The 61,729-nt window shown below is 44.8% G+C and overlaps 3 protein-coding genes across 12 annotated transcripts in view; 2 read left to right on the top strand and 1 right to left on the bottom strand.

Annotated features, from left to right (window-relative positions):
• LOC125716013 (inorganic pyrophosphatase-like) overlaps positions 1-3,435 on the top strand; it is a 156,173-nt gene extending 152,738 nt beyond the window's left edge. For both annotated transcript variants that reach the window (XM_048988223.1, XM_048988222.1), the window contains exons 5-11: positions 564-650; positions 763-889; positions 970-1,097; positions 1,626-1,711; positions 2,673-2,742; positions 2,904-2,943; positions 3,138-3,435. In XM_048988223.1, coding sequence (XP_048844180.1) covers positions 564-650; positions 763-889; positions 970-1,097; positions 1,626-1,711; positions 2,673-2,742; positions 2,904-2,943; positions 3,138-3,169 — 570 coding nt within the window. In that variant the 3' untranslated portion in view covers positions 3,170-3,435. The remainder of the gene's footprint in view (positions 1-563; positions 651-762; positions 890-969; positions 1,098-1,625; positions 1,712-2,672; positions 2,743-2,903; positions 2,944-3,137) is intronic.
• A 2,769-nt stretch (positions 3,436-6,204) lies between these two features.
• On the top strand, positions 6,205-13,062 carry LOC125716016 (GTP-binding protein SAR1b-like). Of its 3 annotated transcripts, none has more exons than XM_048988231.1 (8): positions 6,205-6,470; positions 7,346-7,418; positions 7,505-7,624; positions 7,841-7,906; positions 8,499-8,602; positions 9,341-9,472; positions 10,615-10,741; positions 11,258-13,062. In XM_048988231.1, the coding sequence occupies exons 2-7, from the start codon at positions 7,361-7,363 to the stop codon at positions 10,729-10,731; spliced, it is 597 nt and encodes a 198-aa protein (XP_048844188.1). In that variant the 5' UTR covers positions 6,205-6,470; positions 7,346-7,360; the 3' UTR covers positions 10,732-10,741; positions 11,258-13,062. The 3 variants fall into 3 exon arrangements, with proteins under 3 accessions (XP_048844188.1, XP_048844187.1, XP_048844186.1); XM_048988230.1 differs by having other exon boundaries at positions 6,206-6,470; positions 10,615-10,766; XM_048988229.1 differs by having other exon boundaries at positions 6,206-6,470; positions 10,615-13,062.
• A 5,987-nt stretch (positions 13,063-19,049) lies between these two features.
• Positions 19,050-59,613, bottom strand: spock2 (SPARC (osteonectin), cwcv and kazal like domains proteoglycan 2). Of its 7 annotated transcripts, none has more exons than XM_048987754.1 (10): positions 59,256-59,613; positions 32,829-32,874; positions 27,789-27,903; positions 26,258-26,363; positions 25,147-25,261; positions 24,063-24,182; positions 22,120-22,338; positions 21,102-21,164; positions 19,637-19,774; positions 19,050-19,323 (listed from the first exon to the last, which is right to left on the bottom strand). In XM_048987754.1, exons 1-10 carry the CDS (start codon positions 59,442-59,444, stop codon positions 19,172-19,174), a joined length of 1,263 nt encoding a protein of 420 aa, XP_048843711.1. In that variant the 5' UTR covers positions 59,445-59,613; the 3' UTR covers positions 19,050-19,171. The 7 variants fall into 7 exon arrangements, 1 of the variants encoding a protein (XP_048843711.1); XR_007384189.1 differs by lacking the exons at positions 19,050-19,323; positions 19,637-19,774 and adding exons at positions 19,781-20,517; positions 20,559-20,845 and having other exon boundaries at positions 20,928-21,164; XR_007384191.1 differs by lacking the exons at positions 19,050-19,323; positions 19,637-19,774 and adding exons at positions 19,781-20,517; positions 20,559-20,763 and having other exon boundaries at positions 20,887-21,164.
• Between the last annotated feature and the right edge of the window lie 2,116 nt (positions 59,614-61,729).

Raw genomic sequence — 61,729 nt, forward strand, 5'->3', positions numbered from 1 at the left:
GAGGGGGGGCACTGGAAGAGATCTGTTACCCAAAATAGAGGTAAAGGGGTACAAGGTCATGTACAGCTTTGAAGGAAAGAAGCAAGATTTTGGATTTGATACTGGAGCAGAAGAGATCTTGTCGTATCAGTATGACAACTGATTTAGTGTCAGCTGGCAATCATGCCTGTTGTGAAAATGATGTAGAATCTGGTACCAAGGTTCTAACTATCTGATATTGTGAAAGTACTATGGATAAGGAAACACTGCCGTTGTCGGGTGGGTTTGTGTACAGTGGACTGTGCATTGTGATGATGTTCTTCAGTGGCCAGCTATACAACAGAAGATAAGCCAGGCCATTCTACCCTGATTTTTTTTTTCATTACTATTTTTTTTCTCTCTTTCTAATCCAAAAGCATCTTTCTGCTGCGTGCTGTATTGAGAGATGATCACCCAAATCAGGAATGACTTTCACACACGGAGAAATCAACAAGGACCAGCTTCTACTATGAGATCAACCTCACAGTACTTGTAGTTGGTATAAAACCTAATTATGCCCCCCCCCACCCCCAAATTTTTAATAGACATGGGAAGATCCAGGACATAAGGATAAGGACACTGGTTGCTGTGGTGACAATGACCCCATTGACATATGTGACATTGGCAGCAAGGTCAGTAAATGCTCCAGTTTGGTAATATTTCAGTTTTTGGACACGGATGTTTCTAAGGTAGTGATGATTAATCCCCGCCCCCCCCCCCCCCCCCCCCCCCCCCCCCATTTAGGTGTGCTCACGAGGAGAGGTCATTAGGGTGAAGGTTCTGGGTACTTTAGCACTGATCGACGAGGGTGAGACGGACTGGAAAGTGATCGTGATAAACACCGAGGACCCCGAAGCTGCAAATTTCAACAGTATGAGCTTTTCCCGTAATTAACAGACCTCCAGTGTAATGCAGCGGGTGACGCGTCTCTTCTACTCTCGTTCTTTCCAGGTATTGAGGACGTCAGGAGACTAAAGCCCGGCTACCTGGAGGCCACAGTGGATTGGTTCAAACGGTACAAGGTCCCAGACGGAAAGCCTGAAAATCAGTTTGCCTTCAATGGAGAATTCAAAGACAAGGTACCCCGTCCGGAGGGTCTCCATCTTATGCTTCATCTGCCCCGTTATGGGCTCTCTGAAGTTCTCATTTGCAAAGAGATTGTTTGCACAACCCAGCTGTGAGTATAATTCTTTCCATGAGTACAGGCAAAGGAATATAGATTTGTCGAGATGATGTTGCATATATCAGCAGTCTGGGCTGAGTAGCTCCACACTTCTGGGCTGGAGTGATTTGTAGGCTTTATATAAAGCTTTTGCCGTTCGGTTGCTTGCTGATCAGATACAGATTTTGTAGTCCCTACTGCTCATTCATGGTCATCACCCATGTCATGTAGAGGTTATTGGGATCTGTGTAATTGTTTTTAAAAATGGAAAAACAGTTGTGTGCTGATGGTTTAGGTTAAGTTGAAGCATGCATTGTTTACCTGTTGAATCCAGCTTAATTTTTTTTATATCTTAGTATTACGGCGTAATGTTTTTGCAGGTAGGGCTTTAATTATTTAAGCTGTTGCGTCTGTTTTTCTTATCAGAATTCTATTCTCCTTGTAGGACTTTGCTGTCGAGGTAATAAAGAGCACTCATGATTTCTGGAAAGCACTCGTTTATCAAAAGACCAGCGCAGGAGAACTGAAATGGTGAGGAGAGATGTCCTCATTTGCCTTTGTGCTGCCTGGTTGCTCCTCTGAGGCTCGGGTACTGATGTTGGTGTCTGATGTGAGGCGGGGGGGGGGGGGGTCTTCTCAGCCTCTACACTCCACTGTTCCCTTTTGACTGTGAAGGGTTTCTACACTCCATACTTGCATTCGGAATCTGTACAGTGTTGCAGCAGGTTGTTTATGAGAACCGTAGCTTTAGCTGTTCGGGAAACGGGAGTTTGGTTGTGTGAACTCGGGTCCCACATGTCCAGTGTTGGGGAGAAACCCATTACTTAACCACTGTGTGGCGTTGCGTAAAGGAATTTCAAAATGAATGTAATCAGTTACAGTTACTAAGAAAAATATGTAAACTGCCACTGCTAATCAAAATGTTAGTGATTACATTGAGACTGCATCCAAATATTCTTTTCTTTTCAGTAAAATGCAGAATATAAACAAATTGCTTTGTATCTTTTTAGCTGTGCTAAAAATGCTTTCTTCTAGCATATTTCCAGACTTTTAAGCTTTCATTTTAGTTTAAAACATTTGTTGGAAAAGTAATCATTTCATTTCAAAGGTTACCTTCCCAACACTGCTCATGTTATTGAAAATCACATCCGCTTCCCTACTAATGTATCTGATCATTGTGAATCAAGCTTTAAAGCAGAAGTTCTGAACTCAACTGTCTGGCACCACTATCATGACCCCCACCCCTCCCAACTGATCAACAAAACACACTGGCAGTTAACTAGAATGATGCTTAATGAACTGGTGGAGCCTTGCAGCCTGAATGGAGTCATCTCAGGCCTCTAGTAGTACCTCTAACACCAGGCTTCTGAAAGAGCCCATCGAGAAATTCCTTCATGACACTTCATGACGCCGGTTACCAATTAATGTTAGCGGGATGGAGAGGGTAATTTAATCTTTTAAATCGATCTCCACCTTTCTCGCACCAACACAGCATGAACACCTGCATCACTGACAGTCCGTGCTGCTGTGCAGGAGATGAAGCCGAACGTGTCATCGAGGAGGTGAGGCTTTCCTTTCTCTAGAGCAAAGCTCTGTCTGTCTGTTTGAAAGCAGCTGTGTTGTCCAGGAAATAAAAAAAAAACACACTTAATTCCCTGGCTTCTCTGTACAAAGTGACTTTTATGCTCAGTGCCTTAATTCTGACATTTTATACATTTATTAGGCATGTCCTTTAGGTGCTGAAGATCCTATCCCATCAACAGGTGAGTAGTGAAGTCTTTTTATACAAAATTAACCCACTGAAAAAATAAGATTTACCTTGATACTGTCAGAGCAGTATATTCTGCATTCTTCACTTATTACACAATACACAAATATTAATGTCAATCTATTTAAGTGCACTTTTTATAATAAAGGTATCAAATTTAACTCTGCTTTTTCCCCCCTCTGTTTTCAGTTGATAAATGGTTCTACTATGAGAAGAACTAACGTAGGATGAAGACTTCAAATGGACCAGAACTTTGAAGCTCTAGATTGTTCTAAAGACATAGATTTTGAAATTTAAATGGCTTATGGTGAATGCTGTCCTTCTGCTTGGATTCTGAGGTTTTTTCCCCCCCACATATTGGAGAACTAAATGCTTATTTTAGTTGTACTTATTTAATTAATTTGCTATACATTTTTAGTGTCCAGCTCAGAATCTGTTTAAAATGTCAGACCTCTGCAAAAACATGAGTAAAGATGTTTGAGGAAAACCTGTTTATTTCCCTTTTAATTTCTTTTTTCACCTTGGCGACCTTCAGATGCATTCAGGCCCACTTTAGTCATTTTTATTTATAAAATTTGGAATTTCTCCATAAAGTCTCAGTGTAAAATGGCCAAAGTGCTACTTTTTGCTAGTGTTGAGTGGGTCTGGAAAAAAGGCTCCAGGGTTCTTAAATATTTGTGCTGTAAACAGTGGTATATGGCCGTGTTCCCATTGTCCTCTGGCAACACACACCATCTGACAGCCTGTTCGGTTATGGAAGGGCCCGCTGCAAGCTCATTTTGATGCTGATCAATCCTGTGTTTTTGCCCAGAAAGTGAAATTTCTCTTTTGAAGAGACGCGGCCCCCAGTGGCTAGTTGTGGCATTGCAACACTTCCTCCTGTGGCATTTCCTTAAATGCTCGTCTGCCAAAGCTTTGAGAATACAGCATTTTTTTTTATGACATATGGACATTTAGAAATGAGTACTGCACACAGTTCAGTTTTGAATGATTTACCGTAAAATGATTCCACTCTTTTCATGTTGGGGATGAATTGACTACTGGGAGTCATTCACTTACAGAAAATATTCAAATGGGAAAAAGAGAAGGTTTCACTTGGCACACTTACTGATGAGCCATAAGTCTGTGTTTTGATTTATATAGCTGTATATAAGTGGCAAGTTAAGATGGGAGTTTTATGTCCAGTAAGTGCTCTCCTAAGAAAAGGCATGTCAGGTCCTCGTCATCAGTCATTTTTGTTTATTATAGCACACAAAGCGTCAGAACAGCTAAGTGTTTTCATGATGAATTGTTCTTCTGAATAGAGACATTTTGAGCAGGTGTACAGTCTCAAATATCTGTCCTGCACTAAGTTATGGAGGGAAATAAAAACCACACAAGGAACCCTTGAGCTCTACAAATGGCTCAGTGGGTCTCAGTGGGTAGAACCTGCCTCATACCTACAGGGGTGAGCGTTTAAATTTTCACACTGTAACTGTGTATGTGACCTGCAGTAGACCGGTGTTTAGTCCACGCTGCACCCCTTCTGTCTTATGAATGGATGTGGAGCCAAAGTACTCATTTCCAGTAACTTCATCTCCATTGCGGTTCTCAGAGATTCTATCCCAGAAAGGATAAGCAAGACTGCCACCCCCACACATAAATAGTGACACACTAGGGGTGACTTAGTAACTTATCTGTGGGATATTTGAAGTAAACTCACAGAAGTACCAGAATCACAGAGCTGTGATTTCTATGATGAATGGATGCTAGACTGATGCACAAACTGGGTGCTCAGTGGCCACATAGGAAGAATTGGATTTTACTGAAAGGGTTTTTACACTCCTTTATATTCATACTGTCCTTAACGCACACAGTGGCATTTTAAGGAGTTTCTGAAGGTTTGGGAATGTGATTTTACAGGGAATGCTAGCTAACTGGATACTATAACGACTTTAATACCTACTCAGAAGAATCCCAATACATACCAACCAGAAATCGTACCTTTCAAGTTCACTTACATTGAAATTTAATACCATTTCGCTGTGAGTTGTGTCTGTGAGCTGAAGATTGTCATTATTTAAAAAATCCAGCTCAGGGAGGCAGGGATATGCACACGGAACTAATTATTTATTTCATTTTACAAACATCTCTTATTGAAGCAGTATCAATAAAGTACCTTAAGACACTAGTAGTGTTCATTCATCGCAACAATGGAATACGAGTTATCACAGAGAAAATCTTTAAAAAGAAAATTGAGTACAACTTCTATCAACCTTGTGGCCGATCGGTTTTGGAAATCTATATTTTGCGATATGTTGTTAAAATTTGCCAGCAAGTTCAGTTTATATTATCCCTATAGACGGTATCCATTTTATGTTTGTTGGTTGGTTTTCCTCTGTAGCAGGGGCGTCTTACCTGCTGCTGTTCAGTGTTCCGATAGCGGAGGTACAAGGTAAGCCCCTGAACCCCACACTACTCTCAACTGTACCACACTCCAGCTCTGCACTATGGCACCAGCAGGAAAATCCGTGAACTTCGGCTGACTTGCTTAGGTAGTGCATGTCTCAGGGTATAGGGCGATTTGGTTGGGGTACAGGGACCCAGGGACGCGGGGTACTGTATTCTCTCCGTCCATAGGGTTAGATATTTAGAACCCCTACTCCGCAGGCCATTTTCTAACCTGCTACACATCGTTACAATACTTATTTACAACATTAATACACAAATATTTCATAACCGCTTACAGAGCCACGGAGCCTGGAGTACCTCCTATGAGGCAGGGATACCGTGGAGGCGGAGCTAATCTATTACAGTCTACACACTAGCACAGTTTGGTTTTGCGTCCCCAGCCCAACCAAATGCAGATTTTTAGAAAATAGCAGTAACTGCATAAACACGGAGAGATAGAATTCTTGTTTGTCGCGCTTGTTGGTTGTTCCTCCGCTGAATAGCGAAATGACGTTAGACCACTTTTAACACTCTGGGGACAGATTTTAGGGCCGTTGCACATTATTCTTAGGCGTCTGGGAGCTCCTGTCAGTTTGACGGGGACAACTGTAAAGTGTCTAATAACCGTACAAAAGTACTATGTCCATAAATGCATGGAACGTTACGTGTACAAGATAACTTAACATTCTCAATATCCGTTGATTAGTTCATTACATGGGACATGCCATTCTAAATTAAGCAATTAAGTTTAGTGTGGCATACCACTCAAAATAAAACACACAGCAAGTATATGACGCGCAGTAAATGTATGCGCATGCGCGGTACAGACACCGGTCAGTGACGTTATGTGCTGAGGTGGAAAAACAGACACGATCTGCAGATCGGATAGTGACAGTAGTGACAGTACTGACGGTGACAACAGTGACACCAACAGTGATGTCAAAGTCCGGGGTACTTTTCCGGTTCCGGGGCTCAGTCAACGTTCGGGGGCTATAAGACAGCAGTACTTCTGCCAGTGCGGGGAAGGAAGCGGAGCAGCGCATCGCTGTGTCGGGCAGGTGGGCTGGCTGACAGACGGACGGAGAATTACAGGTACATCGCTACAGCTACACAGCTGCCTCTGATTAAATACGACCGCAATCGGCTCCTGGACGGCTGCCGAGGTCGCCGGGACCCGGGTGTCGCAGGCTGTCACCGAAATGTTAAGGGACCGGACCGCCGGCCCCGTATCGGACGTTGTGTTTTGACTTCGCAAAGGCCGCTAAACGTCGGAAAGGGGGAGGGGCGGCGGTGACCTGTTAGTGTTTTCATTTCCCCAGGTGGCTGCCCCACTTAGACATAAAGTTTATTATGGTGCTCATAAAGGCTGGGGCGTAGATGTGGACGGAGCCGCCAGCAGGTGCCGTAGAGCAGCCCGGACGCTGGGGCTCCCCTCCTAGAATAACGGCACGAAAGGAGATCCTGCGGCAGCGTGCGATCCGTTTATATCCAGCCGCCCGGGAGGTGTTTTCGCATTCCCCGGAGGTCGCTGGCTGCAGGGGCTGGCTTTAAGCTGTCCGATCAACATAACCGCCACCCCCCCATCTCTTTGGTGTCATATGTCGGTCCGTCGGTAGTGGGACAGCTGAAGAGGCGACATCCGAAGAGGCTCCGCCTCCAGCAGCTGTCCCGCATTAGAAGCCGCGCAACACTAGGCTGCCTCAAGTCAAGTTTGGAGTCTTTGAAGATCTCCAATTTCTGTGACATAGTCCACATCTCCATAGTCCCCCCGGCTTCTCTTCCAGCTGCATAACTTATTCGACAGCTGTCATTGGTTCTTTTTTAAATAGCTGGATTTCCCCGACCCCCTCCCTCCTTACCTTTAATTGTTGATTGCATGTGATGGATTGTCAATTTGTTATACGAAGTTATACATTCAAATACAAATAAATGTGATTTAATTTAGTATGTATTTCTTTTCCTTCTAGGGAACAGCAACAACGATGTCATTTATTTTCGATTGGATTTATAGAGGGTTCAGCAGTGTGCTGCAATTTTTAGGTAACGTATGAAAATTACTGTGGAGTTTAAAACGCGCATTGTAAAAACTGAATTTCTTTTCATTCTGGTTTTCCCTTTTCTGTCAGGGTTATATAAGAAATCTGGGAAGCTAGTTTTTCTTGGGCTTGATAATGCCGGCAAAACGACACTGTTGCACATGTTAAAGGACGACAGACTTGGACAACATGTTCCCACATTACATCCAAGTAAGCGAAATAACGTGGTTTGGTTACATGCACTTAAAGTTTAATCATCGTGTTATAAAATGCACCGTGTTAGAAAATCTTATATATGGCTTAGAGTTGATTCTGCTATGAAAGCTACACTATACACATTACTGTGCTGGGTTTATACAACGGAATATGACAAATATATGAAGAACACTATATTTTAAAAATGTCTTTGTGTTTTGAATTTTGCAGCGTCGGAGGAGTTGACAATCGCTGGAATGACTTTCACTACCTTTGATCTGGGTGGTCATGCACAGGGTAGGAGTTCCTGCTAAGTTGGACTGTTTCCCAACCCGGACCTCGAGGTCCCCCAGACAGTTCACGATTTTGCTCCCTCCCAGCTCCCTGTCAGACGGTTCACATTGACGATGAGGACTGGAAGGAGTATAATCTTTGTTGTGTAGTATTCAATACTAAAATGAAACAACCCTGCTTGAAAATGGAGTATTTAACATATGAAACATTTTTTTTTAATCTTTCAAAACATATTTCAAGTTGCGAGATGTTTTTAAAGCACTTGGTCAATACCATTATGACATTATATATTTTATAGCTAACAAAAATGTAAACAGTACTTTGTTAAATATATCTGCTAAAGTCATTGCTGTGTGTGCAAGTTTAATTAATTTATTTTTTTAATATGGAGACCTGATGTTTTTTAAACTTTAGTGGTTCAGATCCAATTAAAATTTTCACGACTATAGCAACCCTCACAGTTAGCAATTTAAGATGACGTTGTTTTCCATTAAAGCACCTAAACAGATACTTGATGTGTTAAATCCTATCCAGCTTTCTTAGACTGACACTGAAAGCTCACCAGGTGAAGGACACTTTGATTTCTTCTTCACAGCAAGAAGAGTTTGGAAGGATTATCTGCCAGCTATACATGGTGTGGTCTTCCTTGTGGACTGTGCGGATCACGAGCGCCTCATGGAATCTAAAGTTGAACTTGACGTAAGTCTTGTGAGCCTGTATCCTTTCTGGTTGGCTGTATATCTGGTAAGGAACTCATTGGAACACACAAGCAGTCTTATTGCAGAAGGCTTCCTGGAATGTCCTCTACAGGAGAATGAAGATGTATAAATATTCACTGGAACATGAGCCCAAAAGAGCATGTAGTCAAGTTGGAGAAACTGCGCATGAACTCTTGTCAGTTTCTATTAAATAATTGGTTGCCAAGTTTCCAGTGATGATTCTCCTAATTATCCCCCTTAAAACCTCCACCAAAATGGCATGCTACATCAGAATGAATAGGCATGCCAGTCTTGGTGATGGGAAATCGCTTGTCTTGTGGAGCCAAAATTGTGGAAACATTTCCAATTTTGTGGGATTGCGGAACTTTATTCCAGTTACTCCAGATACGTATTTAATCTTCCAGTGTATGATATTTGTGGTAAACCTTACCGCCAATATTTGTGTAGTAATTTTTAAAGCGTGATGCCAAAAATGGCGTTTCCACAATTTTGGCCCCTAGTGTGCAGAGCCAAACTATCACAGTCTACACACTCACACAGACCAATTTAGAGACTCCAGCCCACCTAATTGCGGAGTTTTTTTTTTTTTTTTTTTTTTAAAAAAAGAACAGGCGTACTTTGGGTTCTCAGTCAATAGTATTTTTGTGGTTAGCATGATCAAATGGGATTTTACAATGCAGAAAATATCCCTAATGCAAACACATGTTTCTCTTTCTAGGCATTATTAACCGATGACACGATCTCCAATGTGCCAGTCCTTATTCTGGGAAATAAGATTGACCGTCCAGAAGCCATCAGTGAAGAACAACTGCGAGTTATGTTTGGCCTTCATGGACAGACCACTGGAAAGGTCAGAAATAGCTGCCGCGATGGGAACAGCAGTTTGGCATCTGCCCGTCTTTGGTTACTTCAGGAAGTTTCTGATGTTTTCACTTGTCTACTTATTTTAAGATGCCTAAAAGTAAAACTGTGCGCTACGGCTGTTAGCAGGATCACAGCTAGCTCATAGGGGTTAGTGTAGACGGTGTCCTACAGCATAGCTTCATGTCCATGCTCTCTTACTGACTGGTTATTGGTGGTAGTCAGCAGTGGCAAAATACGACTGGCTGTTATTCGTACTAGGAAGTGGAATGCTTAAGTCAGTCTGGAATCCTCCACAAGCCACCTGGAGAAGTGCCCCCTAGGGGCCATTTTGGTGCCTTACGCCTGTAAGATATGGTGCAGCTGCTTCAGTCAGGTCTGGTTGGCCTGGGATGTAGGTATGGCCTGGTATGTAGGAGCATTGTCATTTTATTGTACAATCGCCTCATGCCACCGTCTTGGTGCATTGCTAGTGATCGTACTGTAGAAGTCGGAGCACGTGAATGCAAGCAATTCAAGTCAAGTAGGGCTTTATTGTCACACCAGTCATATTCAATACATTGCATATGGGGATGCAGAATAATGCTGCATAAAATGTAACTCAGCTGTGTCTACAGGAGGATGGAGGGTTTTTCTAACAGGCAGCCATTCACTAAGCCTCACTGTTCCATATGTGTCAAAACTAAAGTGAATGAATGTTTGTTTATATTCATCCTTACGTTTTATTTGGACATACACAAGGGGTGTTTCCCATCATGCATACTAGACTGTACTTGTGCTCTCTTGTACCCGTTTTACATTCATCATGTTCCATTGCCGAAGACCAGTGCCAATACTCAAGAACAGAAGTACAGAGGATGGTAAAAATTCATGGATGTCATTCTTGTCCCGCCCCAAATATCAATGATACATCAGTTGTATCCCACCAAATGAAACCAATCCCATGATTCATTGCACCCCAAGTTCGTTCTTGGAAGGCAAATTAGCAGGACCGGTCTTGCCAAGACCACAAGTATGGTCTTTCTGTTTTTTTGTTATTGAGAAACAACCTAGATCCTGGAAGCACTTTTGCTGCGGGAAAAGAGGCGTGAGAATGGTCACTCATCGTCCTGTCACCGCTTGTGCCCGCAGGGCAACGTGTCGCTGAGAGAGCTGAACGTCAGGCCTGTGGAGGTGTTCATGTGCAGCGTGTTGAAGAAGCAGGGATACGGGGATGGCTTTCGTTGGCTGGCTCAGTACATCGACTGACCTTAAGACTGTAAGGGTCTCCATGCTGGACCGAGGTGACTCTGTCCTTACTGCAGGGGGTGTTGGTTTGGGGTCGTGTGGGCGACTGGTATGATAAGGATGAGTATTGAAGACCCTTGTGGGCACCCTGATTAAGCTGTTTACTAATACTACATTTCTCAATTTGCCGCTCAAATGATTTGTTTTCTTTTTATTGGTCTCAGGCAAGTTCATTGTTTCTACTATTTCAGTTTGCAGACTGTGAGCGAAATTTGACACTTTAAAGGTTAGTGTGGTCATACATACTCAGAAACTACTTTATAAGGTACACATAGCTAGTAGTTATCTTGTATGGCCCAAGTTACGTGCTCCATTTTGCACACCACAGTTGTACCAAATTCTTTTTGCACTTGTGGTCTTCCTGTGACCTTTAACAGGTCTGCCTGTTCTCCTCCAGCCTCTCTCCTTAAGGTGTTTTCAACCACAGAAATGCCCCTGACTGGATCTGTTTCGCTCATCACACTGTTGTCTGTTAATTCTGTTCTAGTGTGTGAAAATCCCCATTGGGCGGCTGTTTCTGAGATGATGAAACCAACATCGGTCAAACCGGCAACAATCGTACCAAATGCAAAATCACTTAGATCATGCTTTAATCGTGTTCTAATGCTCAAGAGGTTCACTCACACGGTGCCCCACCCCACAGCGAGTGAACCTTGTGACCCTGTCTTTGTGCTGTATGAATGCATTTGCAGTCACGTGATTGGCTGTTTGGAGGAGCAGGCTGTTCCTATTAGCGGGCAGGTGTACCTAAAGAAAGTGCATTAATTGTATATTGTCTGCAAGATACTGTTTTTAAAAAAGCTAAATATAAAAATTTTGTGTTATATGGTCATTCTGATAATAGGGGAAAAACAGAAGGAAAGATTCGCCCCCTCCCCACAAAGATTTAAGATACTGCCCACCTTAGTGTAAAGGATTTCAAATATTACTTAAGCTATGTCATTTATGAGGATGTCTGTATGTAATAGTAAGACAGAAAAATCCTGGCTGTGTTTACGGAGATGCCTGGAAGTCCCGAGAAGGGGGGGGGGGGCGTGTGGACTGTGGACGTGTGTGTTGGTCTTCCTTCTACCGTGCACCCAGCCAAAGACGCAAGTGACCAGCACTACGTGTGCTGGTATATCGATGGGCTCCCCGAACATCAGCACCTGTCTGGGAAGGATTGTCATTGGGACCCACAGCCTCTACAGAGCAATAATATAAAAAAAAAAACACCGGACAGCAATATCCATATGGCGAGCTGGTCAAGCTGGCGCTATGAATGAGGAACTCTGATCCTGAAACAGTGTTTCTGCAGGACTCCTACAGTAAGAGCCTACTCAGCATGGACTGCTCTCATTTTGCAGCGTTGCCAAGAGACAACATTGCTATTTCCATCCATTCTGGTTAGAGTACAATCAGCACTGGTTATTTTAACACTATGTATTTACACTGCTCCCCTTCCCCCAACCAATTTCATCTTACTGCCCTTGGTAACAAGAAGGAAAATCTTCGAATGTCACCTGGTGTGAAGGGAAATGTATTCTCAGTCCAGTGTAGTTTTGTCTCTCTACCTTTTTTTTTCTTCCCTGCAAGCTTCCGTGGTTTTCCTTTGTCCTATAAAAATCAATGCTTACTTTCATTCAAAGTAAGAAATCTTTGCAGTGGAAGTACAGACTGTACATCTCTGGTAATCTGGAGTGAATAGATTTGGGGAAGTGTGCCTGGTACATATGCTTGTAGATAATGAAGTTCATGCTGTCTGCTTTGGACGGGCAGGAACTGATTAATGACACTTACTGTGCTGGAGTAAGTATTTTGTGACCATCTCTGACGGCGTCCTGGTTTCCGCGGTGGGTATTGGAGAATACTTGCTATAACCAAAATAGCATTTACAAGTTACCTGTTGTGTGATGTAGCCTATGGATTACATTTGACGTACCTGTAAATAATCTAAACCATACTCATTTTTTCAAACATTTGGACGGCTGTAAAGGGTGCGCAAGGCTTTGCAAAGGCTTCCCCACGTTTAATGATTGTGACAAATGTAAGGATTGATTACCACCGCAAACATGTCCCCCGATCGCTGGCTGTCACGTAGTCTTTTTTGGTGTGGTCGTATGACAAACATGACAGTCTTAACAAAAAATGTCTGAATCACTAGTAAATATCTGGAAAAATGTTGGTTTGTTTTTCTTCGGTGTACGCCGTGTTTTTGTGTCATGTCAAAGAATATTCAGTAGGAATGAACTCTGTATAAATGTATAGGTCTGTATGATTTACTGTGAAATGAAACATAAAAAATAGCTTTTATTTCTGTGCCTCTGTGGTGTGACCTAATCCTCAAAGGAAGTTGCATATATAGGTGGTGTGAAATAATCATGTTTTCTGAAAGCACTGCATGACACTTCTGTATATGTTCATAAAGGATGATCTTGCTGAGAAGTTGCTTGGCAGCCGCAGTACCGCTATCCAAACCTAACGGATGGTGTTGATGTCAGTTTAACGAAGATCAATCCATATAGCTGGTGTAAGCATTTGGCCCATGCTGAAGGTGCTCTGCCTCGCTAGCATGAGTGCTTGGGCTTTCGGAGCAGCTCTGACATGCCAGGCCACGTTGGGCGCTACAGGAGGAGTGCTCAGCTGCCCTCGGCCTAGGAGATTAGTGAGAAACCATAGAAACCATTCCTCGGGGTTCCAGGTGGCACCTGGTACCTGTTTGTTGAGCTTATGTTACTACCAGGGGACACACCCTGGCAAATCTTCACACAAGCAGCTGGGTCTCGTTCTGGGGACCATAACGTAGTGAGGTTTACGGCATTAAACACATCTGCCGGTAGTTTCCCTGTGATAGAGGCTGCCGTGGCACAAATCACTGCACTGTGGCTCTTCTGGGTAAGCTAATGCTAAGTTAACTTGCTCATGTAATTCTACATTCTCATTATACACTGACGGTCACTCCTCTGAAATTGTCAGTAGTGTGGAGTGGCAGTAATGTTTCTGTCCAGCAGGAGGCAGTGGTGTTCCATCAAATTTAGAAAGTAGAAGTTCTATCACCGTGGAAGAACACTGTTATATCTGTGCAGCATTTTATTTAATAGTTGATTTAGTTTGCCCGAAAGCATTTCCATGGTCTTTTGTTGTGACCTCTTTTAATCTACAAAAGGAGGGATTTAAGTAAAATTCCTCATTGGCTTCTCATTGCAAATAAGCGTACGTCTCCCACGGACCCAAGTGACAGGCGCGCTCGCATGTCGGGCAGCTTTGATCTGCCTGTGGCGAAGGCCCTAAGATGGGACAGACATTGTTCTGATGCGATTCTCCGGTGCCTCCACTCCTTTGTTAAGTGACCAGCGTATTGTTTGTGCCTTTGTGCTTTGCGGGCTACACAATACAATAGTTAAAATGTCTCCGCATTATAAAGTGCGTCAGAGTAACCTCGCCCTGGGTCTAACAGGCCCGTCCGCGAGGGTGCGTCCAGTACAATGGCTGTTTGGCTGGATCTGCCTGGGTACGTCTCGTCCACGCTGGTGGCTGCCTGTCGTAAACAGATGACCTTCTGTGTCCCTCGGGACATCGGCGCGGATGAGGTCACCCGTTGCCAAGAGAGTGCGGCCTTATGTCACAGCAGCCGGTCTACTAACTCATACTAACAGCTCACATTATTTCTGCAGCGACAATTTAACGTAAATAATATATTAAACTTACTGTCAATGCAGTAAAACTATATTTATAAATGATGCACACAAGATAATGTAATAACTCATTTGAATTCTATGTATTAAAATTTTTAAGCTGATAGTTGTACAGTCTGATTATAGAAGACTCTAAAATGGAAGTGTTCTATATGTATAATTTAAAAACTTCTTAAAAATACATGCTTTGCACGCTGCTTGAGCCACAGCATTTCTGATTGCTCTGCGAGCTCGCTGTTGTAAGTCACGGTACTCCCCAAGTCCCCTCCACTCACAAATAATGAAGACCTCCACATGGTTTTGCTGAGGACTCAGCCGCTGAGTGGGCTGTGACCATGAGACTTTTTAGGTGACTTTGATCTCCTCTTGGGGAGGGCTGGGGGTACACCAGCGTGTTCAGACTGTGACACAATGCAAGATGGAAGAAGATGATCATGCATTCCTCTTATGTCGACAAACAGCAAGATCTCTGGGAAGGTCATGCGTGCAGTGATGAAGTCCAAAGGCTGCACCATGGGTGAAATTTACATACTATTTTCCTACCACACATGGATTTTGCCAGTAACATTGCAGCATGGTCACTCTTACAATCCGAAAAGTGCTGCCCTTTTTAAAGACTGCTTAAACAAAGGAACATGAACCAAACAACCCCTGTAGTGATTTTAATAATGTTAAATCGACTATGGCTGTGTAGTTCGCTGTGAGACACCAACTTGATGTAATCTTTAAAATGCAATTTTAATTTATATTGAATTGCATTTTAAATTATTGATGCCCACGGAAATGCTGTGAGAGGAACAGTATTTTGATACGGGAAAGTCGGTATTAAGATGTTTGCCCTACCGACAGCGTCCTGGTAACTGTGATTTATCCAGCCAATCATTTTCTGAGCACTTATCCTGGTCAGTGTCGTGGGGGGTGGAATGGGGGGGGGGGGGCTAGAACCTTTCCCAGCTTACCAGAGGACAAATACACAGAGATGCCAATCAGAGGTGGAGTTTGATGTTTGCGCTTTCTGGGATGGACAGATTTTTGGCAGATTACCCTTGAATCTTTGGGACGGACATACCTCAGGTTTTTCCTTGCCTCTTTCTGTGGAAAATGAAAGGCAGTGAAAAAAAAAATACTCCACACTGAAATATTATGCTTCACTAAAATTATGTCATTATATCTCTAACAGCGTATTATACATTCTCATCCAATTTAAAGACATGCAGAGCAGATTAAGTGGGAGTGGTAACATGCCCCTAGTGCATTAGTGTGTATATGACAAGCTAACGTCTAAAGCGAACCATAAATGGGCAAATGAAAGAAGACTATACAGAAATAACCATGGTTACATTACTATTTTATTATCAAATACAGTGTAAATATTAAGTGTGATATACTGCATTATGCTGAAGAGACATTAAGTACACAGCATTTCATTGTACATTCTAGCCTCTCTATTGATTGTAGAAGTGGACGTGTAAGCAGGTTAGTACTGTAAGAGACCACAAACAGTTCATTTATATTCATTCTTTCTATTGTTATTCCACCATATTTTCCTTTAATAATTTTTTTCTTTTTTTTTAAATCAAGGTTTTCATTAAAACACTGCAGTGCTTAATGATTCATAACCAGAGCCTCCCTCTTACATAACCTGCATTCAGGTATTTATAATGTTTATATTTAATTTATTTTGAATATTATATTATATGTATAATTATGGGGCAAGAACTTGCTACTCGCTCAGTAAATAACGATGCACCCACCGGTCGGTTTGGGCTGAACGTTTGTATCAAGGAACCCAGGGGGCTGAAGTTAAATCATTTCTACGATTTTACAGTACACTGTCAGAAAAAAGTGTACAGCCCTAGTACAAACAACATTAATGTACCTCCAATGGTACAAAAATGTTCCTCAGAGTCAATTTCTGTACGTAAGATTCGACAAAAAGGTACATTTACCTACAGCTAGGGTAAAATTTGCAGACCTTTAAGGGTGTAGTCGCAGTGAAGTAATTGTGCCCTCGACAGTACAAATTTCTACTTTTCTCTGACAGGGTACAGAGTGCAATAAAACACCCCTTTGAAAGTCATGTTTTGTCGACTTCATAATCCGGCCTCATGCACGATCCTTCAGCAGCACACATGATCGATGTTTGGTCATCGGTAGAGAGACCACAGCATGTCAAAAGGAGCTGGGGTAACCAACCAGAAATCACCCTCCACATGCAGTCAGGAGGGGATTTTGAGGTTAAACTGCCGAGTCGACTTCAGTCCCAAAGCTGCTCGTAAAACTCCAGCTCTCACTGTTTCGTTAAATCGCAAATTCTTTAAAATTCAAGTAAAACAGATGGATAAGACATAACATCGTGCTGTTTTTTATAAGCTGACAAATTCTACCACCTATATGTACGTTACCAAATATACATTCTCCAGAATTCTTCTCATTCAGGATCCATAAACCATCTAAAGTAATAAGCAAACGTACCAAATTCGCTTCTGTGCTACGGATAATAACACAGATTGTCTGTAAACGAAACCGCTTAATTCACAAATATAAAGCTGGATATCTGGGGAATTTCGCCATTCGGGACTTGGCCACACGTGGAAAATAATGTAGAGGTACAAGTGGATGAGAGACCCGCCGCCTTTAATGGTAAAGTGCTCAGCTGAGGAAAAAGTACATTCTTGTTCACTAACATGCAATACTAGGAAACACCCAAACGTTTATACCGTATCAGTAACAAGCAAGAATAAGGTGTTACAGGTTACTGGTCACAGACGCAAAGTAAATAAAGGGTGAGAAAGACACGCAGAAATCTTGGGCAGCACATGTGTATTAAAACAGACTCAAATCCCAAATCCAAGTAGTAAAAAATGGGAACAAAACATCCAGTAGCACATTCCTAAAAGTGACCGAGTTTGAAGGCGGAGCTCAAGGACTCGCAATTTCCCACATCACATTGCGGGAGAGCGCGACAAGCCTAAACCATGGGCTGTGGTCTGAGAAACGGATGTGGTCACCATGCTAAGGGGGTAGTTTCCACGGTGAGATCCATCAGCCTTGGTCCGAGACCTCGCTGGAAGGCAACTCCTGCGTCAAAATGCAGATGAACTCACAAGCCGTTAAAATTGGTGCCCGCAGGAAGTCCGAAATTAACAATCCTTAAATATATACACGTTTCTTATAAGCAACGTTGTTGTGAAACCCTCCGAAATGCACTGCTTTCTTTGTTCATTCTCACGCCACTATCCTAGCTACTAGATATTTACGTAAAGTACTACCATGGTATGTGACACATCAAATTTTATTGCGCTGCCCTCACCCTGAAGCATCTTTCTGGCTCACGTGAAAGCGATTCCGATGGTACGTGCTCGTGAAATAGCATGTCACTCCCAGCTAGCTTTTGCTTTGTCATCGTGAGCCACCTTGCCGCCCACCTACGGAACCGTGCCGGATTGCTCACTGCTGTCATGTACACAGGACGAGGATATCTAGGATTTCATTAAAAGGGCCGCTTTGGGGTTTGTGTCGCATCACAATACTGCCCCCTCCTCATCCAGTTGTTCTTGGGTGGCACAGGGATGTATATAATATAATGTATAACATTACAGGTGTCGTGTTCCATGAGCTGCCTTTCTGTATGGTGATTGGCCGCAAGCATCAGTGGCGTCAACCCAAGACTGATCGTCTGCATGAGCAGCCGGCAAAAAAAAAGTCACTCTAGCAGACGCTCGCCAGGACTCATCTGTCGCAGCTCGTGACAGCACCAGCGAAGTCGGCCGCACTTTGACATGTCCCTCACGTCTCGTAGCTAAGCGTCTTCTAGAAGGCATCCCCATTGAATAAGCTGTGCAGTGACCGCACGACGTATCCCAGAATACCTTCAAAGCGGGGCTTTCCCATGGCGTGGCCACTACTGGGCTAAAGAACTCAGGAGGCACATCAGCATGCCACTGGCAGATGTATAAGCCTGCATAAGGCCTCCAGCTATTCACCACCAGTTGAAAAGGAGGGGGGGGGTTGCATTTTGGAATGGCACATTCCTGCTTGGCGGTATTCCCTGCGCAGGTGAACATGTCGACCTGTCTCCTAAGTGGGATGCTGAGGATGCACTGGGATCAGTAGGGGGGAGGGGTGAAGCCATGGGAGACCGACCATGCAGCTGATCTCTCACGTTTCCCATAATTCCAGAGTGCACCCGCCTTCTGACGTGGGGCTGGCTTATTGTTATATAGACACTTCCCAAATACACGCGGTCTGCATGTTTACGACTTGCACTTGATCTGTGGAAACTGGCGATTATCGATGACGATGCATTAAGGATCTGAAGACAATGGCAGGTCTGCCAGCATGCTACCTTGAAGACTGAGACGACGCCCATGTCCCTCGGGCCGAGGCATACGCGAGCACATGGTAGTCAGCTCTTGCCCCGGATTCTGTAGCTTCCAAAATGCCCCAGTTAAGTGTTTGTGGTTCTGGTTGCTAAGCAAACTGCTCAAGGAAAAAAAAAAGAAAATAAAATCTTCCTTGCACACACAACAGAACACAAAGCGTCACGGATATTTAAGATGAAACCCGCTCATCCCACCCCCCACCCCCCCCAACCTTCCCCGTCCCAAGAGTCAACGCTGTACGTAGAGTTGAAGATCGCCTGCCCGCTCAGTTCCCATGATCCTTCGCTGCCGCAGAGAGCGCCGGCCCCACAGCGCCGCCGCTGACCAGGCTCCCGGTACGCTCTACCAGATATATCCTCCATAATCAGCTTCTCCAACCTCCCCCTCTTCTTCCTCCTCCTCCACCTCCTCCCCAGGCTCCTCTGCCTCCTTCTCCTCCTCGTCCTCCCAGCCGACACCACTGCCGAAATCCCCTGAATATCCATCATGGTCATCTGAGGGAGTGAAAAGCAGGGGAAGGGGGGAGACTGGGCATTAAGTGTGGTTCTTTAATCACTTACTGCTAGATAAAAAATTGATTCAGGTAGTATTAAATTGTAGTTACAAATTTTAGCCCATCGTCAGCTCTGAAGTGAGCAGACACTTTCCTCAGTCTAACTATAAAAACTGAGACCATTATCAGGCACAGACATGTCACATATCGCTTGATTAATTTAAAAAACAAAAGTATTCCACAGGACAGCCACATCCGTATGACAGGACCCCTGGGAACTCCACTCTAGGGTGGCCAGCATTATGCCCGCTTACCGCAGTCGGGGATGCCGTGGATACGCGAGCCAGACAGCTCTCCGCCGTGCTGGTCGACGCACCAGCATTCGGCGCGACTGCGGTCACACTGCAGCTTCCTGTAGTAGCCGTCCTCGTCACAGCTGGGGATGTACATCCCTGGAAAAGAATCGGGCTTGTCAGGTTCTTGGGGGAGGGGGCGGTGGCGCAGCTGGAGGTGCTTTTATTGGACGGCGTGGATGTTGTGAGGCAACCTGGGGACGTTCCAGAGAGTGAGGTGGCGGTACGGCCTTTAGGGCGTCACACTGAAGCAGCGACGCCCTCGGACAGCATCGTCCTCTTCATGCCCTCTGCCGTAGCGACGCAGTGTTTATTCCATTCCTCTCTGCGCCCCCTCATGCCCTCGCCACTCGTGAATAAGGGAGAGGCTCAGCCGCCCCTCTGATACCCGCAGTGGGGGTGACTACACCTCCTCCAGGCGAGGCAGCTCCCTTGTTTTGCAGCCACGTAATGAGCATGGCGCGGATATCGAGGTCCCGCTTCTCACCGCGCACCTGCGCTGTTCCTCAGGGACTCCGGGCAGCCGGATCCGCTCGCTGGCTCGGCCCGCTGCCAGCGCTGCCCTATAATCCCCTGGCCTGATTACGCAGTAATCCGGGGCTCGCGCTTGTCGTCCGGATAATGAGCTTCTGCGAGTCCTGCCAGACCCACCGGAGTGGACCCAGCCTGACGTACAGGATGATATTCTCACACTCCCAGACTTATACACACCCTCACACCTCCCTCCGCTTTACACCCACGCTTATACACACCCTCACACCTCCCTCCGCTTTACACCCACGCTTATACACACCCTCACACCTCCCTCCGCTTTACACCCACGCTTATACACACCCTCACACCTCCCTCCGCTTTACACCAACGCTTATACACACCCTCACACCTCCCTCCGCTTTACACCCACGCTTATACACACCCTCACACCTCCCTCCGCTTTACACCCACGCTTATACACACCCTCACACCTCCCTCCGCTTTACACCCACGCTTATACACACCCTCACACCTCCCTCCGCTTTACACCCACGCTTATACACACCCTCACACCTCCCTCCGCTTTACACCCACGCTTATACACACCCTCACACCTCCCTCCGCTTTACACCCACGCTTATACACACCCTCACACCTCCCTCCGCTTTACACCCACGCTTATACACACCCTCACACCTCCCTCCGTTTTACACCCACGCTTATACACACCCTCACACCTCCCTCTGCTTTACACCCACGCTTATACACACCCTCACACCTCCCTCCGCTTTACACCCACACTTATACACATCCTCATGCCTCCCACTGCATTACATCATACCACAGCATTCATATTTATATGTTGCTTGTAAACAACATACAACACGAACACTAATCTTTAAAAATGACAGTGGGCACTCCCTAACACCCCCACCAGACCCCCGATACTCACCAGGCTTCTTCTTCATCACCTCCTGCACTTGCATCTTCTCCAGCTCCGCCAGGCACGGGGGCTCTGAGGAGGATCGGCAGGAGTTCAGGGCAGTCACGCGGCATATGCCGGCCTCTTTCTGTCACTGTGCTTCCTACATCTTTAATGAGCTTCCAGTGCGCAGAACCCAGCCGCAGTTCGTACTCCCATCCCGTAAAGGGAGGGATGCAAAACGGCCTCGCCTTGCACACAAACACCAATCCTGCGCATTCTCCTCACATACCTGCATGTCACGTACACAGTCGATTCGTGGAGGCAAACAGGTCTGCATGCAACCGCTGGGGAAGCGCCCCCCCCCCCACCCTCTCTGAAGCTGACTAATAAGGTGGAGGAGCCAGTTTCCGCCCACGCTGTCCCTCGGCTCGCACCAGGAGCCGGCGGGGGCTTCTACCTGGTTACAGGCTGCACGTTTTGAGAGCGGAGGTTGGAAATTGGATGCCCCATGACTCCGAGTGTCACCAGCATTTTAACGCAGATCCCTTTAAGTTAGAGCATGTGTGGGTGGGAGTCGTGCTCATGACTCGGCAGGAGGGTGCACGTTCGACACCGGGGATGGCCGTATAACAAAAAACAAAAAACAACTGGATATAGCAAATAATAAATGACATGTGTGCAAGGTTGCTACTGCAGGCTGCGGGTCTGGCTCCACATTACTCTTACAACCTTCTGTGTACCTCCAGTGCTCAGCTGCTGTCCTTCGGTGCTTTGTAACTGATGCAGTAGCACTAATCCACAGCGTAGAAGAGGCATTTAGCTACATTTACCCTGCAGGCTCTGCTCTGAGCTGTCCTGTCCCGCAGTCCTCTGTGACATTGGGCCAAACCACAGAAAATGTGCCCGTACTACCTTATGCCTGTACACCCGGACCCCATGACCCAAACGAGCAAATCAGAGGCGAATGTGATCCCCTCGAGGGTAACATACAGTGAACGGTTGGGGGGGGAGGGGTGGTAATGTGGGAAGGGGGGCAGACACTCACTTTCCCTCCAGAAGCAGAGGCACCATTCGGCGGTGGACACCTTGCCATCCTTATAGGTGTCGCACGAGTTGAAGAAAGCCCGAATGCAGATCTCGTACTTGTCCAGATTGATGGCGGCAAGCTCCGGCTGGTCCAGGTACAAGTCTCCGTTTGTGTCCAGCTTGGAGAACATCCAGCCAATGGAGTCCTTGCAGCTTGCCACCAGGCTCTTATCCAGGACTGGAGAGAACAACAGAGAGGCAGAACTGTCAGCTCCAAGCCCCAAGGTTGCCAGTTCAACTCCCAGTAGGAGTCCAGTTATAGTGCCCTAAAACTCAAGAACTGCTCCACTAAAATGTCTTTATGAAGTTTTCTTGGATAAAAGGGGGTAGCTAATTAATTAAACATCACCTTTTATACTCCGAATGATCTGCTGAAAACCATACTGAAGAGTCAGCCAACTCAGAAAGCTTTACCTCCACCAGGAAAGGAAACACAGGTTTTTCCTTTGGCTCACCTGTACGTCGCTTTGAACAAAAGCGTCTGTCAAAATAAAATAAATGTTCTGAGCTACATTTTTTTAATCCTTTTTTTTAAGAAATCTCCTTGCACTCAGAGTTTGCACCTCATAAGGTCAGAGCAACCACAGGTTTCCACATGCACACAAAATGTATTATTAGGCACAGATTAGCCTCCAGGGAGCTGTGTGCTATGGTGCCCTCCCCCCGCCCCCCTCCAATGAATTAAATTGGGCGTATCTCTTAACATGTATAGGTGGTTGACTCGCATTACAGATCCGCTCAGTGGACACTTTGTTCAGGGTGACCAGACCACCTACGTCCGCAAACGTTACACACCACCGCATAACATGAGATCCAGAGGTGTGAAATGAATGGTCCCAAAATCCCGATTACGCCAGAAACTGTGCTGCGATGGCACTAAGGCCATAAAAAAAAACAAAAAACGATTATATTTTGAGAAAACATTTTCCAGGCTCTTTCACACTCCTTGGAAATAGAGCGAGAATCGAGGTTTTGGGACGGCCAGCTGCCATTTGGCTGGATTTAGTCCTGATGGGTCTCCTAGTCAAACAATTCCTCAGGATACGGACCCATGGCCTGAAAGATGCTGGCAGAACACCCAGCTGAGCCCAAACTCCCGTACCCTTGAACTAGTTGACCAAAATTACTCCTGTAGAAAGTACCTGTGTTAAAATTGTAAGTTATTTCTGTCTGATGCATAAAAGCACCAGGTAATTAAATTAATGTAATTTAAAAATATTTCAAAATTGCTTCAATAAAAATGCTTGGCATTATGCTAATGCTACCATTTTACTTGTGAATTTCAGTACTGCAAACATCATGGCTTGTTAAACTGGACGGCACTCTGGGTGGCACTGCTGTCCCACACCTCCAGGATTAGAATCACACCTCCGCTCTGCGTGTGGAGTTTGCATGTTCTCCCCGTGTCGTGCGGGTTTCCTCTGAATGACTCCAGTTTCCTCCCGCAGTCCAAAGACATGCAGTCAGGCTAGCTGGCATCGCTGTGGTATCCGTAGTGTAAAAGCATGTGTTTGGGCGCACTGTGATGTACCAGCATCCCGTTCAGGGTATCCCCTGGTTAATTTCCTATTCCTATACCCGAATTGGGTAATTCAGGTCCAGAGAGTAAAAGTCCAGACCGCGAATTTGTTTCAACCAAGCAGTTGAGTATCTGTGACTGTGACTCTTTATGCTCAACTGGTTGGTTGAAACAAAATCCCGGTCTGGACTTTCAATCTCTGGACCTGAATTACCCAACTTTGTCCAAGATTAGTGGTTGGAAGCTGGCTAGACATAACGGTAAATTGTGATGACCACCATGGTTCCCTTGGTATTGCATTCTCGAGCCTGGTTCCACACAGGTCCAGCGTGGCATGCCAGTGGGTAACAGGTAAGGTTAACGGCCCCTCCAGAGATTCTCACCCGATGCGGTGCTGCTTCCAAGCTTGCCGGAGTTGTTCTGCTTGGCGTTTCCATGCAGAAGCTGGAACCAGTCCCTCAGGCGGTCTCCCAGGTCAGCGAGGTCCTGCCCCGTGCAGCTCTCTGAGGGGAAAGGCAAGCAGTGAGCCAGCCCTAGAACCCACTGGACAGAGTTTGATAATTCAGAGAGTAAAAATCCAATAAGGAGTTTTGTTTCAACCAACCAGTTGAGTACTCTGTGACTGTGACTCTATGCTCAACTGGTTAGTTGAAACAAAATCTTGGTCTGGACTTTTATTCTCTGGACCTGAATTATCCAACTCTGCCCTTGCAATATAGACCATCGACACACCTCTACAGAGCATGCTACGGTGATATCACATGTATGCAAAGAACATTGACCATACAGTTAATGAATGGTCTTAGCACGCTAACGGCTCTAATTAGGGCTGCCGATATAGGTGTATTCGGGGTAATGAACCCTAAATCCCATTTTCCTCCATAAAGACCAAGCCATTTGGACCCACTACATGTGGTCATCTATAATGTAAAGCGCATCAATGTACCAACGTTTTTTCCTCTAAGGATCAATACGGAGAGCTAGTTGGTAGGTTTAGGTTTAGCTATAATGGATTCTCGCACTAAATAATAAATGACCTGACACCAGAGTCAGTGATTTAGCATATGGCCAGTTTTCAATTAAAACTAAACCGCTAACGAATTAATCCACAGGGTAATCTCTGTGATTCGCCGATACTGACCCCCCCCCAGTAGTGAATGATCAGATGGTCACAGAGACTAAAATGAATCATTTTATTCCTGCATCTAACCTTGATGAATTATGAACGGGCAGAGCTGTTTGGCCCCGATATTTAATTTGGCTTCATCCCCCCCCCTGTAAACAGACCTTTGCATTTAAATAATTTAATTCTATCCCCCCCAATATCAAACCGTCGCCTACACCCATGACCTGAAGGCTTTGAAAGGTCTTCCTCAAAGTGAGCGCCTCTCTGCAGTTCCCAAGGAATTCTAGGTCAGAAAGGCACATAGAGGTTAGGGAATGTGGGTGGGGGCCGCTGGCACTCACCATGTTTGGCCTCGGGGTCAGGAGTGGGTGTGCCCCCGGGGGCACAGGGGCATTGGCCAGGGCACTTCACACTCAGCTCCTTCCCTGTCAGGCAGGCCTGCTGCTCCAGCTTACACTGCGACACACACACATACGCACACCCCCGCTCAGGCACGTGGGGGCACACACCGGAACAGCGAGACAGGCGGCCAACTGGAGGGACCCTTCCTAGGCCAACGAGGACCGGCTCGGACAAACGCGCACACACATACACACACCCCCGCTCAGGCACGTGGGTGTGCACACGCAGACCCCTGATAACGCAGCGATGACACACTGAAAGCGGCGTGCCAACAGAAGGTATCCTTCCGAGGCTGTGAGGACTGGCTCAAACAAACACACACGGACACACACACACACCCCTGCTCAGGCAAGAACACAGACTCCGCTAAACACACAGACACACATATACAGGCAGATAGATGGACAGGCACACACACAGGCAAATAGATAGATAGATAGATAGATAGATAGATAGATAGATAGATAGATAGATAGATAGATAGATAGATGCACAAACAGGCATATGAACAAATACACACACACATGCACAAACAGGCAGATGGACAAACACACACACATTCACAAAGACAGACAGACAGACAGACACACGTGACAGCCTGCAGCAAACACCTGGCCGCCCGCATCTTTTTCATACCTCAGGCAAAATACTGAGGCGTACCCTGGACCCAGATAAAATATTTATAGAGGTGACCGCCGGGAAAGACAGGAAAAAAACGCTCATTCAAATGAGACACTACGACGGGTGGGGGGACTGAAGAGGACAGCCACCTCCCCAACAAGGTCAAAATTAAAAACAATACATAAATCAATAAAAGGGACCGGCGCTAGCTGGGCCGCACCGCCGGCGTTCACGTCAAGCGCGGCCATTAATCACAGGCTCGCATAAATCTCACGCGCCTGTCCGCTCGCTCCGGGTGACAGGCCGAGAGCCCCGGCGGGTAATTTATACATTAACGCACCTTCCCACATGTAAAAACGGTAAATGGAAAGGAAGAAGGGAGATGGGGAGATAGAAAAGTAGGAGGGCGCTCATTTTTCATGCAGTTACCTGAGAGGCGTAGTTGTGACCGTCGGAGCCGCACACGGGGGCGGAGGCCGCGGCTAGACATGGCTTGCAGCCGCCGTCGTGCGGCTTGGTCGCGGGCTGCCTGATCCTAAGGGGAAACGGGGTAAGGAGGGAAGGCAGGCGTGAGAACTGGGAAAGCGATGCCGCGGGACATTCCTGAGGCTTGGAAGGCCTCCTCGGAACGGACTCCGTTACCAGTGTGTCACAACAAATGCCGCCGTTATTGTCCCCCTGTGTCGGGGGGTATGCCGGTTGGGATGTCACGGACAGACCCAAGACGCGAGATTTAATAACGCTTCTCTCTCGTTCTCGCAGAGGCGAGAGGAGGGGGGAGCTTAATCCCGAGACTGTCCTACTTCACGGGCACGGCGACGCTTCACAGCCTGTGCCTTTGAGAGCCTCGCTTCACTTATTGAGACGTGCGCTTCGTGCCGGCAGGAGACTGGGCAGCGAGTCTTCCTCTCACACGCGGGGAGGGAATTGTCTGACAGTCTCCCCCAGATAAAGCTCTTTATTAAAGAATATAAATTTCTGTCAGCGTGACGCACGTCCTAGGTAATAATATTCCACTCCATTACTTTCTTTCTGATTATATGCTAGCTTACTGTCTTGTTTTATGAAAGAACTAAATCAGCACGCTATTAATACGAGATCACGCCTAGATTCGTAGTACCGTAATGCTGTAGTGCTGTTCCTTTTTTAACACTGAGGAGAAATACACGAAAACACGTTACTCCTGGGTTAATTCCGGCAACATGATATGTCTTTTAAGGTGTGAGTAAAGAAAATGACAGTAGCGTAACGGTGTTGCTGGAAGCGAAGCCGCGAGGTTGATGCCGAAGATGCCTCAGGTGAGAGTGTCGCGGCGCGTCACTGCGGCTCCGGCACGTTGGATTCGCATGTGAGATGGCAGTTTTGCAGCCCGCGAATTTTAATTTTACAGGGTGGTTCTTGGGAAGTCATTAATATTCATGAGAGAAGCACTACCTAATTGGCCGGAGAATGCCTTAGGCAGAATTCACCCGCCAATAAGGTAGCTTCTCTTGTAAATATTAATGAGTTTCCGCTAACCACCCTAAAAAACAGGTAGCACATACCGATGGGAATACATTCACTGGCCAATCAGGTAGCTTCTTTCATGAATATTAATCATTTTCCCTGAACCACCCTGTAAAACGAAAACTCACTTCCAGGCCCCTCTCCCGTTCAGTACCGATTTCACCATGGCGACGACATGTTGCATGTATCTCTGTATTGTACCCCCCAGTTCATTTTTTTGTCACCTGTCAATTATTTACTGTACATTATTACTACCGTCATTGGCTGTGAAAGTGACATTTAAAGTGTTACAAAAAACACCGTTGACAATGGAACCAACATGAGCAGCACTGAGACAGTAACAGGTCTGGGGCTGGAATTGACTTAGCATGTTAGCTAAAGCTAACTGTATCGGATGGGCTCCTCAGGTATAGCACCGCCCTAGTGTCGCATGGGTGACCTAGCGTCCACTGACCTGTGCTCCAGCTTTTTGCGGTTGATGCACATGGCTCGCTGGTAGCCCTGGGCCACGCACACCTTGTGTCGGCTGCATTTCACCTTCTGGCAGGGGTCCTTGGTGGTGTCTACGCCTGTAAGGGTGGGAGGGGTTTGGGTCAGAACCGTACACCTAGGATCGTTGAATCATAACCTCACATAGACATTACTAGACATAAAATATACAATATTTTAATAAATACTTATAACTGTGTAAATATCAGACAGACAGAGATATTACAATATTATAATTGGGAACTATAATATATATCAGGAGTATCGTGCCTCAGTTTTATATGAAGATGTGAATGTATTAGATTGTGCCAGCTAGAGGTTTTTAATGCTCTGTTACTTTTAACAGTTGTGTGTAGTCATGTGACCCAGAAGAAAATTAAACCAATTTTTCAAATTCAGGATCCTCTCTCCGAGGCTGCATGCTTGAAACACAAATACCATGTTGCTTGATAAATGATTGCTTCATAAAATAAAATCCTTCCAGTGAAAGGATGAAGCCTGTTAAGAGGGAGGGCACGGGAAAATGGGCTGCCATGGGCTGGTGGCTCACTTGGTGACGTGGATCCATCACAGGACAGGAGAAGCAACCAAGGAGCAAATCTGCTGAAGACTACGCTGCTCTACAGCCAGAGAGCAGCGTCAGACAGCATCACCAGAGCAACTGGGGTTAAGGGCCTTGCTCAAGGACCCAACAATAATATTATAACGCTGTTGACCTTAGGGTTCGAACCCACAACCTTCCAGACATGGGCAGCCATTCCTAAATATCACGGTAATGAAATCACCAATTAGAGTAAGGTCATACTTGGCCCTTGTCCAATGGGAGCTGCCCAGGAAAGCCAGAATGTCGCACTATGCTTTGAGAGTCCTGCCGGTACCAGGATAAGCCATCAGCATAGCATTGTGGCCTTGGCACACTAGCCTCTAATGGACCTGAGACTCTGACAAAAGTTGATCCCTTCTCCCTGGTTGCCTATCACTCTCTCCTCCAGCAGGGGTCAGCGGCCCTAATCTTATTTACATTGATGGATCAGCATAATATGGGAAGTAATGGCATTCCATTGGTCTGGAAGACACCCATGGACTTTATTGGTGAGGTTGGTAGGCTGAGCCAGAGGGTCTGTCCTTCAACAATGAAGAGGGGATAATACCCAGATCAGGGCAACAAATCTAGAAATGGTCCCATGTGAGTGTGTATGTGTCCTCCGCATCCAGCATAATGTTACCATTTCCCCTCCATGTGATTACACTGACCGCACCCCTGGAAAAGCCAAGGACAAGGAGGTTTGGCATCATCTGTCTTGTCCTCCATCCCCAGAGGCGGGGGAGGGGGGGGCGTGACAGCAGTGAGCCTTGACGATGAGCGGTGAGAACCCAAATGGATTATGTTTGCAGCCAAAAGCGGAAAGTCGTGGTCTCGCCACCGTGACGAGCCCATGGCATCTGTGAATATGGCCGAGAGCATTGAAAGCAGTCATTCAGAGGGACCCGGCCTGACAAAACAGCCTCTCCTCACAGACAAAAGCAGTCCGCAGTCTCCTCTGCGCCTGCAACATTATGCTGAAGACGGCAGAAGCAGACTATAGACGTTTTACTTTGCTGAGCAGGTTTCCATAGCTTACAGCTAATCTCGACAGGATGGTGTTTCCATAGAAACAAGCACACTTTGTTGATAGTAGGAATTCTGGACTGTAATTTCCAGCCCCCCCCCCCCCTTTTACCCCCACACCCCTACCCCCAACTGCAGACACACACACACACACACACACGCCCTCCCCCTGGCGTGTCACAAAGAACATTCCGCAGAATGGATGTCCTGGGCTCCCGGACACGGCAAGCAGAATTACACCCCCAAATCCAGCTTAGTGGAGCACGACGTCAAACAGGACAGATTCGAACAATATTAAGAGCTGGTGCAATTTCACCGTTTCATTGCATTTATCCTTTTCCACAATTCATGGTCCTCCATGATCCACTGACTAACCAGGACATCCAGATTCCATTATAATTTTAAAGCCTGAAGCAATTTCCTGATAAACAAACAGCCGCACTAAGGCTAAGCTACAGCCAAATCTCTACGGACCTATTCATTAACCTGATTTAAAAAAAACGTTATACGGAGGTTTCCAGCATCAAAGCGAAACCCATCAATTTAACGCTTCTAGCTCATTCCGAGTCCTCTGATATTCTCCTAACACAGATTCTTAAGAAGCCTCGTAAAATGAATTCTTGCTCTGTGACTGACGCCGAACATTTTCGCCGGGTGTGTCGTGCAGGAAACAATCAACCTGTTCACAGTGAAAGCTTTTCGAAGAGCAGGAAAGAGCTTCAGACTAAATTGAAATGATTTTATGTTAAACGGGCAGCATTCTCACAAAGATCAGGACAAAGGACCATTCATATTTTATATGACAGATGAATCCATTTCTACTTGTGCTGCAATTAGTGTTGTTACACGGATAGTTCATATTGTAATGCATAATTAGTAGTTCTTAACTAAATCAGTGTGCGCATTTTACAAGTTTCTTTTAGAATAGACATGACTGGAGAAAATTACAGCAGCTTTTTTTGTAAATTTGCTGTGTATCTCAATGAGCAAATCCATAAAACAGTATGAAAATGGCAGAATCTGGTTTACCAAGTTAAGCTACGTAATTAAAACCTTTGTTCACAAAATGAACAATACTCTGAATTTTGAAAAAAACGTCATCCTCTCCCAGTCATTCTGTCCTGTTCTGGCTGGCAGTGGCTGACAGTGATGGATAGTAAGCCACGGGAAAAATATTTCACAAAACTGATCATGCGCGGCCATGTTCTGCACAATGTTATACACCATGTAGCGTTTAGGCATCTTGATACTGCAGGTTTTAATGCCAAGTACAGGTGGATGTTATTACAGCACATCCCAACAACATCAGAGGTAGGCTGACAGCACGCGTGTGACTTCTGTCGTGCTGTGGGTCATATGCTCATGAAGATAGATGTGAAGTTCGGTAAGGCACAGGGGGGGCGTGGTCACCACCTCACAAGGAATCTGACCCAGCTAGGACACTTGGAGGTCCAGAGGCATGTGTTGATGGGGGCCCAAAATATGTGAGAAAACTCTCGGAAGCCCCCCTTCCCTTGCCCAGTGCCATCACGAATCAGGGATGAAAGGGAGACTGATGAATGAGTTTAGTTTGAGTCGACCCCCCCTGGGAGAGAGATCAATGCTATGAAAATGAGCACCGTCAGTGTGAGTGGAGCTCTTCTCAATGCACATTTAGCTTCCACTCTCCAAAACCTGCCTTGGAAGGAGCTCCCACTGCACACCTGGGGGGGGGGGGGGGTCACGGGAGCGATCGGGTAAGTGGGCAGGCTGAAAGGCAGGGCAGTCATCCCGTGAAGGTCCCTCACCAGCTGGGACACCACAGACAATGTCGTTATCACACGCTGTATCACACTCACTCTCGAGCTGTAGAGGAGCCCTGGTAGTTTTTTTTTTTTATAGAACTGACTTGAGGCTTCAGATGTCGACAAGGAGCTGAAATGTAGGCCTCATGGGTCCATCGCCTGCAAATCATACCACCCCCAGAAAACACAGATGTCCCTTTTGCCGGTAACGAGTGTCGCGAAGGAGCAGATGTTACTGCAGAATGTACATGGAACAGGCTGAATGTACAGCTTGTGGTCTCCACAGCATCTCCTGCTCACAGCTATTTCATATGTCTCTGTCGCCCATGAGATACTGCATAGTCCCAAAGGCACCTTAAGACCGCAGTGAATTCCCAAAAAATTCCCATGTAAGCACTCTTGCATTTCTGCAGAACAATAAAAGGTTGCATGTGCTGAATATTCTAATGTCTCCCTTTCCCTGTAAAAACTACGAATAGGCTACTATGTGTTGTCAGAAGTCAGCAGGCGAAGATCAGGTTGCCGAAGGTCGTTTCTAAAAGCCAAATTGCTAACGGAATCTCAGAAACGAAGGTCAACGAAGAGAGACAAGCTTTCGCAACAAAGTGAGCATTCCAAGGGTCCAAGTAGCTTAAGTGGTGACGCAGAAGAGGCGTACGACCAGAAACCAGTAGAGTCAACTTGGTGTTCAGGTGGGGGGGTTGTTGGCTATTCCATGTGGGTGAAACTCAGGCGTGTGAAGGAATGGCAATACTCAACACAATGAATGACAGAAATTTTTACATTTCACACACCATATATTCTTCAGGTCTACCTCACTGCACAGAAACTTTATTTGCACAAAAAGAATAAACTCTGATGAAATACAATAACATCTAAATCGGCGTTTAATTGGGTTTCGCTTGCCAGATGTCACCTTAAAAGGTCAGAATTAGAAGCTCCTTCTATTAGTCATCCTTGACCAGTGGTATCAGAAGTCTCCTCCCAGCCTAAATTCAGTGTTTACATAGGCAATGGTGGAACTTTTCAACATGAATTACAAAGGAGGAATGCTCTAAGTGGGGGGTGGCATGGTGGTGCAGTGGTTAGCACTGTTGCCTCACACCTCTGGGACCCGGGTTTGAGTCTCCGCCTGGGTCACATGTGTGTGGAGTTTGCATGTTCTCCCCATGTCGTCGTGGGGTTTCCTCCAGGTACTCCGGTTTCCCCCCTCAGTCCAAAAACATGCTGAGGCTAATTGGAGTCGCTATATTGCCCATAGGTGTGCATGTGTGAGTGAATGGTGTGTGAGTGTGCCCTACAATGGGCTGGCCCCCCAACCTGGGTTGTTCCCTGCCTCGTGCCCATTGCTTCCGGGATAGGCTCCGGACCCCCCACAACCCAATAGAATAAGCAGTTTGGAAAATGGATGGATGGATGAATGCTCCAAGTGTAAATCTTAATTTTCCTCCTGAGTTCTCCTGAACACAAACTGTTCCGCTTATAACATTCAACAACGGAATAACAGGAACTACATGTAGGGCTAAATCGGCAATGGTGACTGAAGTTTGGGAAAGCGTCGTATCGCTAAAGCACTCTTGCTATGGCTTCATCTTTTGAACCTTCTACTTACTTTCTTCAGAGCCTTGGTTTTCATCCAGAGTTCGGATGTAATCATCCTAAAGGGAAATTAAGAGAAGCAGAGCTTTAATAACATTACCTCCATGGTGGGTAACACAGCATATGAAATGAATGATGCAAAAGTCAGGGAGACTGATGTTCGGGGAAGCACTACGCTTATGATAAGTCATGTGGGTCATGCAAAGCAGCGACAACAATCCGACAACAATAACTGCTGACCAAACAATGGATGGAAACGTATCTGGGAAATGGGAAATGCTTTTTATTAGGTTACTGGATAGAGGCTTACACATGACAAAACTGGCAATCTGCATCAAAATCCTCTTGAGCACATTAATTATGCAGCAAAATTGTGCAATTTTCCAAAACTACTGGAAAATGCGATCAGATCGACCCTTTTCATATCGCATTTCCAAACCATTTTAAAGTATGCCGGGCCTCTACCAATCGTTAACAAAAAATTTTACAGCGTGGAAGAATTAGCAAGAAGCTAAACTTAGCTCGCGCTTCATATCTCGACTGTTAGACGCTAGCAGCCTTTTGACAGATTGCATCAAGGGCCAAAGATTCCTGCGTCAGGAGAACCTGGGGCCTGCGGTATGTGGATCAGAAAAAAATATTTGAGTGGAAATCCTCCCCTTGCTGTTTCCCCTCCAACTCCTGGGAGTTAGAGTGCTTTGGTGCAACTCAGCTGACGTTTTTTGACTGCATCTCCAGTGATGATGGTGCAAAAACAGAGATCCAAAATAGAGCATGTGGCAGTGTAACTCCAGCAGAGATGTCCCTCTGGACAAACCAATGCCTTCATAAACACGGCACCAGGAGTTCCCCAGTATTCTCATTATATCGCCCTCGAGAGATTCCCAAAGTCCCACAGCCATAATGTCTTTCCTGGGCCTTTAATCTGTGAGCAACGGACTGGGTATAAAATCAACAATAATTTGATTGATTTACTCTGAACCACCTGGTGGGACAGTTTACGGTAAAAACCAATGGTATCGCTGTGTCTTCAACATCTGCCTGGAGCATGTCGACTCTGCCTTATAGATGCGGTCACCCTATCTGGGCGCCACTGGGAGAATCTGCAGTACTTGCATCCGTCTGGTGGAGACATCACCTGCCCACGATTCGAGCGAAAGGAAAACATCTGCAACCCACAGTGGCACGAAAGGGTTCCCATTTCCCAGACATCACAGGACAAAAACACAAGCACGGGACAAATTTAAGGATGGCTACTAACCTCCACTTCCTGCAGTAAGGAGTAGGAAAGAGAGAGAGAGAGAGGCAGACAGTTAGAGAAAAACATGAATCATTTCACAAAAAAAACGAAAAAGAAGCACATGCCCCGTTTCCATGCCGACCATAGCCTAAGGTAGCTCTTTGTTTTCAAAACCGATAGAGCAGTTAAATTGATAAAACTAACAGAAGTTAAATGGTCAACTCTCGATGTTCTTATTGGGTAACGGAGTCAGAGATTTGCAGCGGATAATGGGGCCTATTAGGGAAAGATGGTCAGCTGGTGATTGTTCCAGCCAGTATGTGTCCTAATCACAAGTAGATTGTGCTCTTGTTAGAGATCCCCAACCCACCAATCACCCCCCCGTCACCCTCTACCCCACAATAACATCCGTAACACGGGGGGGGGGGACACGGTCATCTAGACAACGGCCTCAATTTCAGGACCCCTGAAGTTAATCGCTGTCGCTGGATACGACAATCCTGAAAAATCCCAGCGGGACAGAGATCGTCTCGAAGCAGCCCATCGCACGGCAGACGTGGTGTTTCACAGCGACGTCCCTGACTCATTGAGTGTGTCCGTGTGAACCGCTCACTGTGCTGAGCCTCAGTAACCGACGCAGAAGGGGGGGGTTTTAAACCTTCTGCAATTAATTTCAAGGTTACTCATATAGTGACACATCTGCAGGATTGCCTGAGTGTGCTTCAACGTGAGATTCGTGGCGAGTTCAGTGAAACTGGTGAAACGGAAACCCCACACCAGCCGGGTGGACATCCCTCCCTTCCTCCATTTTCCTCTAAATCTGCTCATTATCTCTTCTTTGTGTTCCGCACAGGCTCTGTTTCGACCCTCCCCTGATCATGCAGTTAAAACGAAGGTATCCCGCGTTCATGTACTCTGCGCTCATGCATTCTGAGCGCGAGTCGGTTCTGAAAATGGGCAGTAAATTGTAACTGAATTAAAATTCACGTAAGCATGCCTACTCCAGGCCCTGAACCCTGGCTCCGCCCGGAGCACTGAAAACGGCTCCTGTACACTCACTGGTCACGTTTACAACTCGTGAAAAGAGAACAACCTTGCTTGGTCCTAAAGTGAGCTGCTTCACCTCGCCATAACTGAAAACATTTTACAGTCTCTGCCTTCTGAATCTTTGATGAATATCGATGCTGCTCTCTTCTGTATAATTTAATATACGACTTTTATTAATATTCAAGTAAAAAAAAAAAAACAGACATCTTAAATCGATAAATCCTAGAATAAAAATATATAAATCAAAAACAACTTTTGCACATCCCTGGACGAAGACAGGTCCTTGGCTTAATGCTGTGGGGGAATAAACAGTGACATATCAATCGGGATTCCTATTTGTGTGGGTTCACACCAAAGATTCCTTAATGAAGGCCAGATACTGCAACCGAGTTATGGAAATTCATGGTTCAATATTACAGACTGCAGGTATGGCCCATGCCCTCGGACATCCAGCGGGAGCTGAGGAAAAGCAGGATCGGGTCAGAAGATGGATGGTCAGGAAGGATAGTAACCATGGGACAGAAAGCCAGACCCTAAGCGTGGCGATTCATAAGGAGTAGGATACTTTGGTCGGCATTTGTCAACAGGACTGCAGCATGGCTGCTGTAAAGCCAGCGGCGGGGGTGTAATGGAGCCTGGTGGTGTGCAGGTCCCCGACGCAGCGCTGTCCCCCAGGGCCAGCTCGGTATCAGCCTGGCAGCACTTGGCAGCCAGCCCGAGCGAGCCGCCCTAGGTCCTATCGCTACCCCACACCGCTAGCAGATTAAATATCGCGGCCCCGCCTGACATTTACTCACGTGAGTCCACCTACCCTCATGTCACCGGACCCAAGGAGTCTTTTTTTTTTTTTTGTAAAACTGAGGAGACATCTGGCTCAGTGAGCCAACCTTGGCCAGCAGAACATCATACTGAAATGATCCCTTATTTGTCATTTGTATAAATACGGTGCAAGTCTTTAGTCTTTGCATATCCTATTTAGCTCTCCTTTGAGACGCAAACATATGTACGGCTGAGAGTGAAGCAAGGAGCATAAGCACATTTATCCAGCACCTCTGTAGGAGACGGGCCTCATACAAGAGCCAAATGGACAAGTGACAATTCAGCCTAGGACGGGATTTGAACCAATAACCTTCAGATCACAAGTACAGTGACCCAACTTGCTGATTCATACTGCACTCTGCCGATTCACACTGTTGTATTGTGACGTGGATGGCTCTCCTCCTAGATACAGCACCGGCATAAAGCACATCCGACATCGCACTGCCTGTCCCAATAAAGTGACAAGTGTGATATGCATAGCTGCTCAACCCTCCTTTGTCAAGCCTCGCCACAGTCCCGACAACCTCAATATGGCGCCATCGCTCCATTTCAGAGGCACACAACTCAGGGAAGCCACTATTAGTGAAGCGAGCTGGTTAGGCTGCCATCGCCTAATGAATGTCATGTGTAGTTAACGTTAGTAAACGACACTTAGGTAGCTACGTTTATTTTGCATAGCAGCAACATGATATTCACTTTAGAGGTTTATTTATACGTACAGGCACTGTAATCTCAGGGGGACGAATTCTAATACAACTGTAAAAATGTAAAAATAATGTTGACAATACTGTTTTTTTTTTATGTGCAACAAAAGTGGTAAGGCGCTCAAGGTCACGCAAGGTACAGTAATAGTTACAGCTGAGGGGAATAGCTACGTTCCACCTGACTTCTGGCATCACGCATCATGACGTGGGAGGCGGAAGCTGAACACCTGCCCTGTGCGCCATGGATGATTGATAGTCAGGGGCGCCGCTAGCAATTTTGGGCCCTATGACAAAATATGAGGTTGGGCCCCCCTACCACACCCATTCAGATCTCTGGGGGCCCCTAAAGGGCGTGGGCCCTTAGAATTGTCCCAACTTTCCCCCCCTTAGCGGCGCCCCTGTTGATAGTGCCCGTCTTTTGAGGTCCTGAGTGCCCCTTTTCGATCACCCACAATTACACACTTAGCAAACAATGACACACACACTTTTCCTTGCCAGTACATCTTTACATTTACAGTTCTAGAACTTTCCATGTGCAAGGCCCCATCTTTACCGGCCAGGCTGCCGAGCTCATCATCGCCAAAGCATAGCCTAAGAAGAGCTACTGAAAATCCAGCCACATAAAGAAATGGGGACAGCCGACTGTCAGCCAGTTTGCCACTTGGGGGGGGGGGGGTGAGGAGTGCCACTATCGAGCCCCTACTCCACACTCCACATCAAAACGAGCAACAACAAAAAAAAAATGAAAAATCAATTACGGAAATCTGCCGAAAACAAGTCAAGTGTAAAGCCGAAATGAAATATTTATAAGCACAATGCAATTCAGATGTAATCCACTTTCCATCGACAGGCATCGGAAGCGATTTTGGTGCAATGCAATTTCTTCCGCTCTGAAAGCTTATGAAACTTAGCAAGTTCACGAAACACGCAAAAAAAAAATCCATAAATTATTTGTCTTATGCGCTGGGGCAATAATGGATCATACACAGATAATTTGGGATATAGAACACTGACAAAAAACTGAGCTCCATGCTCCATAAATATTCACCTTCTTGTGTACCAGCGCTTGGCGTTTCTTGCATTTGATGATTCTTTCCAAACTGAAGCTGGAACGTATCACATTCAACCTGGGCCACTTTAGTGCAAGGATGAACGGGTTTCCCTGGGCTGAAGTACAGGGACATCCTCCAAAAAGGGGCCTCAACTAAGCTCATGGGAGTTTTACTTACACAAAAAATGTTCTGAGGATTGAAGGAAAAAAATGATTGGTTCAGAAAGATAACCGATCAGATTGTAGAGGAGGTGGGTCCAAGCATCTAGAATACGTTTGACCAGCCAATCAAATGTCTTGGTCTGGCCTCCTCTAGTTGCTTGGACCCACCTGCTCTACAATTTGATTGGTCATCTCTCTGAACCAATCATTTTTTTCTTCTGCCGACAGAACAATTTTGCATAAGTAAAACTCCAGCGCACCTCAACTAACCTTGATTAATAAAATTTTAACTTTTTACTTTGACTGCTGCCACCCTCCACTCCTGACAACTCGAACAGCCCAGCCTCTCACCATTTGCCTTTGCTTTCAACATTAAGCAGTACTGGCACTCCATATCCAAAGCATCCGGGGCGCCAGCGAGATCTTGTGATCCTTTTCCAATCCTTCCCCGATCCGCAAAGTCAGCTCGGCCGGCACAAGAGGGGTGCCGGGGGAAACAGCTTGCACTCATAGCCGCTGTGATCTCAGTCGATGGGAGCCCAGAGGGAGCGTTTCCCATGATACCTTTCGGCAGTTGCCAAGGAGCTAATGAATCGGGGCACATTGGCTCACGCCGTGCACTTTCCGCAGACACACACCCCTGGTGTATTATTACGGCGCGGAGATGCTGTGCGCCCAGGCTTGCGAGTCCCCTTCTCCTGTTTTCCTTTGTTGTCTTCAGCATTCGCTAATGGACGATGCCTACCGTTCACTCCATTCACCTGCTGACTGCTGCGGTATGGTGGCAGCTTATAAACGTTCCACTGTGGGAGCCACCAAAAAAAAATCGATTCCGTCTCATGAAATATCGCCGATTTCTGGGGGGAAACAAAATGGTGGGCTGGCCAGTGCCTGGAATGGCAGGTTGCCCTGCGCATACAATGCCGGCACACTTATCTTAATTTGATATTTGTTTACTATGCTCAAATGTTAGTATTCCATCACTTAATGCCTCATCGCTAATTATTATTAGGGTGCGATTTTAGCAGCTTGATGCATTTGTTTTGTCACGTGGCCACACATCATGTCAGTACGCTTAGCAGTAACCTTTGAGTCATTTAGCCATCAATCTGTGTCACATCTGGTGTAGAATCCAGTTCATGAGTTTCCTCCATGGCCATTAATCGCCTACACCTATCAGTCCATCCGTTTATTTAAGATCACACCGATCCACACTTCTTTTCTGTTTACAGTCCTCTTAGTTTTGGCATACTGGCAGGTTCCATTTAGCTCAGAATTTTGGTTTGGTTTGAGTTTGATGGCTGGCTTGTTCCCTGGCTCGTTATCTGACTTCTGGGCTCGGTTCGCCGCTTGCCGTAATTTGCTTTGATCTCTAATTTTGTCCTTGGTTGCTCCAGTTTGGCTCGAGCCCAAGCCAGCCCTCTCACCTACATGTCTCGTAGCCCGCAGCCCCAGTACCTGTCGATCAGGTAAAGGTCTCACTAACAGATGACCTGGCATGCATGGCGCACTTAGAGTTTGTCCATTTGCTGCTATCAGTGCCGCCTGGGTGTGAAACTTCTTCTATTTGCATTTCTCTACTGTGTACATTACATTCTACCCGTTTTCCTATATAATGTAGAACAGACGGTGCATCAAAACATCCAGAGGCGTAATTGATACCATTAAAATGCGAATTTAAAAATAATATACACAGAACAGGAATTCCCTGTTATTTTACAACATTAGTGCTCTTTTTTTTCCCCACAATATTTCATTTCATCTTACTTAACATAAAATAAGGACTGCAGTCTTTAAAAAGAAAAAGCAGTCAAGTCGCAGTATTAATTATCTATTAGGTACCACTGTTAACAAAAAATAAATATCACAAATATAAAAATATTTCATTGATGCATTTCTTATTAAAAGCACGATACTTACACTTAACCAAAAACGCCATGATACTGAGGGATTGGCAGTTTGTCGCAGTACGGAACAGAAGTGGAGAAAGACAAGATGGCAGCAGATGCGGTTCCAGAAAGCCGCCCATCGACGACTTTACGGCCGTCGGCGGCCCACCGCCTCCCGACGTGACACTGATGTCCCCTGCGATGCAGTACTTGTTTTGTGAACCAAATGCGACATGCGTGTTGTTTTACCCTGTGGCCTGCGGAGTGTCTGTTGATGAAGTGAAAATTATCAGGTGTGGGGCCATTTGCTGCCCTGACATCTAGAGACACCCCCCCCCCCCCCCCAGCTTCCTGAAACTGCCGAACTTCCCTTTTCACCTGCATCAGCGTGTGTCACGCTCTGTTTCTCGTCACTTCTTAGCTATTTGTGTTCTTGCTGCTTTTTGTTTTGCCCCCTTTATTGTCTGTCATCTTCCTCGAGGAAGCTAAGCGGTCCTTCGTGCGCAGGCACATGCTTAAGATGTGGGGGGGGAGAGATGGGCCCACAGAGGGCGTCCGACGTAAGCGCCTGCCTTTCTTCTCTGGGAGAGAGCGGAGCCACATGCCGCGTTGTTCCCAGGGTGTGCATAACTCTGTCTTGATGGAGCTTCTGATGTCTTTCACGCATAAATGTTCCCGAATTTTGCTCATGAGGCCCCTTCAAGAGCAACAAGGAGCGTGTCGCGCTCCGGGTTAGGGTGGGAGTCCTTGCATCAGGAAGCCGCGGTCGCCGGGACGACGGCACGTTCAAACCAGGCCGTCTGAAAAGGACGCATCTGCCTTCCGAAACGACGCCTTTCACACTACAGAGAAGCTGTCTGTCAGGGTTCTGGCGTCGAAAACACTACTACCGGTAAACCGTGCGCAACTCCAACACAACGAATGTGCCCTTCTTTACGCCCTGCATCTACGATATATCACCTCAGACTGCTTTGTGTGTTATATCGCAACAGTCACTATATGACCACCCCTCCCCGCACACTAGGGGGCACTCTCTCGTAACGTAGAATCGAGTTACGTGGATCAGTTGTGACTCTGAAGCTTTGTTTTCAGTAACGGATTTAAAACTGATACCAGCTGCTCCAAAATACCGTTCCCGCTGCTAGCTATTGGCCTCCCCACGCCTTTTTTATTTAGCGTGCGCCACACACTAGTGACATCTGATGGAAACCAGGGGAAAAGCAGGGAGCTGACCTCGCTGTGCACAGCACGGTGCGTAATGAAGAGGCAGCCCCGTCCAATTAGGGAGAGCGTCTGTTTTTGTGCTCACGAGCAGATAAGACCACGGCGTTATCTCGTGTCTGTCCAGCAGACTGCCTTCCATATGATCCAATCCATGCACCATAGATCTTGGGTCTACGCATTCATCTGGTCCGAAGCTTCCACAGTTTAATATCATCGAACTTTTAATATTTGAATCTCCTGATATTTGTCCACGCACCTTTCCTTTCGAAAGGAACCAAACTAGGCGTTGTCCAAACACAGCGTGTCATAGACTGCTCATCCGACAAATTGTTAAATCAGGGCAGACTAGCAGGATATGATTCAAATTTTAATTTGAAGACAAATGCAGCATGCCTATAGGTCATCCTCTATACCGTCCTGACAGTATAAGGGAAACATTTTGAAAGCCATTGCGACCTTGAGGCAGACACTTATGCGGATTTTTACTAAAGCCAGACCTGAAGGTGTATTATGAGTCAGTTGGCCGACCTTCAATGGAATATCGAGAAAAAATATTAATGTCTGAATGGAGATCACTCACAATTGCCTTTCATTCAAATTTCCCTGTTTCTTCAAATTATTTCCAACAATGTTCTAAGTGGCCTTTGACAAATACATTGGTAGTAGAGGGAAAAAAAACAGTGATTAAACTACAAAAGTATAGAGAATATTTTAAGGTAGTTTTCTCATATTTAATTTGTGATCATTATCAGAAGTGATTATATAGCATAACATGTATTAAATTGTATGACATAGGAGCATAGCAAAGAAGGTTTGGTCTTGTTACACATTATAAGAGAAGGTGCCATTTTGTGACACAGATTTCAGTTTTGAAACCAGGCATTGCTATAAAATTGAGAGTTTTTCCTTTTGCTGCCAAGTTGAGATGGTTTTATTGGCCTGCATTGATCTGTGTTTTGTGCCTTTGTAGCTTTACAGAAATGGCCCAGCCAAAATGCGGGTTGACCAATAAAAAAGACTGTTTATTTCACGGTTGACTTAGGATTGGCTGAAGCCAAGATGAATAGGACCAATGGGAAACACCTAGCAGCCTGGTGTTAACCAGAATAGCTAGCCTAAAATGGACATGTATGAAATGATTATTTCAAGAACAGCTTGGTGCTCAAGATCGGCCCATCCGTAATAAAAAAAAAACAAGACATAAAACCAGTTATACTGGCACAGGGCAGGAAGATTCAAGTGGCATATAGATGAGAGGATACACTGAGGGAATCAATGCGCGTTCGTGTTGCATTTTGCCTATTTTGGCTTGTAGTCTTTGTTTTTCCGGAACAGCCCAACAAAAAGGTTAATTTAGAGGCAAGCATTATGTTCCAGGCCGGACAGTTAGCAGCAGTAGGAATAACGCAGGACGAGTAAATGCCCTATTGAATTTATCTCACATGCACTTACGGTTTGGACAAAAATCATTTTACATGTTTCATTGAACCTCCTTGCACTGTTAATCTGATTCAAGTAGCTTGCGAAAATCGAAATTGTCTGTTACCATGTCTTCTAAAAGGAACTTAGCAAAATGAAATAATGCTTTGAGATTATATTTAAGGCTATTGATAGGTAACTTCAGTATGACTGCTGCAAATGGGCCAAAGTATAAATGTACAGTAAGTAAAGTGCTATGCACATGATCAAAATGTGGTGATCCACGGAGTCCGTCAGTCTATAAGAAGTATAGCACAGGCGTACAGACTGGCAGCTGACCAAAATGTATGGAATGGTGTTGGTTGGTTGCGCCTCTCGACTCTGAAAGACCTTCACATTCACGAGAGGCAGCGTCCCATTTGCTCATTTGCTTTTGAGATGCATGAGACATCTGAATCTTCCTGGCAAAGAATCTCACCTGTTCTAGCCCGGATTATTGGGTATGTCCCTGCACTGGAACTTATGCTACATTCCATTTACCTTGGAGGTTGGAAGTCGGAGCTGGGAATGATGTCACACCCGAGCAGACCCAGAAAGTAAAAATCCAGTCCAAGATTTTGCTTCAGCCCAACAGCTGAGTCCTCTGTGTCTGTGACTCTTTATGCTCAAATGGTCAGTTGAATCAATATCTTGGACTGTTTTTTTTTTACTTTCTGGACCTGAAATTTCCACCTCAGCACCCAAGATAACTGGGTTCCGGTACAAGTCAGAAAGCCATTTAGCAATAGCAGTTCTAGCCAGGTTCGTCGTTAGCTACTGCTAGCAATAACAGTTGATAATAGTTGATATAAACACAGCAGCAACATGTCCACCGATAGCGGTTCGATAGTGCTGTGTGTGCGACCAATTTAATGAGATACAAATAAGACATAAGTGCTAATAAACTTTGTAGCTACAGCTTTCACTTCTGCTGATGAAGTGTGCAGCCATCTTGAATTCTGAAGTTGGGGTTGTAGAGGTTCCTGCGACTTCCTGAGTCGGAACTCCGACTTCAGCGGACGTTCCAATTGAGATTTTTGACTATGAATTCGGAAACTACGACTTCCAAGGTGGAACGGAACACACCATTTTATCAACCGTGCGGTCAGAAGATCTGTGAACATTGAGTTGAGCATAAGAGGTGTGCCATGATGAATACATGAATTCAATGACAACCATCGCATGGCAACCTTGGGAGAAGCGTAGGTTCTTTCAGGCTTTCGGCGATGCTGCTGTATATGGAACTAGATTGGATTCAGCGCTCTTAAACTCGCTTCATTCATCCCACATGGATACTTGGTCACAGTCCTGCAGCAGTCTTGCCAGATCTTGAGGATGTGGCTGGCTTTTGATTACAGGAGTGCGGCATGTACACAGCAGGACATCTTTTTTATCAGGGACTTAAGCTGTATTATCGGGTGTGTTTCCAATGGCAACACGTTTGCCTATCACACGGTGAATCCCTCGCCGTCCTCAGGCTCGTGCCTGGCAGTCACTGTCATCGGTGGTATAGCGAACGAGGCGGGTGCTTTGCAAATGCAGCGCGAGATTGAGGTTCGCTTATGTCAGAGCTGCAGGGAAGGGAAGGTCATTGTGTCATTACAAGCGATTTTCCTGGCTATATTTTCCGTGTAAATAGATAACACAGTTGCTACTGCTGATGCATGGAATATGTTAACAGCAACAATAATATAATTTTAACTCTTCGCTCCCTCATTCTCCACATGTATTGGTAAAGGTTCCTGGCCCTAAAACATACCCAATAATACATGCAGGGGCATGCCAAGAAATTTTGGGGCCCCTGACAACTGCTACTTTGGGGCCCCCCCCAGCCCAGTTTTACATATCATTTTGTGTAAGGTCCCAATCAAGTGTTGGCCCCCCTGATTCTGCCAGGGTATCCATGATCCTCCGAAAACCCTGGATACATGTGAGTTTCTAACTTTTAATCACTAATAAGGAGCAGAGCGGCCCCTAGGTATAAGGGGCCTAAGTAACTGCTTAGGGCCCAGCAGCCACCAAGGGGCCCACCATCAGATCAGCTTGTCAGAATGGGAAGATAATAAATGACAACTAGGTTAATCAATTTTTACTTAAGGCCCCGAAGATTAGTTGTCCAGGCCTAGTAAGGAGGGTAGGAGTGGTGGGGGCAGGGGTATATGGCTAAGTGGATTATGTTGCTATGCCAGAAGGTCATTAGTTCAAATGTTTGCTTCTTAATATCAGGTCATGGTGGAGATCTCTGCCAGGTCTGATGAGGGTCATGCAAACAGCATAGAGGAAGCGTGTATCCTTAATCTCAGTGGGGTACCGCCAAGGCTTGGAGACCAGACTACTGTCAAGTTGATGCAACAATAAATTATGCATCAAGAATGAGAGCGGATGCCAGAAAGGGAATCGTGGATTAACTAATTATTCGGTGTGACGGTTCAAAGTGAGGTGAGGTGCCGGCCAGGGAAATTGTGCTTGAAATCATCCTGAGGTTTGCTGTGCTCATGCATGTCAGGCCGATACCACTGCATAAACACACACTGACAAAGGATTTAGTAATAAGAGCAAGCTGTAGCTAAAGAAAAATTGATATTCAATCTTTTGCACTTTCAAAGGAAATAAGCCTTTTGTTCAACCTGAAAAGCTTAAAAATTTCTTAATTCCTTTAAGACCTAAAATAATATATACATTCGCTTTGTTCATTGGCCTCATAATGAAAGTGAATTTCTGCTTTTATCTCTACCAAAGTATAAATTCAGACGTCACTTATAGAAAACAGCCAGTTTAAAGTATTGATCGATCAATACAAGATAGGGATAATTTAAGATGAGATATGCACAAGTTAAAAGTAAACAGTAAAATAATATGTCTTTACAATAACTTAGACATCTCTTATTGAAATAATGCACTTCTCGTAAAAAATATCCAATTCAATGAGAATAAGTCTTCCTGTTTATTGTAATCACTCGTAATAGTCAAAAATAGTCAGCAATAGTCACTCTGCATCACAGCAGAAAGCTAATAAAGGCAACAAGTTTATTTCTATGGCACAATTCTGACACAAAGCAATTCAAAGTGCTTTACAAAAGCACAGGGATACATTAAAATAAAAGGCATTAAAATCACGCTTTAAGAAACAGCCTAAAAGCCAAGCAAACAAATGAATGGCTAAATAAATGCTTGCTTAATAGTGTAATGTGTTTCTCGCGCAAGCTGACGTGCGTGCTCAACGCGTGCGGGCCGATGGCAGGCTTGTCACTTAAGAGAAAACCGACATTGTGCATTTTGTGCCTCCAACGCGATGGGCTGCTACAGCATACAAACCATCTGCCTCACCGTTACCGCTGCCTATGGCCCCTGTTCATACATTTCTGTGTCATCGAGTAGCTAAAAATAAGGAAATCCTTGTGAGAGCCTGTATCGGGATATACGCACTGGTACATGACTTCATTATTTTAGCGGATCATTGATTCAAACGGTATGAATTTATTCCTGAGAAAATTGGCGATTGATCGCGTTGCGCGACTACAGCCGCACTCGGATACGCTGACCACCATAATTGGCGCCTTTTGGATCCGCTGTGTGGACGCTGCCAGGGCCGCATATGCGTGTTGGTTTGTTTTCTCCCCTCTGTCACGTCCGTGTGCGTGACTCACCGCCCATCCCGCTGTTAGCGAGGTGCCACGGAAACGGGGCGTGAAATGGGACGTAAGGAAAGCTACGGAATAGACCCCCTAAAAACACGATAAAGCTGATGGATGCAGGTTCTAACTCCACCCTGAGGGAGAAAGATTTGAAATAGTAACTCACTAAGCATCCAGATGTATGACCCAAAACTGGCGCCAATCACCTACCAGCATCTGCTAAAAGCATCTGGGCTAGCAAATAAATTCTTAATTATAACCAAGTAAATTGCTTCCACGTATCCTCTTGACTTATAGATGGGGGATGTAGTTATTCTGGACAACATCTGTCTCGACCATTTGACTGACGCTGTTTATCCAGGACAAGAAACCCTTTTGGACGTCAACTGACTCAACAGCATAAGGAGGATTGAAGGAGGATTTTTCCACCCTTGTTTTCCATAAGAATTCAGAATGGCCCTTAAAACCAGTAAAGTTGTAAACAGAGGTGCACGGAAGAGCATTTGACCATTAAAGGAACTCAAATTATCAACTGCTTAGAGACTCTGTTTGGGTAAAATAAAAAAGCAATACCTATTACATTAATTGCCAAAATTATGGAAACACTTCCAATTTTTAAAGATTGCAGAACTTTATTCCACTGTTACCCCAGTAAATTATTTCATTGGCCAATGTATGGTATTTGTAACATTCTTTGATTGTTTATAAACATTACCGCCAATGTCGTGTAGTAATTTTTAGTGCAATGCCAAAAATGCTAGGTGTTTTACACAATTTTGGCCATTAGTGTATACGTAACATTGCAATGGGATCAGGCCGGAAAGGTACATTGCGGCACGTGGAAAAACAAAGCAATGGTTCAAATCCACTCGTCAGAAATCTCGACCGCCTGGCAGCTGGGGGGCCCGGAGGGTTGACAAAATGGTGGGTTTGTCCGCTTAATCACTTGATTACAGTTTGTAGGAGCCACCGACTGGGAGGAGAAGGTTTGGGGAAGCGGGGGAATGTTGCCCGTCGGCGCAGATGTGCCATGAATGCAATCATGTCCAATGACTACAAAGCAGGCAAATTATGGGAGTTTCGCATCCAGCTACAATTTGCCCGAAAAATCCTCTCGGCTAGGAACTCTTGGGGCATCCATGGGACACGAGGGTAAACGGGACGTACAAGCAGACCTTTTGCAGCCCTGACAGGAGGACTGACACGTCAACCGTGCTGTGGGGGAGGGGGAACAGCACTGCGGGACTCCTGCTTCCTTGAGACATAAATCCTGGTTGGGCGCAAAGCGGCGTCCACAGCAGCAGGAGAGGAGTACGTGACTGTGCTCAATAAAGCCGCGCGTACGTGTGCAAGAGGAACACAAAGAGCTCTGTGGTATTTCACTCGCTCTGATTTTATCTGAGTCAGCCTGTCAGACTCATTATCCCCCCACCCCTTTAAAAGACCTAAACCTTTTTAACAAGGTGATACATCTTCAGCACGGACCCAAAACAAGAGAGCACCTTCACCAGTTACCTGCGGTTAGGTCTCGTCGCTTATTAGGCTGTTGAGAACACAGATGTGCTCTTTGATAATCCGACTGCAGAATCTTCCAGAACGACACAGTCGGAGCGATACTGGCATTTGCCTGTTGTTTGTCTTCACATATTCCCCGCTGACGCATTTTCAGTCTGTCCGTCAGCATTTTTCCCCAGAACGTTTTTTGTTTGTTTGTTTGTTTTTATTAGTTAAGCAGCATTATAAACATCACTTGCGCTGGTGGAAACTTGCGAATTTTGGCAACCGAGCACCGTGAGGCTACAATACGGGTCACCCAGGGACGGCAAAGCGCAGGTGCTGCTGGGAAAGCGCGGATGGGATGCTGGCACGATGCCCGGTGCCAAAATCTGTTACGCCTGCATCTCAGTCCTGCCAGAATGCAAGCTTTCTGATTTATCTTACAGCAGCCATTAAAAATGTATATCTCAATAAAGAGTTTGGACTGTGCGTGTCTCATAAACGAATCAGTACTCATCAGTGTGAGCTTTACTGCCAGCATAACTCACTCACATGGGTTCCAGAACATTCTGCTGCGACAGACACCCTTCTTCCTTACTCCATTGTTATTTGTGCTGCTATGCAAGTTACCCTGCAACTATCCATGGTGTGAGACTGCTGCCATATCCCAAAATCCTCCACTGCTCCCCATCAGGGGTGTCACAGTGAGATACAACCCCCCCCCCACCAGTACCACGCATTTCCCTGACGTTTGCATTTTTATAACCCTAAAATCTAGCTCTGCAGCCAAGAAATCAAAATTCATTATCTTTGCCATACTAAAAATATAATCCGTACCTTCGTCGTCATCTGATATTCCGCCCCCTCCAGTGTTAGTAATACAAGGCAGATTAAATACACAGGACTAGACTCAGTACTTGTGTTTATTTAAGTCAGATAATTAAAAACATGTAAGTGCTTTCCATTCGCCGCAGTGTTTTGTTTGTGTGGACCTCCACTCCCGCTGGACAAAGCGGGCGCACGCTCTGTGCGATTGGCGGCGGCCTTGATTAGCATGCCATGACATCTGCCCAGTCATCAGGATGTGGAGAACGAGCCGGCAGGAGCCGGAAAAGCCCAGCTAACAAAGCGCTTACAGTTCTCGTCGCCCTTGAACTCATCCCAGGCTGAACAGCGGTCCCGGGGCTGGGGGAATGAGCGGCGGAAATGAGAAGAAGAGCCAGGCAACCCCCCCATCCCCCCCACCACCACCACCGCCCCTCCCCCTCCGGAGCACCGGCACCCCACCCCAGCCCAACAGCACCACCCTCACATCATAATGAAGGCTAGGGAGGGCAGGAGCCAATCGTGCGACAGGATGTGGGCGCCTCATTCATCGTGGCATGGATTCGGCGTAACAGGTGCACAGTCTCTCCCTCTCGCAGTCTGGAGGACCAGACGAGGCTCTAATGAGCTTCTGCTGCAGAGCCGAGGTTCTGGGCCGGAACGCTGCTGTCCACCGCGGAACCCACGTTTATTCTGAACGACCAAATCTGAGCTCCGGAACAGAATCCGCGGCTACAGCGCAGCCGGTTCTGAACTTTCACGTTCCGGATCGATTCATTACAAAGGCCTTTTACTCCTGCACTGTTCTCTCTCCCGGATTTATGATATAAACTGCCAATTCTGAAACAGATGGGAAGATAACTGAGATATCAGTTCCGTGGGAATAATATCGACAGACCAGACCTGCAGAAAAACAACGAAACCAGAATCCCACGTAAGCACTCAGAGATCACTGACTACTCATTTGCATCCAATACCAAACCTGGGCTCAAATACAATCCTAGAGTAACTGCGAATATTTACTATTCCATTAAATCTATCATTCAAATCATTTTAATTACAATGTGTGAATTAAAACACATTTGACATTACAACCTGATCTGATGGGTCATTTGTACAGCTTCAGCTGTGTTGGTTTGCTAAATGCAATAGGTACAGTGCATGGACGAGAAAAACACAAACCATTAAACGGTATATGTCTTCAGATAGTTTCCATTAGATTAATTAGGTCCTGGGTTTGGTTCATTATTCCATTTATGGGTCAGGGTTCAGTTTGCTCCTTGGTTTTTCGCTCCATTAACGAAACGAAATAACAGTCTGCAAGTTCCGCCGAGCCCGGAGTTAGCCAACGATTATCAACACTGGTGCTGTCTACACAGAAGAAGCTGCTCCTACAGGCACACGTAGTTAATACCGGCTGCCAATTTGCTTTAAGAAGTGTTTGTGAGGTGCACAGAAACACTGGGTTCTGCTTATTAAAAAATCAGTTTGTTTTCCTTATGTTTCTTGATGCAGGCAGCGTGGTGTCGCAGTGGGTCGCCTCACTGCCTCACGCCTCCAGGCCTGGGGGATTGGATTCCGCTCAGCAGGCGTGTAGTTAGCATGTTCTTCCCGTGATTTTGTGGGTTTACATCAAGCACTCGAGACTCCTCCACAACCGTATGAAGAATTCATGCACCTAAATATGGGTGTTGCTAGAGATTTTGGGCCCCATGAAAGCATATCATATCGGGCCCCTAATCCAGGCCAATCCAATTAAGTTCCAAATATTTTATGGCCCCTGTCAGTTTGGGACCCTTGGAATCGTCCTAAATCATCCCCCCCCAACACCATGTGGGACCTCTGCCTCTAAACTGCCTCTAGCTTCTGAAATGCTGCATTTACCACCATTTAAATGCATTTCTGTGGATCCCCCCTCCCCAAAGTTTGAGGACCCTTGTTGGCCGCTACACTGGGAGGGGGGGCAAAGTGAAATTTTGAGTGGACTTACAGCAACATTACAACCCACCCCTGCATGTAATAGCCTGCAGCATCTCATAGCATGCCCCCCCCCCCCCCCATGCACATACCAAGCCGCTTATTAATGAATCGCATTCTATCCTGCCTTTCTGAAATCTCTGCCTCCCGTTCGCATCAGATTCATGTAGCAGTTTCTCGCTGTCAGTTTCGATGTCATGGTGAATATTCATTAGAAAACGGCCAGTGAGTTTGCGATCTGTGACACGTGCGAATCATCCCTATTATTTCAGTCGTTGTGTCTTTAGGTCTGGAACTGCCAACTCTAAATATTGATTAAGCTGAAGTATGTTAACCGATATATCGTGCATCGCTGCATAGCCCATTGTTCACCCCATCTTCATAAAGACAATGATGCAAAATAATAATAAAGAGAGAAAGACCGTTTGTCGCTCAAGAAGAAAATCTCATTTCTGAGTGAAAAAAAAATTCACGGTTTGTGATTTACCCAGAATCGTGCAGCCCAGCTCCACTTTCTATGGTTCTGTTGCCGACATGGCAAGGCACAAAAAAATAAAGAAAATAAATAATAAATGTTAGACAAATAAGTCTGCATGCCAAGGGTACGCACAGTGCGTACAAGCGTACAGCTACACTAGTGGTCAAAACTGAGGAAACACCTAGCATTTTTGGCATTACACTTAAAAAATTACTACACGAATATTGGCGGTAATGTTTATAAACAATCAAAGAATGTTGCAAGTATCATGCGTTGGACGATTAAGTAACTGGAGCAACAGTTGAATAAAGTTCTGCAATCTCTAAAAATGGAGTGTTTCCACTATTTTGGCCACTAGTGTAGAAGGGTGGCCCCTGCTTTTTTAGACCTTATAGCGACTACATGCTTAAGGAAGACGGGTAATATGTAATTACCTCATACTGCCTCTGACAAAGGCACTAGATGCTTTCTGATTGGACCATATCTTCTGCTTGCAACACAGGTGCAGATATCTATGCACCAAATTTTATTCTCCATCTAGAGCCCCCAGCTAATGTTTGATTTGGTTTTTGTACGAGTCAATGAAAACCTTGTGTTCGACCTTTAATATTTACTAAACATTTTTGTAGCAGTTTTCTGAAGCGCGTCTCAGGGAAAAAAAATGTACTTCTGAAGGAGGTGTGAAACTGTTGAGAATTCCTGCCAGGGTGTGACAATCGAACGTGTGGCAAGTAATTTTAGCCTCCATTAACTGCCAGTATAAAACTGACACAAACATGCAGCCTAACGCCTGCTCATTTCCCAAGAATCTGCTCGGTTTAAAAATAGGACGCAGATTGGAGGGGACATTAATCCTTATCGTACCATTTTCTCAGGTTTCCATAGGAAGTTATTGCACGACATGTCATTTTGCGTTCTTTAATATTGCATGCTAATAAATAATTAATCATGGCAATTTTGTAGCATTTGAACAGAAAAATCCATTCGTTCGCAGACTCTGCCCAAATGATAAAAAAAAAAAAACGATAACTTTTAAAGTCGCACGAAACCTTTCATCTCCTTTTCGCCTGGCTGCCATTTCATCTACCTAGCTTTGAACAGGCCTCTTCAAGCGTTCTCGCTCAGTGCTTTTCTGTCCGCAGCACACACTCTGCCCCATTGCGAAGCCCGTAATACACTTTTAATACCCTGATTTCATTATTAAATAAATATTCTACCTAAGTTATCGGTCTCCAGTGAAATGATGTATGCATGCAGGGGTTTTTAATAAGGGGGGGGAATCCTTTATGAGCACCTCTATCATGTTTCACCTCTTTGAAGAGCCTTCCTCAAACACGGTCCCTTCGCCCCTCTTCTTCGTCCCTGTTTACTCGGCTCCCTCAAGGCATTTTTTTATAGTCCTACTCTGGGCATTTCCTTCAGCCAGGCATTAGGCTGGCTAAGGACCGTCTTCTGGTCAGTGTCAGCACCCAGCACACGTGCGACTGTTTAAACATCAAAGGAAACATCTGTGAGAAGAACGAACCTTGATCCAGGTACATATCATGTCTGATGATGGCGATACAACATTTATTTGACATTTGCACAAGTACGGGTACATCGGAATGCTTCTTTGTACGTATCCCATCATGCTCTCCTTTGAGACACTCACACACACATATATATATATACACACACACACAGGTGAGAGCAGAGCCCGGGGCCAGAGTAGAACATCAAGCCATTTATCCAACACCACTGGAGCTTCTCTGTCTCACACATCTCAGCACATTAAAACACAATCCTGTGATCATGAGTAACTGTCCAGCTGGTTGCTGGTTTAGAGGAAGGAAGGTGAGATGCCATTAAAGAGCCTGCAAGTCTCTGTGGATCTTCAAATGCCAGATCTGCAGTTTGGCTTTTATTGATTTTATCGATTCATCTCGATTCAGTGTTGATTCAAAAAAAAAAAAAAATCATGCCTTGTTTGCAAATTTACCACCGCATAGCTTGAATATAACCAAGGGATATGCTGTATGCTCATTAATATTCAGATGCTTACGCTGGAAAAGCCAATTAGAGGGCCCAAAGGTGAAATTGCTCTGCCAACCCAAGGATTTCAACGAGAGACCGCCTGATGACCTGCAAAGCATCCAGACCGGCTGAGCTGCACACCACCGCACCAATTAGAGGATAAAAAAATAATTCATCAGTGTAAACACGTAGCAGGGTTGCCAGCTTCGGTCAACTGGCTGGAGTGGATTTTCAATTCGAGACACGTCTCCACACAGTGCACACGCATATACATGAATGTAACAGTTACATTACCTTGTAAATAGTCTGTAGGGTTTGCATACTACCCCAGTGCTTTTGATGTTGCTAATTTTAAGTCTATAATGTAATAATATTGATTTGCTGTAAGATTTCTTGCATGAGCATGAGAGTCTGAAAGCGTGAGTGTCATGTCAGATGTGTGAGAGTTGGCAACCCTGATGCAGTATTCTGTAACTCAAATAGTTAGTATGGAAGGCTTCGATGCTTTCAGCCTGAAAGTGCACGTGTACGTCTCTCCAATATTACCACGATGTCTCACCATTTGGTACCACAGTTATATCAAGAACCCAGTGCCTGAAGTAAACATCGGTTTTGTTGCATTTAAACCTCCACGCGACGCACGACTTTTTAAAAGGCCGAATAAATAATTCACCATGCTGTGACTGTTTAAGTCTGCTTTATACACATTACGTTTTAAATGTGAAATATTTATCAGCTGAAAACAAATCAGCATGACGTGAACTACCTCGGAAATGTTCCTTGACTGTTAAACTGCCAGAGAAGAATTTAAAATGCTGTCAGCTGTTAGTGGTGTATAGACGATGTTTAATATCGGGTCTAGATTAATTTACTATAGGATGAAACAGCACTTGCTTAAAATGTGTCTCCTGTGATCGTTAATCATAGACTCAATCTGACCACGGATAATTCACCTGAAACATAGAAATCGTTCAGTCCTACTGTAATGTGCACATGATCTCATGACAGATAATAAATAAACTGTAATCCCACACAACAGTGGGTCAATGAGATTAATGGCATGCCTCCTGTTTATGAAACGCTGTTAGCTGGGTGGAGGATTCTCATTTTAATAAAAAAAACATTCACGTCATTGTTTAACATGCCCATTCATGGTGGAAAACAGTGAACACAAAGTTCAGACTCCCTGGCAAAGGAAGCCAGACGTAGCTATCAATGAATTTCACTGCTCGTAATTCCTACTCCGTTCGTCCCTAAGCACTTTGGTTCCTTTCACAGTTTTCTTTGAGCATTTGGCAGTTTGGAAACACGTTAACGTTCTATCTCTGAGTGATAAAAGGAATTCTACCGCAAAAGACGATGAGATCTGCATTTCAAACGCGCAACGGAGCATCAGTACCGTCAGGCAGGATGCCTTGTGGGTAGCTAGAGAGGAGAGAACGACCAGCAAAGTACGTAAATGTTTGCCAGTTTATGGCAATGCTCAAATTCTTTAACAATTAATTTATTTAACTGATATAGTTCCCAATGAACCTTGTTACAATATCACAGCAATAATTTGCTGACTTCTCTTCATATAATCCTGAAGACTTGCACCATTTGTTCCAACTTCTATACCTTTTTCTGGTCATGTATTTATCAAAGGATGTTTTGAAAGGCATTTGCTTGCTTGATTGCCTGTTACATTTCCTCTTGAGAAAAACAGGAGACCTCAATGGGTAAATCTTGCAAAAAAAAACAATGCCTTTAAAGACATACCAAAAGAAAACGGTACTCAAGTCAGAGACGATACTGGCATTCGTCCACATTTCAGCATGCTGGTGGAAGGCAGAACCACACGTCTGCAAGGTTAGCAGATGCCGACGGCCACACACCTACGAAACAGGATGACGCCTACAAAAAAAAGCTAAGAATTAGCGCCATGCGGACGTGTTTACTTTCCCTGCAGTAAGACACAATCCAAAGCTATGTCATCAAGGACACGAGTTTTCCTAAGTCATTTGCATTGTGGTTTTATCTCCCTGGCACTGACGGCTAGCTCAGAGAAGAGCCTCTGACTCACCGAGACGTTCCGGTGCAGAACAGGCCATGACAGTGCAATAAATACATGACACAACAATGGTTCTGTACCCGCCTACCACGCCCCCGTGTCACGTTTCAGGACGAGTGAGGCTAAATGCAAAGAAGGGTGATACTCGCTTGTTGGCTCGTTTCCTGCATATTGTACAGTGATGCATTCGTCCTCAAAGACTGAGCATGTGTCAAGCTGTCATGGAGGCTCACACGCTCAAAATCTTCTCCAATTACTTTCAGAATCTAAAAACATACAAACGTGAAAAATTGATGCCACAAGATTTCCCAATACATCCTGTTACAGAAAATTCAAGAGGAATCCATCAATACGCTGACCTATTATTTATTTTTTTGTTAAACTTAACAGTTAATATTATTATTCTGGAAAGGAAATAGTGTGTTTTCCAGCTCTCCAGTCATGAGTTTGATGCTGCCTCTCCCTTGTACTATATTGTCGTTTTTATTTTATCCTCTGCTGTCTGTATGGTTATTTTGTCTTGTTACTGGTTATTCCGTCCGTGCCCTGTTTATTATGTTCTGTTTCACTTGTTCCTTGACTCCTCCTAGTTTTTGCCTTCTCTGTCGTTACTATTCCCTGATCACTAGTTCTTGTTATTTGTCATTTATTCCACCTGTTTCCTGTTTTCTGATTGGGTGATTTTGGTTATGATCCACACCTGCCCCTTGTTAACTTTGTATTTAAGTTCCAGTTCTTGCGCTGTTGGTTGCTGGTTCATTGCGGCTGTTTTCCTTTGTTCCGATCTGTTTATTAGTTGTATCAATGATAGTTATTCCATGATAAGTTACTGTGGTCTTCCTTTGTTTCTCCCTGCTTTTAGTATTGTGGTTCTGCCAGTCTAATTGCAGATTAGTGTTTGTTTTCTTTGTAGTTTTGTTTAGTCTGTTTCTTGTATTACCTGTTTTTGGTTTTGACCCCTTGTGGTCCATTTATTTTCTGCGTTCCCCATGTGTTCTGTATTGTGGGTTAATAATCCCATTTTTGCAGGAGCTGCTCTGTGGATCGTCCTTCCCTCTCTTCCCTCCTTCACTATTCCCTGCCATAACACCTTCCACCATAAAAACAGATGCATTTTCTTGATCTATAATTCACTGATTCCATCCCATAATTTTTTAAATAATACTTTTTCTCATGCATTATAACTTTAGCAAAATGATTTATATATAGTTCTAAGTATTTAAATGAGATATTCTTCCTGAATTTTAAGACCATACATGCGCATTAAATGGCTATTTTAATTCCAGACAGTTCTTGAATCTAGACCAATTAGTGCTAACTAATATTCTTTCTATTGTGCTGAACGGTTGTAAGCTATAACAGCAATATAGCAGCTCCATCATCCACCTGTTTCTTCGTTTTCACGGCCGCCCATCCCTGTGAGGTCATGTGGAGGCAGCCAGGTCTGGAGAAGCTGGAAAATATCAGAACGTTTTCCCAAGCAGTCTCGACACCCGACAGGCCCAGCGTTGTCAAGGCGGCACCTGGCATCAAAGCAGGCTTCCCCTGGAGAATTCTGGGCCCCGCAACATCTTCATCACTGGAGAGGTTATTTCAAGCCCCTGAGCTACACCATGACCCAGTGCAGCCAGTTTGAGTGGGAACTGTCACCTATATGAGCCAAAGGCATCCTTATACACACAAGAAACCAGTATTTCCTTTTACTCACATTTCCCTTTACAAATTAAAGAACAAACAAACAAACAAAAAACCATAATCGAATGCATCTGTTAATGTCACTGCTCTGCGAATCCGCTGGGAGCCAAAGAAGAGTTTGCTTTCTTTAAATGTTTAGGTTCGGGGGAAAAGAGGAGTAACTGGGAAAGACATTCAACCGGCAAGTGCCGACGCGTTTCCTCTGCGCTGTAAAACACATTTATATGCAGAAGCCAGTGTGAGCCAATCGATAACCTATCGATCTGCAAATACAGCAAGTGCTGATGGCTCTGGCCGGAATATCAAACCCGCTCATGTAGACCTGCAAAGCACATCCATTAATAATCCTGTTCTCATTTACACCTAATCCATCCCGCTGCAATTTGACTAATTCCCCAAAGACTTCCACTGAATGTACATCCTCAATCAACATCCTGGGAAGTATTTGCTTAATCTCAGGCCAAGAAGGTCCACACTGTCAGCAATATGTATCGATGTAAATAACGACCTTCTAATTTGAATTGATTAAAAAAAATAAAAAAAGTCTACCATTACGTTCTAAAATAATGTTTTGAAGAAACTAAGATTCTCATGACCGTTGCGCGGACTCGGACGGTTTTCCACGTCACCGTGCTGAGTATATTCCAGTCCAATCCAATCAAATGCAATACAATCCAGTCGAATCAAATCCACAAATTACCATTTCCAAAGTAACCAGATAATTCATGTCTTGTCAGGATGCTTGTATAATTCAGGCTAATAAAATGTCAGCTGATATTCGACATCCGTCCTCGGTCTGCTGCGCAGCCTTTTCTATCTGTGCTGAAATAATTTCAATTTATTTGTGCATAGGTAGGCCTGTAGTACCACTTTACACGTGTAGGACTTCAAAGGTGAAACGCAGGGGCTGCCACTCCATTCAATGGTTGGTGGAAACCGACTGAAATGAACCTCATAAGATGGAAAATGCCGGAAGGTGCGGATAGATTCAAAGCGAGTCTCGGGCCTCATTATTGCTCCTCCAAGCAAAAAAGTTATTTCCCAGACTTACTTACGAATGAAATGCATTAGCATGTTTAAAAAGTACATTTTTATACTGGGGCTAGATTTTCGGCAACAGCTGTTTAAAATGTTTAAGTTTTATTTTTTAATGGTGTGACATTCTGATTTAAATATAATATTTCCGTACCATAACGTTGCTTATTGTAGCAGTTGCGCTTCATGGAAATAACATACTGATATTTAACAAATAGACCTAGATAGATTAATAAAAGATATCAAAATATATGCTAAATGCTGCGTTTATTGTTAGCATCCATAGAAGTATCTCTTTTGTAAAACGAAGGTCAAAGTCTTTATTATACCTTACAGAACATCATCTAAGCTATTTTACATTGCTGTTAACACTATGCTGTAATACTGACCGTCGAGATATTGGGTCTATTTTAATTACATTTCATGTAGCTGCGGGATTTTATGTCGAAAAACATATATAGGCTAAATACGGCGTTTAAGTTCTGAACATGCAAGTAGCCTGCAGTTACAGAGCTTCAGTAGGTCTATTGCCTGGAACTAGGTAAACACATGTTTAAAACAAATTTAACCTAAAAGAAGTACTTTTATATTGTTTAGTTTATTGGTTGTACCCACCGAATTTCATCCACAGTGTTCTTTTTAGATTTACAAGGGCTTAGCCGGATGCGGGCAAATTCAGCTGAACCTACTTTAAATTAACCCAAATTCTCCTAAAATCCATGGGGCCAGGAACTCGGAAGGCGCGGCTCAGAAGCTCTCGGATGGGGCCTTTTAACTCTCTGATTTTAGTCTCTTCAATAAATATATTCATGGAAATAATTATACTCGGCACAGAAAAGTGCTATAATAACACGATTTCTCATATAAGCATCAAAGCAGAGGATAAACATTCTCCACAATATGCGTGTAATAGGTATATAGGCTAGACCGTGGTTTTGTTATTTTTTTTAATCAGACACTTAAACATAAATCAGTTTGCAACCGACCGTAAAATCAACAAGAAGTTCAATCCGTTATTTTCTTCCAGCGTTAGATGATTGACTCTGACCTCATTAAAGGTTATTCATCTAGACACTTGAAATGTCTCAAAGTAATTAATCTAACCACTAGTATATGCTTTCCTAAACCTCGTTGCTTACATTTTGCTACGGACCTATAGCGTATTATCAAACATATGAATGAGGCGTTTTACCTATGTCAACCTAAATTTATAACATTAAATTTTGATAATTCTACCCAGCGAATAAAGTTTCTTCTGTAATATGAGGTACGATTTTCGCACGTATGGTAAGTGTTTAATTTTCGTATTTATTTATTAATATGCGAGCGATGCGACGCTGCGGCCGCCGGCACCTCCGTGTTTCCTTCCCTGAGGTCCCTCTGTTTGTCCTGCCGCTGGTTCCCTGGTACACGATCATCTCTCTGTATCCTTCACGGATGGTGATCGCTCGGCTGATGCCTGCGTGATCTGATTTCCTTGGAAACATGTGTAATGCTCACGCAAATAGCCTACGTTTAAATCAAAACCGCGTTGGACGTATTATTAACACGGCATAGAAATACAGTAGGAGCATGCATCTGGCTCGGTAGGTACGGACATAGACGGCTCATCAGCGATGCTGTAAAAATACAAGAACTCACGTCTCTGAAGCGATTCCAGTGTTTGATCTTGCGGCTGTATTGCGATATGGTGGACAGCCATTGCTCATCTTCCATGAAATTCCCTGCATTTTCCGCCTCTTTCCCACTTTTCACTTCTCCTTGCATGGAGGACCTCACCAATATCAGTATTGGGACAAGGAGGTACGCCAGATCTCTCATGCCGATCATAGCCGTCTGCTGTGCTGATTAAAAATAGGATTTTTTTTCACACTTTAACGGAGGACTTCCCTTTCGGGTACGGACGGACGGCGGACCTGGAGTGAAATGTGACCCGATTATCAGATTCTTCTTACAGACTCACTGCTAAGGAAAGAGAAGGCGAGAGAGATAGCGAGCGACCGAGAGAGAGAGAGAGAGAGAGAGAGAGAGAGAGAGAGAGAGAGAGAGAGGGAGGGTGGGGGGAGGCGGGTGGTGGGTGTTGGGCCGTCAGGGCTGCGTCAACAGAATAAACTGTCAAGTTATGAAATTGTAACACCTGACGTACAGTATTTAAAGTGTAAGAAAGAACCAAAGCCAGAAACGACATGATGTGACATCCGGGAATAGCCTTTTATGCTGAATTTTATTATTTGTCATGACAAATTGTGAATGTAAAGTTGGAAAGCCCACAGCATACACCTGCACACCAGCATTTCGTGGTAATACACCGACAAAAAAAAAAAAATCGAAAAATAACAAGACGAATACGTAACCTACAATGCTTTAAAATGAATTTGACAAGAAGTGTCAAATTGAGAATATGTGTATGCAAAAGTTGTTGTTTTACAGTTTTAAAGATATTGTGTTAAAGAAATTAATTTCATTTAGAAATAGCCTAATTAGCTGCTTGGTTCGTTATGACGCCTGACAGACCATGACGGCTCTGTTACTGATGCTTGTATATGCTTGCAGATATGCGACTTAACCGACTTATTTTTAAGCGAATGGTTCCTATTAAGAGCTTTTCATTTTCAAATTCATTCAAGCACGAAGCCAGTACAGCGGACATTAGGCGGGATCTCTGGGAATTCGTTTTCCATAATGAATCATCACAAATATAATCATTAGCCTCCATACGGCCGTATTGTTCTTGCATGTTAAGAGATGGAAACGCCAGATATAACTGGCGCTATCTAAAACCTGCAGATCCCATTTTCATAATTGCAGCTCTTTTGGCATCTGCATAAAGCAGCAAAATATAGGTTTCCATTAAAAAAAACGTTTCGCAGTTCAATTTCCAAGACCTAACGCTTTTAAGATTACATTATAAAATCAAATTGGATGTATCTGTGGGATTGATACTCAGGCTTTAATTCCCAGTAAGGAACAAAGAACTGGGTTTCTTATGCATATTAGCTGTGAGGGTGGCTCCAGCTCTGATCCACCTACATGGATGAAATTTAGCTCTCTTCAAACATCACGCCTTCTATATATGAAATGCCAAAAATCACCCATTCATCTTGTGCCAGTTCTAGTCAGAGATAAATTTTTGATGTTTAGTTATCAGTTTCTCCTTGTCGTTGGGTTTGCAGCACTTCACCACAAAGAAAGTTCATTCCAAATTATCCTCCTGGATTTTTATTTGTCTTTCTCCAGTTTCCTCCCCACAAGCCCGTATTGAATATGGAGTTCAAGCTTACTGGTCTGTATTTCTAGAGCAGCAATAGGTGACCCTGATCCTGGGGGGCAGTATACAACAGGTTTTCCGTCCTACACTCTCAGAAAAAAAGTGTACAATTTTGTACCCTTGTAATTGTACTATTTAAGGTACAAAAAAGGACTCTGGGGAACATCCCAGGTACAAACAGTGTTAATAAAAAAAATGGTGCAGAAATGTTCCTTAGAGTGCATTTCTCTACCTTAAAAGGGAAAATTACAAGAGAACTGCTCCAGTGACAAGCAAAGGTACAACATTTTTACCTTTTTTCCTGAGAGTGCGCCTCGTCTCTGATGAACCACACCTGATCACAGGCAGACAGTAACTCATCAGATAGGATAGAAAACCTGCTGGGTACCAGCACTCCAGGATCAGGGTTGTCTACCCTTGGTCTAGACAGTCCTAATCAACCTTAGCACTTTCTGTTTTGCTAATGATATCTAATCCTTTTGCTAACAACGTGGGAAGGTTCGCTGATAGTTCAGTGAGCAGTCCACTGCTGTATGCTGAATGGTGAATCTAGTCTTTTCCAAGCTGTTGGGATGGTTAAATCGATGCTCGATGAAGACGCCAAAACTGTTGATGTGAAAGCCCGATTCTACAGGATCCCTGTGTTTGTGGGTGGCAGAGGGACACTGAGCCAGAACTGCCAGCTGTGAGTGTCAACATAATGCGCCATTTGACAAGATGGAATAATTAATGGTCACCATCCATCATGTCACAGTCCCACCGATGAATTGATTAAATTGAAAATTGCTTGACATAAGCCAGACCATGGGAATTGAAAGACTATAATTACGAGAGACCCTGCAAAGTG

This window comes from Brienomyrus brachyistius, chromosome 20 (genome assembly GCF_023856365.1).
Source record: "Brienomyrus brachyistius isolate T26 chromosome 20, BBRACH_0.4, whole genome shotgun sequence".
Lineage (NCBI taxonomy): Eukaryota > Metazoa > Chordata > Actinopteri > Osteoglossiformes > Mormyridae > Brienomyrus > Brienomyrus brachyistius.

What these genes read in the sequence shown, in the direction of transcription:
- LOC125716016 (XM_048988231.1), top strand. Translation starts at nt 7,361, where the DNA reads ATGTCATTTATTTTCGATTGGATTTATAGAGGGTTCAGCAGTGTGCTG. An exon ending in TGTTCCCACATTACATCCAA is followed by an intron (nt 7,625 to 7,840) that starts GTAAGCGAAATA and finishes TGAATTTTGCAG; the next exon opens with CGTCGGAGGAGTTGACAATC. An exon ending in AATCTAAAGTTGAACTTGAC is followed by an intron (nt 8,603 to 9,340) that starts GTAAGTCTTGTG and finishes TTCTCTTTCTAG; the next exon opens with GCATTATTAACCGATGACAC.
- spock2 (XM_048987754.1), bottom strand. Translation starts at nt 59,444, where the DNA reads ATGATCGGCATGAGAGATCTGGCGTACCTCCTTGTCCCAATACTGATA. An exon ending in ACTGGAATCGCTTCAGAGAC is followed by an intron (nt 32,875 to 59,255) that starts GTGAGTTCTTGT and finishes ATTTCCCTTTAG; the next exon opens with GATGATTACATCCGAACTCT. An exon ending in CGCAAAAAGCTGGAGCACAG is followed by an intron (nt 26,364 to 27,788) that starts GTCAGTGGACGC and finishes GTTTCCCCTTAG; the next exon opens with GATCAGGCAGCCCGCGACCA.